General features: G+C 43.8%; 1 protein-coding gene across 1 annotated transcript; it reads left to right on the top strand.

The window, feature by feature from the left end:
* The first annotated feature begins 38,412 nt into the window (after positions 1–38,412).
* Positions 38,413–67,126, top strand: LSM14A (LSM14A mRNA processing body assembly factor). Its single transcript, XM_082269594.1, has 10 exons — positions 38,413–38,664; positions 46,632–46,795; positions 53,082–53,208; positions 54,360–54,479; positions 56,415–56,594; positions 56,691–56,768; positions 58,413–58,601; positions 60,028–60,181; positions 63,622–63,859; positions 65,865–67,126. Exons 1-10 carry the CDS (start codon positions 38,544–38,546, stop codon positions 65,886–65,888), a joined length of 1,395 nt encoding a protein of 464 aa, XP_082125720.1. The 5' UTR covers positions 38,413–38,543; the 3' UTR covers positions 65,889–67,126.
* The last annotated feature ends 4,963 nt before the right edge of the window (positions 67,127–72,089 follow it).

Raw genomic sequence — 72,089 nt, 5'->3', positions numbered from 1 at the left:
TTGCATGCTTTTTGACAGTCTCTGCAGTCAGAAAATACAGTCTATCTTTACTAAAAAAGAGTGTTTTGTTTGTCAGCAAAGCAAAGCAATGTAATCAGTATATCAGCTCTTAGGCTCAGTTCACACTGCCGCGACTTGGGATCTGACTTGTGGGGCCCCAAGTCGCATGACATGTGAAATCCCATGTTAGTCAATGAGAGCTGTCTTAATTAGCACTACTGAAGTCACTCTGACTTTAGAAAAGGTTCCTGTACTATTTCAGGACGACTTCTCTCCGACTTGTGCTTATAGACTTTAACGGAAGTCGCCTCCAAGTCGAAAACTCATCTGTATTGATGTGCTTTGGATTCAACATAACAATAAAATTGCCCAGGCATTCCCTGCATATAGCCCCTCCCTTGCTTTAAAGTCGCATCAAAGTAGTACTTAAGTCGACAGCAAATCGCCAGAAAGTTGCCTGGCAAAAGTCACGCGACTCTCAGGCCGCAGTAAAGTGAACCTAGCCTAAAGCTGCTTAACCACTTTACCACCGGAGGATTTTGCTGTCTTCCGTCCAGGCCACTTTTTGCGATTCAGCGCTGTGCGACTTTAACTGACAATTGCGCGGTCGCGCGACGCCGTACCCAAACGAAATTTACGTCCTTTTTTTCCCACAAACAGAGCTTTCTTTTGGTGGTATTTGATCACCTGTGCGATTTTTACTTTTTGCGCTATAAACAAAAAAAGAGCGTTTATTTTGAAAAAATAACAATATTTTTAACATTTTTTTATATGAAATTCCCCCCAAAAATATGTAAAAATCTATTTTTTTTTAAATTTTTGGCCAATTTGTTTTCTGCTACCTATGTTTGGTAAAAAAAATCGCAATAAGCGTATTTTGATTGGTTTGCGCAAAAGTTATTGCGTTTACAAACTAAGGGAAAGATTTCTGTCATTTTTGGTGTTTTTTTTTTTAACGCGTAATGGCGGTGATCTGCGATTTTTTTTGCGGGACTGCGACATTGCGGCGGACAGATCGGACCCTTGACTGACATTTTTAAAACTTTTGGGGGTACCAGTGACATTACTGCAGTAATCAGTGCTATATATATGCACTGTTACTGTAAAAATGACACTGGCAGTGAAGGGGTTAATTTTATTGGAGAGGGAGGGGTTAATGTATGCCTAATGCTTACTGACGTGTTGGGGGGGAGGTGACTGTGTGACAGAAGGACAGATCGGATGTCCAGCTATGCTGAACAGTCCGATCTGTCACTCCCTGTCACTATGGAGATCCGCCCGCTGTGTTTACACAAGCGGGCGGATCTCCAGACTCGATCCCCGACGATCGGGTAAGAGCAGCGGCAATCGCCGCTGCTCCTCCCCTGGCCCGACTCCCGCTGTGAATGAAAACAGCGGGAGCGCGCCTCCGGCGGCGCGCGAGCGCCGCCTACAGGGGGAGGAGTCCAGCGACGTAGGTCTACGTCGCTGGACGGGAACGAGCCACTGTGCCGCAGTAGCAGCACAGTGGCCGGTGGTCAAGTGGTTAAAGATTAAGGCCAACGGTCCGAAAGAAAGAGAAAAATATGCGGATTCCTCCAATCACACAGGTGAGGTTGATGGAGGAATCCTCCACTGTGCCATTGTATCCTGACAGTGGGGCTGCAGCCGCTGATCAACAAAAGTTTTCCAACATTTAGGTACAGCAAAATTCAATCATTAGATTAACTTCCACAGGTAAGGGTTAATGGCTTTCCTGGTTCTTTGGTTTTGGCAGGTTATCCTTGGGTCTGACCCACTAATCCCGGGGTTATAAAAAAGAGGGACAGTAGTCTGGAGCGAGAGGAGGGAGGGCCTAAGCCAGAGAAAGAGGGAGAGAGTAGAAGAGTGCTGCCTGCTGCTGCTACTGTCGTAATGTAGGAGGTCATTGGGACCTGGGGTTCATCCCCGAACATACCAGCTACTGGGAAATGCCACTTATAGACCCCTATTTGTACATGGACTTTACCTTTGCAGGTATGCCAGGGCAGCACATAGCCTGAGTTAGGATTAGGGATGTAGGAAGGATTATTGTTCTTGCATTTGGACTTTATAATATGTTGCACTTTTTCAAATAAAGCTTTTGAAACCTTGTCCCTGCCTGGTTTGAAGTTACTAAAGGGGTGTAATGCAAGTAGCCGCCACCTTTCTACAGTTAAAATGCAATGGGGTATGAAGACGTCAGTAATCAAGTTGATGTAGTGTACAAATACAAGTGGTTATCAAGAGTAACAGAGATTTATCAAGCAGCCTGTCATTAAGTATGTGCCTGAGATAGGTGGGACAGCCTTTACAGTCAGAGGGAGTTGTTGTCGGCATTCTCTCAGTGAGCAGTCCGTCTCCCATAGCATCTGGAGCAGAAGCGTGCCGCAAAGGTCCCCAGTCTGTGCCCAGGTACAGAAGAGTTAAGTGAAGTGAAGTTAGGTGCATGCATGGAGTCTGGGCTGAGTGCACAGTGGGACCCCATACTGTTACTGGGAGTGAGTTGGTGGTGATAGGTTGGACAGGTGGATGTGGACAAGGCTCAGCGTGTCCCTTCTAAATGCAAGGTGCAGAGAAGGTGTACATTGTCACATGGACACGAGAGCTCACTGGAGAACAGTTACAGCGCAAGTGTACACGGTATTCATTCATCTTTAAAAGTAGAGGCCTGCCTTAAGGTAGGGTATTCCCCAACGACAACCTCAGCTTTGTCCCAGGGCATTGATGGAAACGGCACAGAACAAAGGTACCCCCTGTGTAATGCATTGACCCTATCCCAGGTGCCTAGCGTAACCCAGAAGAAACCACCTCAGGGTAAGCCTTTTATGTGAACCTTACTTAGCACCATATGAGGAGGGAAACATGGAGGAGGTACCACCCACCTACCCTTATAGGTGGATGACAGGTCTGTGTCCACTCAGTTTATTCAGAGCGGACACGGACAGAACCCGCTCTACTATATAGGTGACCAGTAGTAAATGGACCCTGGTGTCTACATCTGAGTGCCCTCCAATCCACCTAGACGGAGGAGGACAGATCCTCTTCGTTATTTTGTTTTTTTTTTTTTTTTAGCGAACCGTATCAGATCATAGGTAGGCGGTGGTGAATGGGCCATTCGATCAGGTCCGCCTGAAAAACTGACAAGGGAACCTGATCGGACCATTTGTGTGAAAAGGAACTTAGAGTTAAGCTGGCTATACATTTGTAGATTTTTTGAACAAATGTTCCTACGAATATCTGTACGAACATTAGTATGACAATTCTTTGTACATTTGATGACTGGAATGAACGTCATTTTAAAGTACTTCAAATTTCTGTTTGTTTTTAACCACTTTTTAACCACTTTAATACAGGGCAGTTAGACCCCCTTCCTGCCCAGACCAATTTTTAGCTTTCAGCACTCTCTCTTGAATGATAATTACTCAGTCATGCAATGCTGCACCCAATCAAATTTGTTATAATTTTTTTCACACAAATAGAGCTTTCTTTTGGTAGTATTTAATCACCACTGGGTTTTTTATTTTTTTGCGATATAAGTGAAAAAAGAGCGAAAATTTCGAAAATAAAAACATTTTGTTTTAGTTTCTATTATAAAATTTTGCAAATAAGTAATTTTTTTTCATAAATTTGGCCTAAAATTTATACTGCTACATATCTTTGGTAAAATTAACCAAAGTTAGGGGATATTATTTAGTCTGTGTGAAAGTTATAGAGTCTACAAGCTATGGTGCCAATCATTGAAAATTGATCACACCTAATCACACCTGATGTACCAACAGCCTATCTCATTTCTTGAGGTCCTGAAATGTCAGGACGGTACAAATATCCCCCAAATTACCCCTTTTTGGAAAGTAGACATTCCAGGGTATTTAGTAAAAGGCATGGTGAGTTTTTTGAAGTTGTAATTTTTTCCCACAATTCTTGGGAAAATGAAGAAATAATAATTTTTTTTTTTTTTTTTACACAAAATTGTCAGACACCCAAAAATACATTCTGCCACACCTCCTGGACAATACCATACGTATGAGACTTTTAGGCCTCTTTCACACTGCTGCTCCGTATGTCCGCAAATCATCCTATTTTTTTGCGGATGATTTACGGACATAATGTAAGTCAATGGCATTGCGGATGTCCACGGAATACCATCCGCTGACATCCGATTTTCTTCCTTTCAGTTCTGTTCCGTTTTTTGGAACGGAACAGAACCCTATTTTTCCTCCGTTCAAAAAACGGAAAGGAAGGAAAATCGGATGTCAGCGGTGTCATCCGCTGACATCCGCAATGCCCATAGACGTACATTATGTCCGTATATCATCCGCACCGTGAAAAAAAAAAAAAGTCCCGCAGCGGAGCTAAAAACTGTGTGAAAGAGGCCTTACACAGCCTGGCCACATACAGAGGCCCAACATGCAAGGAGCACCATCAGGTGTTCTAGAAGCATAAATTACACATATAATTTCATTATAATAAATCACACTTTTGAAGTCCCTGGAGCACCAGGACAATCCAATTACCAACAAAATGACCCCATTTTGGAAAGCAAATACCCCAACACATAATCTAGGAGGCATGGACTGCCCATAGGCACTCAGGTACTCTGATGAGCTGCAGATAGGTACTCGGGTACTTTGATGGGCTGCAGACAGGTACTCAGGTACACTGATTGGCTTCAGAAAGGTACTCGGGTACTCTGATGGGCTTCAGAGAGGTACTTGGGTACTATGATGGGCTAGAGACAGGTATTCGGGTAATCTGATGGGCTGCAGATAGGTACTCAGGCACTCTGGGCTGGAGACAGGTACTCGGGCACTCATGGCTAGAGACAGGTACTCGGGTACTCTGGGCTGGACTGGGGTACTCTGATGGTCTGCAGATAGGTACTTGGGTACTCTGGGCTGCAGATAGGTACTCTGGTACGCTGATGGGCTACAGAGAGGTACTCGGGTACTATGATGGGCTGCAGAGAGGTATTTGGGTACTCTGATGGGCTGGAGACAGATACTCGGGTACTTTGATGGGCAGGAGACAGGTACTCAGGTACTCTATTGGGCTGCAGATAGATACTCAGGTACCCTGATGGGCTGGAGACAGGTACTCAGGTACTCTGAAGGGCTGGAGACAGGTACTCGGGTACTCTGATGACAGGTACTCGGGTACTCTGATGGGCTGGTGACAGGTACTCGGGTACTCTGACAGGTACTGGGGTATTCTGATGGGCTGGTGACAGGTACTCGTGTACTCTGATAACAGGTACTTGGGTACTCTGATGAGCTGGTGACAGGTACTTGGGTACGCTGATGACATGTACTCGGGTACTCTGATGGGCTGCAGAGAGGTACTTGGGTACTCTGATGGGCTGGAGACAGGAACTCGGGCACTCTGGGCTGGAGACAGGTACTTGGGCACTCTGGGCTGGAGACAGGTACTCGGGTACTCTGGCCTGGAGACAGGTACTGGGGTACTCTGGCCTGGAGACAGGTACTGGGGTACTCTGGCCTGGAGACAGGTACTCGGGTACGCTGATGGGATACAGAGAGGTACTCGGGAACTCTGATGGGCTGGTGACAGGTACTGCGGTACTCCGATGACAGGTACTCGGGTACTCCGATGACAGGTACTGGGGTACTCCGATGACAGGTACTCGGGTACTCTGATGACAGGTACTCAGAGTACCTGATTACCTGTCATCAGAGTACCCGAGTACCTGTCATCAGACTACCCAAGTACCTGTCATCAGAGCACCCATATACCTGTCACCAGCCCATCAGAGTACCTGAGTACCTGTCATCAGAGTACCTGATGGGCTGGTGACAGGTACTCGAGTACTCTGATGGGCTGGTGACAGGTACTGGGATGGGCTAGTGACAGGTACTTTGATGGGCTAGTGACAGGTACTTTGATGAGCTAGTGACAGGTCTTCTTTATTGGAGAGGGCAATCAGTGTGTTTTAGTGTGGACTGTAATCAGTAACTAGCTGTTACCGCAATCTCCTCCTCACCCAGGATTGGTGTGTGAGGAGGAGAACACTTTACCAGCTAGTTACCATGCTTTTTGTTGACATTCTGTGACCGGCTGTGATTATACACAGCCAGTCACGTGGTAAAGAGCCAATTTCATTGGCTCTTTACCCTGATCGAGGATGGACTGTGTCAGAGTGACACTCTCCAACCCCAAACGCCGCTCTGCAGCGTGCACGAGGACAGTGATTGGACACAGCCGGTCACATAATGAAGAGCCATTTTTTAATGGCTCTTTACACCGATCGGGGATGGGCTGTGTCCCGAGGGACATGCCGCATCCCCAATCGTCGTGCTGCGTACCCCCCGGTGGTGCGTGAGAGCAGCGAGAATGGGCGGACGTCGTAAGACGTCCGCCCGGAGGGAGACAGTGTTCCTGCCAGCATCATTTCCCTATATGCCAGTAGGGAAGTGGTTAACATTTGATTTTGGAATAAATGTCGTTTCACAAGCAAAAACCACATTCACTGTTAGAAATGTATTCATGTCTATTTGACCGCACAAAATCAAAAAAATGGATTTTTGTAAGAACTTACCGTAAAATCCTTTTCTCTTAAGCTCATTGACAGACGTAGTCTTCTTGATTCTCAAGAGCTGGGTTATGTTGTCTCCGCAGGAGTAGGACTAGGCAGAATGACAAAACGTTCTGGCTCCACCCTAGGGGCAGTCCCTGAGGGTATATCCTCCCTCTCTCTGCTACAGGGAATCAGTTCTGTTTAAAGCAGTACAGAGAATTTAACCCAACCCAACTCAATGATAGAGGGGCGGGTACTACGTCTGTCAATGAGCTTAAGAGAAAAGGATTTTACGGTAAGTTCTTACAAAAATCCATTTTTCTCTATCGCTCATTGACAGACGTAGTCTTCTTGATTCTCAAGAGCTGGGACATCCAGAAGCAGTGCCACAAATGAGGGGTGGGATTGACAAAATCAAATCCAATCTAGAAGGCCCAACCGGTGCCAAACTAGAAGTTTTAAAGGCTCATTATAAACAAAGAATGAGACTAAAGAAAAATTTTCCAACGGAAAAAACCCTCGAGGTAGACCACTGGTCTCCTCAAATTGCGGCCTGCAAAACCTTGCGGCCAAATGAGGCATCAGACGATGCCATTACATCAACTTTATAATGTTTAGAGAAGGTATGCACCGACGACCAGGTAGCCGCCTTGCACACCTGGACCACTGACGCCTGATGGCGAAAGGCCCATGACGCACTAAGTGCCCGAGTGGAGTGCGCCTTAACAGGGAACGGGGGCTCCCGACCCTTAATAGAATAAGCCTGCACTACCGTCTGTCTGATCCATCTGGAAATGGTCGCGGCAGATGCAGGCAACCCCTTTTTGGGTCCATCTGGGATCACAAAAAGTGAATCCGTCTTGCGAAACGAGTCTGTCGTTTTCAAGTATACCCTGATCGCCCGGACCACATCCAAGGAGTGCAAAGCAAATTCCCGAGGATGACTGGGCTTAGGACACAGGGAAGGTAATACAATTTCTTCATTCAGATGAAATTCTGAAACCACTTTTGGTAGGAAGGATGGATTCGGACGAAGAACCACCTTATCTCTATGAACCACCAGATATGGTGAACGACAAGATAATGCGGCCAGTTCTGACACCCTGCGTGCAGAAGTAATAGCCACCAAGAAGGCCACCTTCTGGGACAACGTGGGTAGAGGAATCTCCCTAATATCTTCAAAGGGAGGTTTCTGAAGAACCGACAACACTAAATTAAGATCCCAGGGGGGTAACGGCGCGTGCACTGGCGGAGCCAGATGTCGCACCCCCTGGATGAAATTCCGCACCAAGGAATGAGTAGCCAAAGGCTTCTGAAAGAAGATGGCTAATGCTGAGACCTGACCCCTGATAGTACTCAAGGCCAGTTTCTGCTCAACCCCTTGTTGCAGAAAAGCCAATATTCGACTAATCGAATAAGACCGAGGACGGAACCCCAAAGGTTCACACCATGCAATGTAGGACTTCCATGTGCGATGATAAATCTTTCTGGAAGTCGCTTTCCTTGCTTCAACTAGAGTAGGAATAACTGAAGCTGACAAACCTTTGTCCTTCAGCACCTGGGTCTCAATAGCCAGGCCGTTAAAGCCAGCGATCGTAAAGCAGGATGGAAGATCGGTCCCTGAGACAGTAGATCCTCCCTGAGAGGAAGTCTCCATGGGACGTCCGCCACCAGTCTGACCATGTCGGCGTACCAAGCTTGACGAGGCCAGTCCGGAGCTACCAGGATTACTGGGATTCCTTCCTCCTCTACCCTGCGAAGAAGTCTTGGCAGTAACGCGAGAGGAGGGAAGGCATATATTAGCTGGTATTGCCCCCACGGGGCGATCAGTGCGTCTGCGGTTTCTGCTAGAGGATCGCGGGAGCGAGCCACGAATCTCTGAACTTTCCTGTTGAATCGTGATGCCAACAGATCCACATCCGGGGTGCCCCACCGTAGGCACAACTGGTGGAAAACGTCTGGATGGAGGGACCATTCCCCCTGATCCAGGGTCTGACGGCTGAGATAATCTGCCTGCCAATTCTCCACCCCCGGAATGAACACCGCAGAGATTGCTGGAACAAATCGTTCCGCCCAGCGAAGAATGCAAGCCACTTCTTTGGCCGCTCGGGCACTCTTGGTGCCCCCCTGGTGATTGACATAAGCCACGGCCGTGGCATTGTCCGACTGGATCCGAACCGAGCTGCCCTGGAGCTGCTCGGTCCAGTGAATCAGACAAAGTCTGATCGCTCTCAGTTCCAATACATTTATCGGTAACCTGGATTCTTCCGGGGACCAAAGTCCCTGGACAGATAACTGACCGAGAATTCCTCCCCATCCGGATAGACTGGCATCCGTGGTCACTGTCGTCCAATATATTGGCAGAAATGACTTTCCCTGGCTGAGCATCGGAGACCGAAGCCACCATACCAGAGACTCTCTGGTCTGTTTGCTCAATCGGATCTGATTGTCCAGGGATTCCGGATTCCGATTCCATCTGAGAAGAATCTCTTGCTGAAGAATTCGGGTATGGGACTGGGCAAATGGGACTGCTTCGAACGAAGCCACCATCAAACCCAGAACCCTCATGCAAGTCCGAAGGGAAGACCAGCTGTTGGACAGTAACAACTGGACTGCAGATTGAATCTTTCGGAGTTTCCCTACCGGAAGAAAAACTCTTGTCCTGACTGTGTCTAGAATTAGACCCAGATATTCGAGCCTCTGGGTGGGAACCAGAAATGACTTTTGCTGGTTCACCAGCCACCCGAATTCCTGTAAAGAAATCATAGTAATTTCTATGTTTTGTAGCAAGGTCTGAGGAGACTCTGCATGAAGCAGAAGATCGTCTAGGTAACCTAGAATCGATATACCTCTTTGGCGCAGAAGTGCCAACATTGGGGCCAACACCTTTGTGAAGACCCGCGGAGCCGTGGCGAGACCGAAAGGTAACGCCACAAACTGATAGTGGTTCTCCTCTACGGAAAAGCGTAGAAAACGCTGATGTCCTGCGAAAATGGGAATGTGAAGATAGGCGTCCTTGATGTCTATGGACGCTAGGACATCCCCTGGATGCAGGAAGGCTGCTACCGTGCGAATGGACTCCATTCTGAATCTTCTTATGTTGACGAAAGAATTGAGTGCTCTTAAGTCCAGAATTGGACGCACTTTGCCCTCTTTCCTGGGTATTGTAAACAGGTTTGAATAAAACCCTTGAAACCGTTCTGTCCAAGGAACGTGGACTACCACTCCTTGTTGTAGTAAATCTGTGACTGCTCTCCGCAGATCTTCTAAACGATCTGCGGATAGACGGATATTGGAAGGGAAGAATCGCGCCGGTGGGAGAGATCGAAACTCGATCTTGTACCCTGACCTTATGACTTCGCAAACCCATTTGTCCGGGATTCTGGAAAGCCATGGATCCGGGAACCGGCGAAGACGTCCCCCCACCCCAGTTATGGGTGGGGGCGCACCTTCAGGCTTTGGATGGTTTATCTTCAGGTCTGGAGGGGGCGGGCTTTTGCTTGCCCGACCAACGACCCCTGACGCCTCCTTTAGGAGTTTTGGAGGACTTAGTTTTTTCACCCGCTGGACGAAAAAACCTCTGAGCAGAAAAAGAAGGCCCTCGTCTTTGACGAGTTCCTCTACCTTTAAAATTTTGCGGTAAAAAGGTGCTTTTTCCACCGGTGAGATCCTTAATGATCTCATCTAAGTTGGCTCCAAATAGACGCTCTCCTGAAAAGGGGATATTAGCCAATGCTTTTTTGGAACCTTGGTCGGCTAACCAACCTTTTAGCCACAGTGTACGCCTGAGAACCACTGCTGAGACTGATGCTCGCGCCATTAATGGAGTGGCGTCTAACGCCGCATCACATACAAACTGTAACCCCTGTATCATTTTTTCCAACAAATCTGATACCGCCTGAGGGACTTCTTCTAAGTCCCGGCGTAACCACTTGGTCCATTCAGTTACAGCCTGCGAAACCAGACCAATAGCAATTATTGGTCTGAAAGCTGATCCAATCAAGGAAAACATGGTGCGAGACATAGCTTCTATCTTGCGATCCACTGGATCTTTAAAAGACGGAGCGTCTTCTAAAGGAATAACCGTGGCTTTATTCAATCTAGCAATAGGTGAATCCACCACAGGTGGTTCTGTCCATTTCTTAATAAGGGTTTCCTCAAACGGATAACGCCTGTCAATGCGTTTAGAAATATTAAAAGTGCGTTTTGGCAGACGCCATTCTTCTTCGATTGGATTGCCAAAACATTTGGGCAATGGAAAAACCTTCGCCACTTTGATGCGCTTTTTAGTCCCAAAAGGGATCTCAGTTTCAGCTATTTCTGATGGAATACCCTGTAACCTTAAAGTCTCTTGAACAGATACAATGAGTGCGTTTACCAACGCTTCCTCTCGGGCTATGGCGGATGCCGAAACATCCTCCTCACTGTCTGAAGAGACAGGACCCGAGACACCAATACCAGATGAAGTACCTGCAACTGCAGAAATAGGCTCAGAGTCTGAATCCGAAGTTTCAGATAATAAGGGGTTAGGCGGGGGTCGCTTTCTTGCGCCCTGTCCCTGACAAGCCACTTCCACCCGGGACACAAAAGTTTCCATAATAGCTGACAAAGATTCAATTGTCAATGGGGTGCTGGAGGATCCCGCAGACCCCTCGAGGGGATCCGGAGGAGATACATGAGTGGCAGGGTCCATGTTAATACAGGACACCTTTGCCAGCAAAAACAAAAAAACTTTTTCTTTTTTTTTTTTTTTTTTTTTGTGTGTCTCCCCCTAGCGCAATAGCGCCCCTCAGAGTACCTGCTTCTCGATCCCAGAGAGAGAGAGAGAGGGACCCCCAAGGCTCACCAACCGATGCAGTGCAGTTTCCAACAAACTGCAGTCAGCGTCTGTCTTACACAGACTGGAAGGAGCTGTTTGCTTTTTCCCGGGCAGAAGGCGTGGCTCCGCCCCCTGTGTACGCCTTCCGGCGTTCCCAGCCCTCCACGAGGTAGCTGGGCTCACAAAACATGGCCGCCCCCATAGAAGAGACATAAGACTCCAAAAACATGGCGGTCGGCGTGACCTGAGGACATACATGCATTCGGTCTACGGCAAAATGGCGGCGGACCGCCGATATCGTCTTCCCAGCACATCCATCTGCACTCTGCTAAGAGGTGACATATGGATCTACAGAGATACACTGCACATAAGGTAGGATTATACCTCCTATGTCTGCTGTAATGTTACAGTCTGCTGGGTAGAGTGTTAGCTCTTGAACCAAGTCCACTTCCCACAAACACATGCTGTATTACAAGGGGGACTTGTAAGTATCAGATATATACTGACCATATATGGAGGGGCCCATAATATATACTGCCTCATAATGAGGAAAAAAGGGAACGTTTACTCACCGTACCGAACCGACAGGCACCCTCTCTTCACAATACCCTCTCCACCGGGGTGGGGGTTTGTGGACGCCTCGACTCTCTGGTACCTGGCGTCCAAGCGAGCTTTTAACTCGCAAAGTCAGTCCCTTTACTGGGACTCCGTCACGGCCGACTCAGCGCACTGGTCTGCACGCGCTCTTAGGCAGAAACCGGGGTGACCACTGGATCTCAACATCCAGCCCGTCGCCCGGCCCCGCATACTTACTTGAATATGTCGCGGCCGACCAAGCGCAATGCCATGGTCTGCGCGCGCTCGTAGGCCGGCTGGGGTGACCACAAGTGTCGCCCAGTCCGGCATTTTTGCTTGAAGATCTCACAGGAAAAAAACACTGGAGAAAACTACCTAAAAAATGTCTTTTTCTTAAAGAAAAAAAGTCTTGCCAGGACCAAAAGATCCCAGCAAGGAACTTAGGTCCTTACTCCTGACTAGACAGAAAAAAACTGATTCCCTGTAGCAGAGAGAGGGAGGATATACCCTCAGGGACTGCCCCTAGGGTGGAGCCAGAACGTTTTGTCATTCTGCCTAGTCCTACTCCTGCGGAGACAACATAACCCAGCTCTTGAGAATCAAGAAGACTACGTCTGTCAATGAGCGATAGAGAAAAACATTTTGTTAAATGAAAAAAATTAAGTCTAAATTAAATCTACTAGCGTATAGCTAGCTTTCGGGCTAGCATTAGGGTTAGGATTTCTCTTTTACCTAATACCGAATGTCATAATCACGTGGCTTTGTTGATGTCAGTGACATGGCTTTGTTTATTACCAAAGCCACTGATTACCATGTCAACACTTTCAGTGAAAAAAAGCCGACAGAACACCGTAATGTCCATTTCTTGTAAAACTTTATTATTCCAGCACAAGTTTCAAAGGAGCTAGGTCTGGGTCCATCTTCTCTGACATGTTTTACTATCAAAGACCAGGTCTCAAGTGGGGTTCCTTTAGGGCCCAAACTGCGAGTTTCTGCATGTGTGTTAATGCACAATCAACACGTTTTTGTGTGCATTTACATGCATTTGCAGTGTGTTTTTCCTAAGTGTTTTTAGGGGATTTTCTGCCTACATTTCCTTTAACCACTTCCATACCGAGTCATAGTAATATGACGTCGGCATGGTGGTTGTACGGATCCGGGCGGGCGTCATATGACATCCGCCCGCTCTAGCTGCTTCTGCGCGCCCCCGGGGGCGCGCAGCGCAGCGATCGGGGGTGAGGCTCGTCCCTCGGACATAGCCCATCCCTGATCAAGGTAAACAGCCAATAGAAATTGGCTGTTTACCACGTGATCGGCTGTGTCAATCACAGCCGATCACATGAGCAGCTCCAGCACGAGCCGCTCTTCTCTCTGCAATGCGCGCCCCCGGGGGCGCGCAGAGCAGCGATCGGGGACGAGGCTCGTCCCTCTGACAGAGTCGATCCCCGATCTAGGTAAAGAGATAAAGGAAATTGGCTCTTTACCACGTGACCGGCTGTGTCCAATCACAGCCGGTCACAAATGTCAACAGAGAACACGGTAACTAGCTGTCACCGTGTTCTCCTCCTCACACACTGATCCTGTGTGAGGAAGAGAGTGTGGTAACAGCTAGTTACCAAGTACAGTGCACCCTAAACACACTGATTGCCCCCCCCCCCCAATAAAGAGCACCTGTCACTAGCCCATCAAAGTACCCGAGTACCTGTCACCAGCCCATCAGGTACTCTGATGACAGGTACTCGGGTACTCTGATGGGCTGGTGACAGGTATTCAGGTACTCTGATGACAGGTACTCGGGTACTCTGATGACAGGTACTCGGGTACTCTGATGACAGGTACCCGGGTACTCTGATGACGGGTACTCGGGTACTCTGATGACGGGTACTCGGGTACTCTGATGACGGGTACTCGGGTACTCTGATGACAGGTACTCGGGTACTCTGATGACGGGTACTCGGATACTCTGATGACGGGTACTCGGGTACTCTGATGACAGGTACTCGGGTACTCTGATGACGGGTACTCGGATACTCTGATGACGGTTACTCGGGTACTCTGATGACAGGTACCCGGGTACTCTGATGACAGGTACTTGGGTACTCTGATGACAGGTACTCGGGTACTCTGATGACAGGTACGCAGGTACTCTGATGACAGGTACTCGGGTACTCTGATGACAGGTACTCGGGTACTCTGATGACGGGTACTCTGATACTCTGATGACGGGTACTCGGGTACTCTGATGACAGGTACTCGGGTACTCTGATGACGGGTACTCGGATACTCTGATGACGGTTACTCGGGTACTCTGATGACAGGTACCCGGGTACTCTGATGACAGGTACTTGGGTACTCTGATGACAGGTACTCGGGTACTCTGATGACAGGTACGCAGGTACTCTGATGACAGGTACTCGGGTACTCTGATGACAGGTACTCGGGTACTCTGATGACGGGTACTCGGATACTCTGATGACGGGTACTCGGGTACTCTGATGACAGGTACTCGGGTACTCTGATGACGGGTACTCGGGTACTCTGATGACGGGTACTCGGGTACTCTGATGACAGGTACTCGGGTACTCTGATGACGGGTACTCGGATACTCTGATGACGGTTACTCGGGTACTCTGATGACAGGTACCCGGGTACTCTGATGACAGGTACTCGGGTACTCTGATGACAGGTACTCGGGTACTCTGATGACAGGTACGCAGGTACTCTGATGACAGGTACTCGGGTACTCTGATGACGGGTACTCGGATACTCTGATGACGGGTACTCGGGTACTCTGATGACAGGTACTCGAGTACTCTGATGACGGATACTCGGGTACTCTGATGACGGATACTCGGGTACTTTGAGTACCTGTCAACGGAGTACCCGTCATCAGAGTACCTGAGTACCTGTCACCTACCCATCAGAGTACCCGAGTACCTTCCACCTGCTCATCAGAGTACCTGACGCCTGAAGTACCCGAGTACTTGCCGCCTGCTCATCAGTACCCATCACTACTCATCAGTACTCATCAGTACCTATCACGTATCAGTATCACCTATCAGTATCAGTACTACTCATCAGTACCTATCACCTGCCTGTCACCTGCCCATCAGAGTACCCGAGTACCTGTCACCTGCCTATCGGAGTACCCGAGTACCTGCCACCTGCTCATCAGTACCAGAGTACCTGTCACCTGCCCAACAAAGTACCCGAGTACCTGTCGCCCTTCATACAGCCACCATGTCTAAGTCCAAAAAGGTTTATATACGTCCTCCGTTTAAACCTAAATACTGGTGTTATGGCAGCAGATAGCTGCCATAACCCTGGTATTTTTTTAAACGGTGGACGGTTGGCTTTCCGATAAGGGTGGTCCCAGCGGCGGATTCGCTGTGGGATCACCCTTCCGGGATGGCGGAAGAGGTGCCCCCCCCCCCTCCCGCCGCGTCCGGTCCTTTTCCCCGCTTACCGGACCCGCCGACAGCGGGGAAAACGATCCGGTCCCGGATCCTCACAGACAGGATGTCGAGTGAGGGCAAGCTTGCCCTCACTTGACTCTATGGTCTTGGAGGACCGGAGCTACGGAAAATGTTGTTGCCTAGCAACCGGTTTAAAGGTCCTTTTTTTTTTTTCATTTTATATAATTTTTTTTTTTTTTTTCTATCTTTTAGTGTACTTGTGAGATCTGAGGACTTTTTGACCCCAGATCTCACAAAAAAGAGGTCCTGTCGTGCCTTTTTCTATTACAAGTAATGTTTACATTTCTTGTAATAGAAATAAAAATGATCCTTTTTTTTTTTTTGTTAAACGGTGTAAAAATAAAAAATAATAAATAAAATAAATAGTAAAAAAAAAAAAAAAAAAATTAAAGCACCCTGTCCCCGTTAGCTCGCGCGCAGAAGCGACGCATACGGAAACCCCGCCCACATATGTAAACGGTGTTCAAACCACACACGTGAGGCATCGCCGCGATCGTTAGAGCAAGGGGAATAATTTGAGCCCTAGACCTCCTCTGTAACTCAAAGATGGCAACCTGTAGAAATTTTTAAATTGTCGCCTATGGGGATTTTTAAGTACCAAAGTTTGTCGCCATTCCGTGAGCGTGCGCAATTTTGAAACATGACATGTTGGGTATCTATTTACTCTGCGTAACATTATCTTTCACATTATGGAAAAAAATTGGGCTAACTTTACTGGTTTCTTATTTTTTAATTAAAAAAAGTGAATTTTTTCCAAAAAAAATGCGTTTGGAAGACCGCTGCGCAAATACGGTGTGATGAAAAATATTGCAATAATCTCCATTTTAATCACTAGGGTCTCTGCTAAAAAAAAATATATAATGTTTGGGGGTTCTAAGCAGTTTTCTAGCAAAACAACTGATTTTAGCTTGTAAACACCAAATGTCAAAAATAGGCCTAGGCAAGTGGCTAGGATGCATGATGATGCTCCTTGGATGTTGGGCCCCTCTATATGGCTAGGCTGTGAAAAAGTCTCACACATGTGGTATTGCCATACTCAGGAGGAGTGGCAGAATGTATTTTGGGGTGTCATTTTTGCTGTGTACATGCTATGTGTTAGGAATATCCTATAAATTGACAACTTTGTGTAAAAAAAAAAAGTTTTCATTTTTTTCCCACATTTTCCAAAAACCTGTGGAAAAAAATGATATGTTCAAACGACCCATAATGCCTCATAGAATATACGTTGGAGTGTTTGCTTTCCAAAATGGGGTCATTTTGTGGACTTTTCCATTGTATTGGTGCTCTAGGACCTTGAAAAGTGTGATAGGTAGTAAGAAAGTTTTATGTGTATTTATGCTCCTAGAACGCCTGAAGGTGCTTCTTGGACGTGGAGTATCTTTTTTTGGCCAGGCTGTGTAAAAGCCTCACACAAGTGGTATCGCCATACTCGGAAGGAGTAGCAGAATGTATTTTTGGGTGTAATTTTTGCTGTGTACATGCTATGTGTTAGAAATAGCTTATAAATTGACAACTTTGTGGGAAAAAAAAGAAAAAAACATTTTTTTCTTCATTTTCCCAAGAATTGTGGGAAAAAATTACAACTTCAAAAAACCCACCATGCCTCTTACTAAATACCTTGGACTGTCTACTTTACAAAAAGGGGTCATTTGGGCGGTATTTGTACTGTCCTGACATTTCAGGGCCTCAAGAAAGGAGATAGGTAGTCAGTACATCTGGTGTGATCAATTTTCAGTAATTGGTACCATAGCTTCTAGACTCAATAACTTTCACACAGACTAAATAATATACACTAATTTGGGTTAATTTTACCAGAAACATGTAGCAGTATACATTTTGGCCCAAATGTATGAAGAAAAATTAATTTTTTGCAAAATTTTATAATTGAAACTAAAAAAAAGTGGTTTTTTTTCAAAATTTTTGCTCTTTTTTTGCATATATCACGAAAAAAAAAAACCCCAGTTGTGATCAAATACCACCAAAAGAAAGCTCTATTTGTGTGAAAAAAATGATAAAAATTTTGTTTGGTTAGAGTGTAGCATGACTGAGCAATTGTCATTCAAAGTGTGAGAGTGCTGAAAGCTGAAAATTGGTCTGGGCAGGAAGGGTGTCTAACTGCTCTGTATGGAAGTGGTTAAGGTCACTTCCTTCTTCTTTTGGCTTTTTTGTGTGCTGTGCTGCGTTTATATACGTTTTTGTGCATTTAAACGCGTTTTGTTTAAATAAAATGCAGTTTGCTGTACTTTGTTTACTGCATTGCAACGATGTGGACTATGCCTATTGAATAATATGAATTTTAGACTGTATATGCACTGGGAATACATTTCAAAATATATCCCACTGAACCTGGTGTTAATGGGCCCTTAAAGCGGAGTTCCGGGCACAGAAATTATTTTTTGCTGAACATACCCCCGGGACAGTCAGGGCTAGCACATTCCACAATGGCTAGCCTCTGATCTGTCCCGGTTCGCACTTACCTTTTAGAAGAAATACTTACTTAGAAAATTTCTTCCACAGCGTTTCCATCTCTGTTGTGGGCAGCTGAAGCCGGCGCGGTCCTCTTCTCTGTCTTCGTCCGCGTCTTCGTGTCCCAGAATGCACTGCACCGGCCCCTCTCGTCACTTCCGGTGCAGCGCCGCATTCCTAAACAGCTTCTGGGCATGCCCAGAAGCTGTTTAGCAGGGGAATGCGCCGTCGCCCGGAAATGACGAGCGGGGCCGGTGCCGTCGCATTGATTCCTGGGAGCTATGACGTTTAGCTCCCAGGAATCATCGCGAGGCAGGAAGTGACGGGGTGAGCCGCGGCTCCGAGGGAGGAAGCAGTCAGAGGTGAGTATTTACGATCTTCAATAAAAAGGTGAGTAAACAAAAAAAAATAAAAATAACTATCCAATTCCTTTTCAGGTGAGCTCTACCTAGCGGAGGGGCACAAAAAAAAAAAATTGTTTTTGTGCCCGGAACTCCGCTTTAAGGCTCGGTTCACACTTGTGCGATACGGGAACACTGCGAATATGCAGCGTGTTCCCGCATCACATCCGCACATCTGGCAGTTCACACTGCCATATGCGATATGCAGGGGGTGTCAATTAAAAGTTAATGACACCCCCAGTTGCGATCGCATATCGCAAGTTCGCACAGAATCGGATTGCACAAGTGTGAACCACTGTGCGATCCGGTTCTGATGCGGCTCAAAAAAAGCCTCATGTGCAAGTTTGCTGCGGATGCGCTGCGAATTCAGCCATACAAAGTGTATGGCTGAACTCGCATCCGCACATGAGATCGCATGTAATGAAGGAGCAGTGCGCTCCGAATTACATGCGATCTCGCAAACCGCACAAGTGTGAACCGGCACTAAAGTTAGCTCTGGAACAATAAAGTTTTGCAAGCATTGGAGATTACCGTGTGCTGACTGCTGGGTTACTCTGGATGTGTTAATAGTTTGGGGTGAGGATGAACACCTACCTGTGCACCCATTCAGCCAAGGGAGTGATCCACTGTATAGGACTTACATACCTTCCAACTTTTTGAAAGTTTTAGGAATGAGGGACACCTTTTAGCAAATGTATGTAATTATTTAAAAAATATTAGTTACACCCCCAAAGTGCTTTTTTTGCCACTATTATTCCTTTATATTGGCTTTTGACATTTTCAATTCCATTTAGAAATTGGATAAAAGGTTTAGCACTGGGAAACACTTTTTGAAAGATAAATAGTGCATTTTATATACAACTATATAGATCAGACCAAAATGAGGGAGAAATGAGGAGGAAAGAGAGACAGAAGGACTCCAAATCAGGGGCAGTCCCTTAAAATCAGGTACAGTTGGGAGCTATGGACTTAGAAGCAACAAGAAAACCTAAAAAACAAAGCCATGTGATTATAAAACAAAACCATGTGATTTTATTTTTCAAAGTAAATGTTCCCTGGGAAATCAGTATGACAAAATTTGGATAGAGAGAAAGAAAATAAGGGTGCTTTCACACTGATGTGGTGCAGTTTTCCCACAGTGCAATGTACCTGCTGTTATTGTGCGGGTTACCTGCGCTTTGACATAGACTTCTATTAGATCAGGTGGTTTTGGAGCGTTTTCTAAAAGCCTTACATGCAGGAATTTTGTTGCACTTTCAGAAAATCCACCAAAACCACCTGATCTAATAGAAGTATATGGCAAAGCGCAGGTAAAATGCACAAAAACTGCATGTACAATGCCCTGCTGGAAAACCGCACCGCATAAGTGTGAAAGTGCCCCTTAGAAAGATAAATTAGACAAAAACATAATCTACTGTTCAAAATGACTAGTCCATGTCCATGGCTGCTCAGGTGCTGCATTCTTCCTGCTGGAAATTCCGGGAATTATGGCAGTTGGTCATTTAGCTCACCTGCATCTATATACTATATTCTATATGGATTATTCTGATGACCCGATTTAGATCAGATTTGCTATAAAGGTAGAATTGGGCTTCAAGCAGCACAACAGCTTGATATCAGTTTATGAACACCAGTTACCTAGAACATAGCTCGGCTCCACAGATCAGAACTGTTTTGTTCAGCTGTCAGTCCCATATCTAGGGAAGCTCGTGGCTGACAGACCATGAAAGAAAAGTCTTTCCTCTAGCCCTCAGCGCAGTTTAATGACCCCCGCCTGGAGCAATACATGAAGTTTTCACAACGTGTTAATAAAAAATAACTCCACTCAAACTTCCTTGATATGAAACATATTTTTGAGATGTTGCCTAATATATATTTAATAGGAGAAAAACCTCTAAAAGCCAAACCGATTGCAACACAAAAATGTTTATATGTACAGAATAGATCCTGGGGTTCCAATCTGAGCAACTGTGGAATGATATTTTGAAACCTTTGATTACCTGAATGGATTTAATATTTTTTATGGTATCCAAAAGAGAAGTGTGGGAACTTTTCTTATTTTTAAATCATACTTACCTAGGTGGATGCAGCATTAGTCCGATGCTGCAGCTGTCCCCCCTGGTTCTAAGGCTGAGAACCTGAGCGTTCAAACACCGCTAATCGCTCAGTTCTCAGAGCTCTGTGAGCAGAGAGCTGGTGGCTGTCATTTACCGGCTCCCTGCTCTGTCCCTACGCGCTCACCGGAGCGCTGGGTTGTGAAGGGGTGGGAGCTAAAAGGCTGAGTTGGGTTCCGGTCCAGGTATGTGGGCGGATCCATATTGTCACGATCTTGCCCCAGCCAGGACCGGCTCTGTGACATCAGCTGACAGCAGATTTCAACCCGCTGTCTGCTGAAAATGGGTCACAGGAGTGCAGAACGATCTGCACTCCTGTGATCCACAGGAGAAGAAAAGCCAAACAAGCTTTGGCTGTACTTCTCATTTAAAACCAGCATATGGTTTTTAAAATGACAATAATATTCTGAAACAATGGATGTCTTCGTCTCACCCCACTATCACCTGTGTCAAAAGGGATCTTACTACCCTCATGCACCAGGAGAAAACCTTGACAGACTTCACCGAAAACCAATTCCTCCAACCGTTTTCTCCGGAAGTGGTAGACTTTTGTGACAACTACTTGTCCTCAGTCTCTGACCATCTCCTCTATCATGTCCTCAGTCTTTGACCAAAAGTGGTAGACTTTTGGTCAAAGACTGAGGACATGATAGAGGAGATGGTCTTTGACCAAAAGTGGTAGACTTTTGTGACAACTACTTGTTGCCCTAAAAACAGGGACTCCCTAACCAGCACCTTCAACTACTTCAAAAAACCTCTCCAACCTCGGGAAGAATCAGTCACCGCTTAGAAACTCTTCACCCTCTCTGGTCAACCCGAAATACATACTGTGGACTTGATAACGCAACCACCTCTGACAATCGCTTTTTCAGCTTATTCATTATATAGGTATCAAAAATAACTACCATCCAGTTCTCCACTGTCTCCATCTTCCCCTTCCTACCCTTTCATACCCTTCCCCTCATGGTATACTTATATTTCTATCTTCAGCTTATACCACTCCCTGCCGATTGGCCTTAAATAGAATGTCATGTGTCTTTTTTTGACTGATCTGTCAAATGTTAAATCTATACAATTGGTTTGTAATATCTTTCTTCTCAATAAATTCTGTTTAAAAAAAAAATGGCAATAATTACAGTTAAATACTTAAAAGTGCATAATTTATTTTGTCGCTCAAAATAAGTTCCGTGATTTGCGGCATTCCAGATCGCAGGCAGAATCATGGCGATTCCGCCCACGATCTGGAACGCCTATATGTGAATGAAGCCTTAACGGACCCCTGCTCTCCCATTGCTGCATGCCTGAACTTCCCTTCTTCAGGGGAAAGAGTTAACAGTGGAAGGTGCAGTCTCCAGCCAGCCTGTTAGCTTGGAGAAGGTAGGGAGGAGGGGAGTGCCTCGACATCCTAGGCTATGGGGCTGTGTAATACTTTTGAAGCATAAAGTGTAGGTACTCGGAAGACATACCTCAGTCCCAGCATGCAGTGGTGGCTCCAGAGGAAGCTATAAGTAAAAGTAGCCACCCTGCAAAATGAAACATGGGGCAACAGGCATGGCACCAGCTCACTTGCAGACGGTAATGATGCAGTTACAGACTGGTGGTTAAAGTAGAACTATAGGCAAAACTTTTTTTGTCAATTTGGATAGAACAAAGGAAGGTTATAACCCCTTGAAAAAAATATATATTTTTTTTCACCATCTATTGCAGATATTTCTCTTTACTTCTTGTCCCACAGCTAAACAGGAAGTAAAAGGAAATCCCTACAAATTAAAGAAATTCCTTGGGGACCCCAGGTCACCAGAACTAGTGTCCCCATTGGAAGATTTCCCCTATATCACTTTTCTGGGGACAACCCAAAATTTGGGATTTTCTTTCACCTTTAACCACTTGCCTACTGGGCACTTTCACCCCCTTCCTGCCCAGGCCAATTTTCAGCGTTCAGTACTGTCGCGCTTTGAATAACAACTACGTGGTCATGCAACAGTGTACCCACATTTATATCATTTTTTGGAGACAGATAGAGCTTTCTTTTGGTGGTATTTAATCCCCATACAAAACAAAAAAAAAACTTTGAAAAAAAAAAGTTTTTCTTAGTTTCCATTATAAAAATTTTGTCAATAAGTAATTTTTCTCCTTCACTGATGTGCGCTGACGAGGCTGCACTGATGGGCACTGATAGGTGGCACTGATGGGCACTGATAGGTGGTACTGAAAGGCAGCACTAATGGTTACTGATAGACAGCACTGATAGGCACTGACAGGCATCACTGATGGCCAATGATTGGCAGCACTGGAGGGCACTGTTGGGGCTACACTGATAATCAGTGCCCTGATTGTTAGTGCAGATGTCCCCAGTGTGGATTTGCCCATTATCGTCTCTCCTCTACTCACACACTGTCAGAATGAAGAGAAGATTGCCGATAACTGGCAAATCCTGATTACATTGTGATCAGCTGTAATTGGATACAGCTGATCACATGATACAGAGCCGCCAAGATTGGCTCTTTACCATGATCTGTGATCAGCTGCATCCAAAGGACACATTGATCACAAATCACTGCCGATGCGTGCCGCAGGGGGTACGCAGGCAGCTCAATCACGGGATGACGTCATATGACAGCCTCCCGACAAAGTGCGGCCATGCTGTAGCTGTCATTTAGCTATAGTGTGATCCCGAAGGGGTTAGTGATAACGGTAAACAGGACAAAAAGAAACAGTGATTCTCCCTAAAGAGTTCACACACAGCAATAAAAACAGACAATTCTAATCCCTCTCCACTTCATCCAAATCTAAAATAAAAAGTTTTGCCTTTAGTTTAACTTTAAGCCTGGGTGTCCCCACTACAGCGAGCAGTGACATAATCACATCAACACTTGCTGTAACAAGAACTACACAAGGGAAGTTACAAGACCGGTGACAGGGGGAATAGAGGGCAAGATGGCCACCGGATCCTAAAGTGGAACTTTCGAAAAAAAAAATGAAGGGCGAACAGGCAGCATTTTTAATGCAGAAGAGACATGTTTTGTGTCTTCTGCATTAAAGTTACTTACCTGCCTGTTCACCCCTGTACACATGCACAGCTCACTGTAGAAATTTAGCAATTCCCAAGCTGACCACACATGAGGCTAATAAAAAGCTGCCTAGCGGTCGAGACCAGGAAACCGTCTGTCCAAAGATGTCAGCAGTTGGAAACCTCTGGGAAGCTGCATGACTGGATGCAGGGTGAGCATAGTTCTGCTTTGAGGGTAGAATGGGCTTTTATTAAGGAGCAGATGTTTTGGTTTCTCTGTGCCTGTAAACATGTAGACAGAAAGCTCAACTCTGGGCAAACACAAAATTATCCCTTGCAGTAGGGCTGCGCCTGCAGTGCCATTGTTAGCAGCTCATTTTGTCTAGGGGAGAGGAGAAAACTTACCTGATCTCCACTCCCCCGGCTCCCCAACAATTGGACAGTTGGCTGTGCCTCAGCATTCTCATGTCCAGTGCAGGGTATGGACCCTGCTCTGGTCTTGACATCAAGACTTTAGACCAGTGGAGTATGGGGGTGCAGAGGCTGTGGGGAGGAGCGGAGGATTGGATAAGCAAATCTCCTTTTCTTGTTCCCCTAGAGATAAAAGAGGGATCAATTTTAGTTTGCCCAGAGTTGGGCTTTGACCCCTTCCTGCCCAGCCGTATGTCCCTTTAACATGGTCTTTACACCTGGGGGGTCTGTGAAGGACTGCTGGATCACATGACCACTCTGAATGGCTGTCACAGTAATAACATGATTGGGAACCAGTCCCGCTGGCTCCCAATCCTTACTAGAGACCAGTAGCTGTCTAGAACAGTTTGGTCATTGTGTAGGGAGTGCTCAGTGAGAATAGAAACCTCAGCTACCGATGGATGTATATCAGCTGATGCTTCTTGTGAACAGAAATCTTAAAATGTTTGAGTGTATTTTATCAAAGTAGCTCTAAACCACACCTCCAAATGAATTTCATTGATTGGACTCCAGGTGTGCAAACAACATGTACATTACATGGGAGGCCAGAGGTTAAAGCAGCCTTTATCAAGAATTTTAACATGGAGGAACCCTTGAAATAACTTTCCAGGTTCAGGGAACCCCTACTAATAATTATTTATCTACAGCTCACAGTGCATTACTGTGAAGAACACTGAGAAGAATATTCCTTATATTTGTGGTCATTGGGAAGAATTTCCCCCTTACAGATAACTAAAAAGATCTTTGATGTCAGTGGTTACTCATCTAAGAAGGAGATGTTGCACTTACTCAAAAAAACCCTAGAAATCTCTGGAGGAACCCAAGGGTTGAGAAAGGTTGTGTTAACAACTTGCATACCTGATTGACTTCAGGTGGTTATACTGGGATAATGCCTGCAGCTACAGGCATCATCCCAGTATTGTTTTTTGCAGGAGGTGATCGGCTTTCATGTAAAAGTCATCCTAGCGGATCATTAGCCACTGGATGGCTTTTACAGACTGCGGGAGGACTGCCCCCCAGTGCTGGCCACCGGTGCCTCTCTGGGCTCTACTGTCCCACTGGCAAGCCTGGAATAAAGCCATCGATTCCACCGGCTTACTATAAAGCTCATTGAGGACCGGAAGGTCTCAGGTGAGCTCTGTGATATAGGAAACCGGAAACAACTAGCTTTTTCGTCACTTCTGGTTTCCACGGATGTAAATCACACCATTTTTAAATAGTTAAAGCTTATGATCACACCAATCTTGGTGTGATCAGATGCTTTTTAGGGCAGAGGAGACCGATTTCCACATAAAGAGTACCTATTACTGCATATTGCTGTTACAAGGCATGTTTTCTTTCCTTCTGATAACAATAAAAGTGATCGAAAAAAAAAAAAAAAAAGTAAAAAACAGTGTAATAAAAAATAAATAAATAAATAAATAAAATACATGATAAAATAGAAAAACCAAATATTAAAGCACCCCCCGTCCCCCTGTGCTGGTGGGAATGCGTGCGTTGGTCACGTACGCATAAGTAAATGGCAATCGCACCACACATGTGAGGTATTGGCCGAATGTTGGAGCGAGAACAATAATTCTTGCACCAAACCTCCCTGTAACTCTAAACTGGTAAAATGTAAGGGCTTTTAAAGAGTCGCCTGTAATTTAAATACTGTAGTTTGTCGCCCTTCCACGAGCGTGCTCAATTTTAAAGTGTGACATGTTAGGTATCTATTTACCCAGCATAACACCATATTTTATATTGTACCAAAAACGTGGGTATTATATTGTGTTTGTGTGCATTAAAATTCACTAAAATATATATTTTCCAAATAATTTGCGTTTGAAAAACCACTACACAAATATTGTGTGACATTAAAAATTGCAAAACACATAATTTTATTCTCTCAGGCCTCTGCTTAAAAAAAAAACAAAATTATAAAAACAACACAACACTTTTGTTTTTGCCCCCATTTTTCATGAGCTGAACTCAAAGGTCTAAGATTTTCTCTATGTACACAAAAGGCCTAAGTTGCTGTCTAATCAGTATCTTGATATGCCACACCTGTGAGGTGGATGGATTATATTGGCAAAGGAGAAGTGCTCACTAACACAGATTTAGACAGATTTGTGAACAATATATGAGAGAAATAGGCCTATTGACTACATAGAAAAAGTCTTAGATCTTTGAGTTCAGCTCATGAAAAATGGGGGCAAAAAAAAAGTTGTTGCTTTATAATTTTGTTCAGTGTATATACAGTGCCTTGCGAAAGTATTCAGCCCCCTTGGGCTTTACGGCCTTTTGCCATATTTCAGGCTTCAAACATAAAGATATAAAACTGTAATTTTTTTGTGAAGAATCAACAACAAGTGGGACACAATCATGAAGTGGAACGAAATTTATTGGATATTTCAAACTTTGTTAACAAATAAAAAACTGAAAAATTGGGCGTGCAAAATTATTCAGCCCCTTTACTGTCAGTGCAGCAAACTCTCTCCAGAAGTTCAGTGAGGATCTCTGAATGATCCAATGTTGACTTAAATGACTAATGATGATAAATAGAATCCACCTGTGTGTAATCAAGTCTCCGTATAAATGCACCTGCACTGTGATAGTCTCAGAGGTCCGTTTTAAAGTGCAGAGAGCATCATGAAGAACAAGGAACACACCAGGCAGGTCCGAGATACTGTTGTGGAGAAGTTTAAAGCCGGATTTGGATACAAAATATTTCCCAAGCTTTAAACATTCCAAGGAGCACTGTGCAAGCGATAATATTGAAATGGAAGGAGTATCAGACCACTGCAAATCTACGAAGACCGGGCCGTCCCTCTAAACTTTCAGCTCATACAAGGAGAAGACTGATCAGAGATGCAGCCAAGAGGCCCATGATCACTCTGGATGAACTGCAGAGATCTACAGCTGAGGTGGGAGACTCTGTCCATAGGACAACAATCAGTCGTATACTGCACAAATCTGGCCTTTAGGGAAGAGTGGCAAGAAGAAAGCCATTTCTTAAAGATATCCATAAAAAGTGTTGTTTAAAGTTTGCCACAAGCCACCTGGGAGACACACCAAACATGTGGAAGAAGGTGCTCTGGTCAGATGAAACCAAAATCGAACATTTTGGCAACAATGCAAAACGTTATGTTTGGCGTAAAAGAAACACAGCTCATCACCCTGAACACACCATCCCCACTGTCAAACATGGTGGTGGCAGCATCATGGTTTGGGCCTGCTTTTCTTCAGCAGGGACAGGGAAGATGGTTAAAATTGATGGGAAGATGGATGGAGCCAAATACAGGAACATTCTGGAAGAAAACCTGATCGAGTCTGCAAAAGACCTGAGACTGGGACGGAGATTTGTCTTCCAACAAGACAACGATCCAAAACATAAAGCAAAATCTACAATGGAATGGTTCACAAATAAACATATCCAGGTGTTAGAATGGCCAAGTCAAAGTCCAGACCTGAATCCAATCGAGAATCTGTGGAAAGAACTGAAAACTGCTGTTCACAAACGCTCTCCATCCAACCTCACTGAGCTCGAGCTGTTTTGCAAGGAGGAATGGGCAAAAATTTCAGTCTCTCGATGTGCAAAACTGATAGAGACATACCCCAAGCGACTTACAGCTGTAATCGCAGCAAAACGTGGCGCTGCTACAAAGTATTAACTTAAGGGGGCTGAATAATTTTGCACGCCCAATTTTTCAGTTTTTTATTTGTTAAAAAAGTTTGAAAATATCCAAAAATTTCATTCCACTTCATGATTGTGTCCCACTTATTGTTGATTCTTCACCAAAAATTACAGTTTTATATCTTTATGTTTGAAGCCTGAAATGTGGCAAAAGGTTGAAAAGTTCAAGGGGGTCGAATACTTTCGCAAAGCACTGTATATATGTGCACACACATACATAATGCTTGGGGGTTCTAAGTACCTTTCTAGTTACAAAATACAGATTTTTACTTGTAAACCAGAAGGGGTTGATTTACTAAAACTGGAGAATGCAAAATATGGTGCAGATGTGCATGGTAGCCAATCAATTTCTAACTTCAGCTTTTTCAATTAAGCTTTGACAAAATAAAAAACTGAAAGCTGATTGGTTTCTATGCACAGCTGCACCAGATTTTGCACTCTCCAGTTTTAGTAAATCAACCCCAAAGTGTCAGAAAAGGCCTTCAAGTGGTTACATTTTTTTTAAAAAAGCACCTTTATACAGATGTAATAAAATGTCTGCCCCTAGTTCAGCTTTAAATGAGAGTCTTTGTGCTTGAAATTCAGAATTTAAATAAATAGCTCAAAAATATCCTTACAGGGTACAAGTTATGGGGGGAAAAAATTCCAAATAATTAACTATAAACTCAATTAGAAATAAATCTTTTAGACGAACAGATTGAAGGGAGAACTTAATAAACAGCTACACAGTTGACTGTGTCTTGTTATGCGCGGGTTTTGCCTGTCACACTACAAGAACTGTTTATTTATATTGCAACCGTCCTAGGCCAATATCAATTTGTCTAAATCTGGATGACTGAGAGGAATTAAATTATTGAAGATGTGGCCTTTCCAGCTTAATCATGCCCAAAAGGAGCACATTTTCTGCCCCGCGGTCCCCCGAAAGATACAACAAGGCAGTTAAAGTGACAAGCCCTCCGCTCCTGACAGGATGCAGATACATGGCGGTTTTGAAAAACGAGAACTTCTGTCAATTATACGCTTGCTTCAAGACAATTCACTTCCCGTAGACGGTTTCATGCTCAGCATGCTAAACAAGACGTTTGTTTTAGTTTAAAGCATCGTCTTCCTTTGATCAGCCATCACGATGAATATTAAGAAACATATAAAGCGCTGCTAAAAACAATTGTTCACCGCAGCAAAACACAATATTTGTCATTATGGATTGGCTCTATAAACGTTGCAATTTTACAAGCTGCGGGACAAAAGTTTTCCTTTTTTTTTTTTTACTCTCTTTATATTTTCTGTGGAAGCTGTTTTGTTTCCGTAATAAAATATAATTTTGATCTAATGGAGCATATGGATGCGGCTAGAGCACGCTTATCAGAGCCTAAATAAAGTGGTTTAAGAATGCCATAAGGGGGCTGGGGGTTCGGTAGTTACTTCCTAGCAATTTAACAATAGGCGAATTACCCGACCAAAAGCGAGTAATAATGAGAAGCCGACGCTGAACGTTTTAGAAGGGGACAATAGAGATGTGCAGAAAGTGTTTATGTTGCTGGCGGCAACCAGATTCCAGCTGTTATTATTTGAGGGCCAAATAGATGCTGAGAGCAAGCGTCTAATTGTTATGAGCAACAATTCTTTTATTCCAGTAATTATGTTTTGTCTGCTTTTTATTTTGGTTATTAGAAGATGAGTCCCCCTTAACCACTTTACCACTTTGCTGTCTTATGTCCAGGCCACTTTTTGCGATTCGGCGCTGTGCGACTTTAACTGACAATTGCGCGGTCATGCAACGCCGTATCTAAACAAAATTTACGTCCTTTTTTTCCCACAAACAGAGCTTTCTTTTGGTGGTATTTGATCACCTGTGCGATTTTTACTTTTTGCGCTAGCAAAAAAAGAGCGACCATTTTGAAAAAAATAACAATATTTTTCACATTTTTTATATGAAATTCCCCCCAAAAAAATGTAAAAATCAAATTTTTTTTATCATTTTAGGCCAATTTGTTTTCTGCCACATATTTTTGGTAAAAAAAATCGCAATAAGCGTATTTTGATTGGTTTGCGCAAAAGTTATTGCGTTTACTAACTAAGGGAAAGATTTATGTCATTTTTGGTGGGTTTTTTTTAACGAGTAATGGCGGCGATCTGCAAATTTTTTTGCGGGACTGCGACATTGCGACGGACAGATCGGACCCTTGACTGACATTTTTGACACTTTTGGGGGTACCAGTGACATTACTGCAGTAATCAGTGCTATACATATGCACTGTTACTGTAAAAATGACACTGGCAGGGAAGGGGTTAATTTTTATTGGTGATCAAGGGGTTAATGTATGCCTGGTGCTTACTGACATGTGTGGGGGGAGGTGACTGAGTGACACAGGGACAGATCGCATGTTAAGCTATGCTGAACCCTGCAATCTGACCCTGTCTGTCACTTAGGAGATCCGCCCGCTTTGTTTACACAAGCGGGCGGATCTCCAGACTCGATTCCCCGACGATCGGGGAAGAGCAGCGGCAATCGCCTCCGCTCCTCCCCTGGCCCGACTCCCGCTGTGACTGAATACAGCGGGAGTGAGCCTCCGGCGGCACGCGCGCCGCCCACAAGGGGAGGAGTCCACGACGTAGGTCAGTCAACATGACTGGTCGGCAAGTGGTTAAAGTGGACCTGTCAGTAACTTTACAAGTCTGCATGAAAACCAGATACCACAATGTACAGCAACAGTTTAATTTTTCAGTGACGTTCTGTTGTGTTGCAGGACATAATATAGTGCAGCAGTGACCATTTTCTGGTTTAATTGGGTGATCCTGGTGGCCCTCTGATCTTCCAGGGTAATTAGGCTGCCCTGCCGACCACCCTATGACAGTTTTACTGCTATTGGGCGGCCGTGCTGCAAAAAGGATCACATATATATAATTGATCCTGCATTTCCAGAGGATGGACAGCAATCCACGAAACGCGTAGAGCCATAAGATGCCAAGATATTATAACTTGTGCCAATCATGTATTCTGTATTTTATATTTCTATGTCTATACCATCATGTATCTGAACTATATGAATTTATTCCTTTATGAATTTTCATGTCAGCTCTTTTATTTTAATATATGTCTTTATCACAATTGGAAAGTGTTATCACATACCTCCATAATTATGGAATGTTTATAATATGATTTTTAAATAAATCTAAAACTTTATTTACTTTATGCATTTTTACAGTGGCCTCCCTCATTTAAAGCGTAACTCCACTTTTGTTGAGAAAAAAAAAACATTCCCCTCTGGGTGATCTCTGTACATTGCAAGGAGTTTAACAAACTTTGTTGCAGATTCCTACCTTTTGTTATCCTGAAGAAATCATTGTTTGTTCCTCTGTGCTAAGTTTGTCAAATGGGAGTAGTTTCATAATTATCAATCAGCTGTGGCAGCTGCAGAGCACTAATGAGGAAATCTGCTGGGCCTGCATCCCTTTAGACGTGTTCCAATTGGGAGTATCTCACCAAAAATGACATTTTTGTTGCAGGGGATGCCAGAAATCTGACTTATATCTTAGGCAGACTTCTGGGAAAATTGGTGAGCCAATCACACAAGCAGGAAATTATGTTTCTGGGGGTGTGGTCAGTATACATTCTGTGTACAGAACACCTCCAAGCGGCCATATTGCATTTTCAGAAAATTACAACAGCTGCAGATTAAAAAGGAAAGGTCATTTTTAATAACATTCAATTACAATATGATTTGTGTCACAATTGTATACGCTATATTGTTTTTTCTTTATTTGCTGATTTTTTTTCCCCATGAAAGTGGAGTTACCTTTTAAAGTCCCACAATTAGTGCTATTTTGTTTGATTAATGTTACAAATCTTACCTCATCAGTTTGGGGAAAGTTCTAGGGCTCCTCTGTAGGGAAGCTTACGCGGAGCTGGCACCAGCCGATGAAGTTCGACAACAGAAAAAATCCACGGCTACTCTTACATTGACGAGTTGTCTCTCTGAGCATTCTGGAAGCCTGTTGCAATTTGTATAACCTGTGCTGCTAATACGAATAGGGCAGTGCCAGTCAGTCCAGGCAGGGAGGATAATCTTAAAGAGGCTACATCTAATTACTGTTCCACCTTTTATCACCAAATAGCCATCCTTGAGTCTTAGTCAATGACTACGTCTAGGCTGAGATGATGCCATCAGCCATCAGTCTCCTCTCCCCCAGTGATCAGACTGCATATTGTAGCTTTGTAGTAAGGTGAGTGGGTGCAGCAGGGGCTGACTGTGTCAGACAATTGTAAAACAGAACCAGGATTTACATGACTAGATCATTTCTGAGCCGCCATCTCAGCCCAGGAAGTAGATGGTGATCTTGGCTGATGCCTCAACAAAGATGGCGTCGTCCTTCTGGAGAGAAAAGCAGATAAAGGTATTGTCAGGGGGGAGTACTGTGATCTCTGTGAGAGGTAATATGGAAGTAGTGCACTGACACATTACTTGACATGCTGCATTTGACATGAAACTGAAAATACGGTGACAGGTCCACTTTAAAGAGAAGTCAGTGCCAGGGTCTAAATTTATGAAAAGATCAAAAAAAATCAGCATCAGATTTTTATAACTCCCATACAATGTAAACATAACTCCCATCCCCCAACTGAGCAACACACCTGTAGTGACCTGGAAGCCAAAATAACGTGTGGCCAAACTTTCACCCCAGTTTAATGTAATTCACCCCCAATGATGGATAGCTTTCCCCAATTTAGGGCAATTTTCTCCAGTGCTGGGCCATTTTACATCAGATATGGGGAATTTACTCCAGTTAATAATTTTTCTCCCCAATTCTAATGGACAATTTTACCCTATTTTTAGATAAATTACCTTAATTTCCCTCTGTTCTTGGCAATTTACACTATTACTTGACAATTTTTAGTTCGACCATGGACCATTTCCCCGAGTGATGGGTAATTTTAACACATTTCTGGGCAATTGAACCCATTTTTTTAAAAACTTTACTTCAGCTGTGGGTTATTTACCCAAGTGCTAGACACTTTCACCTCAGTTTTACCCCAATGCTGGATAATTTTACTTCAACTCTGGGTATTTACCCATTTGTTGGACAAATTTACCTCCGTTTCTTTTGTATACCTCATTGATCGAGAAATTTACCTAATTTCTGGTTATTTACACAATTATTGGACAATTTTTTATCAGTTCTTGTCATTTATCCAGATTTCTGGATAATTTAATTCAGTGCTGGGTACTTACCCAATTAATTGGCAATTTTACTTCAGTATAGATTGCTAATGAATGCATAGCTGGTCATTTTTTCCACCATTTTGGGTATTTCCCCCATTGCTGGAAAATGTTCTCCAGTTCATGTTATTTACCCAAGTGTTGGACAAATTTACCCAAATTCTGACTTTTTATCCCATTGATTTATTTATTCCACTGCTAAACAATGTTACCTCAATTCTGGCTATTTAACCTATTGCTGGTCACTTTTTTTCTCCATTATGGGTATTTACCCTATTGCTGGGCAATTTTGCCTTGGTTAATGTTATATACTCCAGTGCTGGGCAATTTTACTTCAACTCTGGCTATTTGCCTCATTTATCGACACTTTTACCCCAGTCCTCACTATTTTACCACCTCTGGTCACTTCTTCATCCATTCTGGTTATTTACCCCATTGCTGGTCAATTTTACTTCAGTTCTGTTTTTCACCCAATTTTTAGAAAATATTAAATCAATTTTGTTTTTTTACAGTACTGCTGGACAATTGTACCTCATTTATAATAATGTATGCAACTGACTGACAATTCTGACAATCAAATCCACCTGAAGTCACTTCTTCTTCTATTTTTATTATTTACCCAACTGATTGACAATTTTACCTCAGTTCTGGTAATTTACCCCATTTATAGACAATTCTGACTCAATTCTGGGTATTTACCCCACTACTGGAAAATGTTACTTCAGTTCTGATAATTTATCCGATTGGTTGCCAGTTTTACCTCAATTCAGGTATTTACCCCAGTGTTGGACACATTTACATCAGTTCTGGTTATTTGCCCCATTGCTGGTCGCTTTTTCAGCAAAACTGGTTATTTACCCAATTACTAGCCACTTTTTCTTCAATTTTGATTATTTACGTGACTGATTGATTGACAATCTTACCTCAGTTCTGGCTATTTAACCCATTGATGGTCACTTTTCCCTCCATTTGGTCATCTACAGGACAATTTTACCTCGGTTCATGATATTTACCCCAGTTTTGGACACATTTACCTCAGTTCTGGGCATTTACCCCATTACTGGTCAATTTCCTCAAAGTTCTGGTTATTTACCCCAATAATAGACTATTTTAACTCAGTTCTGGTTATTTACTCCAAAGTTGGACAATTGTACTTTGATTCTGGCTATTTACCTTATTCCTAGACAATTTTACTCCAGTTCTGATCTTTAGCCTTCTTACCTTCTTAACTTAAACATTGCTAGTCATGTCTTCTTCTGTTCTTGTTATTTACCCCATTTATAGACAATTTTACCTCAGTTCTGATTATTTACTCAATATTTTGACAAATTTACCTCAGTTGTGGTTATTTATCCAATTGAATGATAATTTTCCCTTGGTTCTGGCTGTTTAATGAATTAATGGTTATTTTTTTTTCCATTCTAATCATTTACCCTGCTGCTGGACAATTTCACTTCAATTCATAATATTTACCCCAGTGCTTTGCAATTTTACCTCAGTTCTGGTTATTTACTGGTCAATTTGACTGAATACTGGTAATTTAGCCCAGTGCTAAAGAAATTGACCTACATTCTTTCTATTTACCCCACTGCTGGTCAATTTTACCTCAATTCAGGAAATTTACTCCACTGCTGGACATTATTACACCACTTCTGATTATCCGATTGGTTGACAATTTTACCTCAGTTCTGGTTATTTAAACTGTTGCTGGACAATTTTACCTCAATACTGGTTATTTAGTCCACTGTTGGACAATTCTACCTCAATTCTAGTTATCTAACCTATTGCTGGTCATTTGCTTTCCTTCATTCTGGTTATTTTCCCAATTGATTGACAATTTTACCTCAGTTCATGTTATTTACCCCATTACTAGACAATTTTACCTCAGTTCATGTTATTTACCCCATTACTAGACAATTTTACCTGAGTTCATGTTATTTACCCCATTACTAGACAATTTTACCTCAGTTCATGTTATTTACCCCATTACTAGACAATTTTACCTCAGTTCATGTTATTTACCACATTACTAGACAATTTTACCTCAGTTCATGTTATTTACCCCATTACTAGACAATTTTACCTCAGTTCATGTTATTTACCCCATTACTAGACAATTTTACCTCAGTTCATGTTATTTACCACATTACTAGACAATTTTACCTCTGTTCTGACTATTTAACTTATTGTTGGTCACCTTTTCCTTCATTCATGTTATTTGCTGCATTGGTGGACAATTTTACCTCAATTCTGTTTATTTATCTGATGGATTGACAGTTTCTCCTCAGTTCTGGCTATTTAACGTATTGGTGGTCACTTTTCCCCCAAGTCTGGTCATTTACCTCATTGTTGCACAATTTTACCTAATTTCTGGTTATTTACTGGCCACTTTTTCCTCAGTACTGGTAATTTACTCCAGTGCTGCAAAAATGTACCTACGTTCTGACTATTTACCCCATTACTGGTCAATTTCACCTCAATTCAGGAAATTTGCTCCACTTCTTGACAAGTTTAAACCTCTTCTCATTATGCTAATGGTTGACAAGTTTACCTCAATACTGGTTATTTAGTCTACTACTGAACAATCCTACCTCAATTCTGGGTATCTAACCCCTTGCTGGTCATTTTTTCCTTCATTTTGGTTATTTACCTAATGGAGTGACAATTTTACCTCAGTTCGTGTTATTTACTCCATCACTGGAACATTTTACCTCTCTTCTGGCTATTTAACCGATTTCTGGTTACATTTATATCCATTCATGTTATTTACTCCATTGGTGACCAAGTTTATCTCACTTCTAGTTATTTACTTATAGACAATTTGACCTCAGTTCTGATTATTTACCTGATTTATTGACAATTCTCCCTTAGTATGGTTAACAATCCGAATTGATTGACAATTTTTCCTCTGTTTTGGCTATTTAATGCATTGCAGTGCACTTTTTTATTTCTCCATTCATTATTTATTTACCCTGTTTCTAGACAATTTCCCTTCAGTTCATGTTATTTAACCCAGTGTTGGGCAATTTTACCTCAGTTCTAGTTATTTACCACATTGTTGGCCACATTCACCTTAATACTGGTAATGTACCCCGTGCTGAAGAAATGTACTTAAATTCTAACTAAATTCTGACTATTTATCCCACTGCTGGTCAATTTTACCTCAATTCTGGAAAATTTTGACCACTTCTCTTATTATCCGATTGTCAATTTTACCTCAGTTTTAGTAATTTACCACATTGTTGACCACTTTCTCCTCAAAACTGGTAATGTACCCAAGAGCTGAAGAAATGTACCTAAATTCTAACTATTTATCCCACTGCTGGTCAATTTTACTTCAATTCTGGAAAATTTTGACCACTTCTCTTATTATCCGATTGTCGATTTTACCTCAGTTCTGGTTATTTAACCTGTTGCTGGACAACTGATATTTGCTCCACTCCTGGACAATCTTACCTCAATTCTGTTTTTTCAACCCACTGTTGGTCATTTTTTTCCCTCATTCTGGTTATTTACCCAATCGATTGACAATGTTCTGGCTATTTAACTAGTTACTGGTTACTTTTTCCTCCATTTTTGTTATTTGCTCTCTTGGTGTACAAATGTATACTCAATACTATATATTTACCCAATTTAAAGACAATTTTTCTTCAATTCTGATTATTTACCCAATTTCTTCACAATTTTACTTTAATTCTGATTATTTACCCGATTTATTCACTATTTTACCTCAATTCTGATTATTTACCCAATTTATTCACAATTTTACTTTAATTCTGATTATTTACCCAATTTCTTCACAATTTTACTTTAATCCTGAATATTTGCCCGATTTATTCACTATTTTACCTCAATTCTGATTATTTACCCAATTTAAGGACAATTTTACTTTAATTCTGATTATTTACCCGATTTATTCACAATTTTACTTTAATTCTGATTATTTACCCAATTAAGGACAATTTTACCTCAATTCTGATTATTTACCTGATTTATTCACATTTTTACTTTAATTCCTATTATTTACCCAATTTAAGGACAATTTTACCTCAATTCTGATTATTTACCCAATTTAAGGACAATTTTACCTCAATTCTGATTATTTACCCGATTTATTCACAATTTTACCTCAATTCTGATTATTTACCTAATTTATTCACTATTTTACTTTAATTCTGATTATTTACCCAATTTATTCACAATTTTACTTTAATTCTGATTATTTACCCAATTTAAGGACAATTTTACCTCAATTCTGATTATTTGCCCAATTTCTTCACAATTTTACTTTAATTCTGATTATTTTCCCCGATTTATTCACAATTTTACCTCAATTCTGATTATTTACCCAATTTAAGGACAATTTTACCTCAATTCTGATTATTTACCTAATTTATTCACTATTTTACTTTAATTCTGATTATTTACCCGATTTATTCACAATTTTACTGTAATTCTGATTATTTACCCAATTTATGGACAATTTTACCTCAATTCTGATTTTTTACCCAATTTCTTCACAATTTTACTTTAATTCTGATTATTTTCCCCGATTTATTCACTATTTTACCTCAATTCTGATTATTTACCCAATTTAAAGACATTTTTACCTCAATTCTGATTATGTACCTGTTTGAACCACAACTTTATCTCAGTTCTGATAATGTATCTGATGGATTGACAATGCATTGCCGGTCACTTTTCCCTCCAGCCTGGTCATTTACCTCATGGCTGGACGCAGGGGCGTAACTACAGGGGTTGCAATCGCTACCGGGCATCATGCTCCAGGGGGCCCGGTAGCAAACCAGTGGGTGAACTTCTAGGATCTCAAAGGTCACACTTGCGACTGGGCCCTGGCATTTCACCAGTGTGGGGAGGCCCCAAGATTGCAGGAAGGGGGCCCACTGCAGAACTTGTGAAAGGATCCTGATGCGGGACCATAATAAAAGGCCATGCAATGAGAGTAAAGAGCCCCAGGATTAGTGGGAAGAGCCCCGGGCTTGAAGGGAAGGGCCCCGGCCAGGGGTCTGAGGGGCCCTTCATGGTTTCTTGCATCGGGGCCCTGAAGGTTCTAGTTACGCCTCTGGCTGGACGTTTGTACCTCAGTTCTGGTTATTTACCCCAGTGCTGGACAAATGTACCTCAATTCTGACTATTTACCAATTATTGGACAATTTTATCGCAGTATTTATCATTTTTGCCAGTATTAGACAATTTTACTTCACTTCTGGTCATTTACTTCATTGCTGGACAAGTTTAGGTAATGTCCCCTGAATGTAGTCCAATGCTGAACCATTATACCGCAGTTTGGGCCAGTTTTGGTAATTTATTGACATTGTAATGACTGATATCGCCCACTGTCTACATCTCCCATCCACTGACAAGTTCTCTTTAATCACATTCTCAGATAGCTTTATATATAAAGGGACAGTCCCCTCACTCCTTATACACCGCCATGACCCCCTCCCCCTGGGTGTACACACCGTCCTCCGACCATTCCCCCTCAGCGCTGACGGGCCTGTTGTCATGGCGACACTTCTCCGCCCCCCGACGCGCCGTGTGGTTGGCAGCAAGTTGACGACGCTTTGCCATCCATTGCAGGCCCAGCTCTCGCGAGAAGACAGCGCAGCAGCCGCGGTTTCCCGTCGTGCCCCGCGCAGGAAGATGAAGGCTTTGGCGGCCATGTTAGATTAGGCCCGCGTCCAGCAAAGCTGAGAAGAAGGAAGAGAACTTCTCATCCAGGGCTGATCTTCAATCCGCGTCCATCCGGCCAGGGAGACACCATGAGCGGGGGGACGCCGTACATCGGCAGTAAGATCAGCCTCATCTCCAAGGCTGAGATCCGATATGAGGGGATCCTATACACCATCGACACTGAGAACTCTACTGTGGCCCTGGCCAAAGGTACGGAGGGGGCCTGGACCCTCAGAGGGGGAGAGAGCTGCCTGCCTGGGTCGCTCGGTCGGCTGGAGCCTTTCACAGCCTTAAATGGGAGTCCTGCAGGCCTGTGTGATGTCCCAGACGAGGGGTGTGCTGGGGTTTGTAGTTCTCCTCAGCTGGAGTCCTCCTGGGCAATAGAGGTGCCTGTGAAGGAGGACACTGTCCACACAGGGCCTTTCATTGTGCATACAGGGGGGGACCTGGGACAGAGGCCATGGCTGACACTGACTAGGGGGCATGTGTGGGGTAGGTGCATGGGTAGAAGAGGGTGAAGTGTTGGCGCGCGCCTGACCCTCCCCCCGGAGGGGTGAAGCATTGGCGCGTGCCTGCCCCCTTCCCCCTGGAGGGGTGAAGCCAACCCTTCTCCCCCCCCCCCCCTGGAGGGGGTGAAGCGTTGGCGCGCGCCTGCCCCTTTCCCCTCTGGAGGGGGTGAAGCGTTGGCACGCGCCTGCCCCTTTCCCCTCTGGAGGGGGTGAAGCGTTGGCATGCGCCTGCCCTGTCCCCCCGGAGGGGTGAAGCCTTGGCGCACGCCTGCCTTCCCCCCCCCCCCCCCCGGAGGGGTGAAGCGCTGGCGCGACCCTTCCCCCCTCCAGAGGGGGTGAAGTGTTGGCGCGCGCCTGCCCCTTCCCCCTCTGGAGGGGTGAAGCGTTGGCGCGCTCCTGCCCCTTCCCCCCCGGAGGGGTGAAGCGCTGGCGAGGGGTTTCTATCGACATTAAGGATGCCTAACAGCACATTCTAATATGTGCCGGTCACCAGCACTTCCGTTTTGCCGCGGGCGAGGAGAAGTATCGGTTTGTGGCGTTGACCTTTTGGTCTTGCCTCTGCTCCTCAGACCTTCAAAAAAAGGGTTAGCCTCGGTGCTGGCATTGTTTGAGTCAGCGGGGTACTGGGGTACCTGGGCGATCTTCTGCGACTGCTCTGATGGACATCTGGAGATCACTCTGCGGGAATTCGGTTGGATCCTGAACCTTCAGAAGTCTGCTTTTGGCTCTGTCCTCAAAAAAACTGGACTGTCTGAGTCTGACTCTGGACTCGGCCTCAGCCGCAGTGTTTCTTCCTCTGGAAGAACTCCAGACATTGCAGGAGACAATCTAGCTTCTGTTGTTAAGCAGACGGTCATCCCTCCGGGCTTGCATGCGGGTGCTGGGCCTGATGGTGTCCACCTTCGAGGTGGTCTGTTTGCACAGCTCTACACAAGATCTCTGCAAAAAGAGATTCTGGTGAAATGGAAGAAGGATCCACGGTCTCTAGTGGTGGCTTCGTTTTCCGGTGCTTCGTCAGGGAAAATCCTTCTCCCCCTGTACTGGACGGTTGTCGCTACGGATGCCAGCCTGTCCGGGTGGGGAGATGTCCTCAGCACAGATGTTCTCTGGACTCTGGCAGAGTCCAGACTGCCGATTAATCTACTGGAGCTCTGAGCAATCAGACTTGTCTGGCTTATTGGACAATTTGTCTTCAGGGGTGACTGTTACGAATTCTTTCGGACAAGGCCGTGGTCTATGTCAATCGCCAAGGGGGCACAAGAAGTGTCCTGGTAGCTCGGTAAGTACCCGGCATTCTAAGGTGGGCTGCCGACTTGTTCCAGTCCTCTCGAACTCCTGCCACGACTCCTGTGCAGGATCGAGGCAAAAAGGATTCCAGTCATTCTGGTGGCTCCAGACTGGCCTTGGTACGCTGATCTGGTATGGCTGGTCGCCGATGCTTCTTGGGGATTTCCTGTCAGGAAAGATCTGCTGTACCAAGGAAGCAATATTCCATCCTGCTTTACAGTCGCTGGCTTTGACGGCTTGACTGTTGAATGCCAGGTGCTGAAGGATAGAGATTTGTCTGAGTCGTTGATTCCTACGATGTTGAAAGCTAGGAAATCTAGTTCTAGGAAGATGTACAATGCATGGTGTGTGTCTCTTGGGGTTCATCCTCGCTCCTTCTCGTTGGAGGGGATCTTAACCTTCAATGGGGGGTTAAACAGTAATTGGCCTTGGATACCATCGGGTGCCAGGTATCAGCTTTGGCTTTTTTTTTTCTCCAAGGACCTTTGGCCACACACTCCCTGGTGTGTACCTTTCTTCAGGGTGTCTGACGTTTCATTCCTTCAGTGCAGGGTCCGTTGCCGCCCTGGGATCTTAATTTGCTGCTTTCAGCTCTACAGAAGTCTCCCTTTTCCTGCTTTCGCTGTCTCAGACGGTGGCCTTTTTTGGGTGGCTTTCACATCTGTGCGCAGGGTGTCGGAACTGGCGGCGTTATCCTGTCGTTCACCTTATGGTGATTCACAAGGATAAGGTGGTGCTTCGCCCCTGTCCATCATTTCTTACTAAGGTGGTCTCTGACTTTCATTTAACTGAAGACATTGTGTTACCTTCCCTGTGTCCAAGGCCGAAAATTGCCTTGCATGCCTTGGATGTAGTCCGGGCAATTAGGGTGTACCTGGCAGCTACAAAGACTTTAGGAAGTCAGACTCTCTATTGTGCTCACGGTTGGACCCCACAAAGGGTTGTCCGCTTCCTCTGCGACCATTTCCAGATGAGTCAAGACGGTGGTTCAGGCCTATTCCATCAAGGGTGAGATTCCTCCTTTCCCTGTCAAGGTGCACTCTATTATGGTGCCTAGTGCCTCCTGGGCTTTCCATCGTCAGTGACGCAGAGTTGCAAGGCGGCCACCTGGTTCTTGGTGCACACTTATACAAAGTTTTTATAAAGTGGATGGGTTGGCATCTGAGGATGCTTCTTTTGGCTGCAAGGTTTTGCTGGCTGCTGTTTAGAGGACCTGATCCTCTTTGAGGGTGTGTTGTTTTTCAGGTAAGCTCTGGTTGTTTAAAGTAGAGCTCTGTTACTGTTACCGGATTGGCTATGGTTAGCCTTCAGGATTTTTTTTCTCCCATACCCCCCCCCCATGTTTAACACTGCTTTGGAACGTACCAATGGTTAAGAATCAGGAACTGTCTTTCAATGAACGAAAGAGATTTTATGGCAAGTCAAAAATTCCATTTTCTATTTCTCTGATATTCCTTGACGGGTTTTTTAAGTCCGCAGTGGTGCAAAAACCTACAACGAAAAACCCGCAAGTGAACAAAAAACGAGCATGTGAGCACACACTAAAAAGCACACTTAAGGGTGTGCTTTAGTCCACCCCCCGAAGGGGTAGGACTTCGACCCTGATCCCCCGGGGCGCGTTCGTTGACGGATACTGTACCCACACCTCTGTGGAGTTGTAATTCTGACACTGCTTGTAACAAAACTGAGTGCCTATAGCTGAGTGGGTCCCATAGGCGTAGTCAAGCTTTTTCCTGCCTACTTTCCTACTCCTTCTGTGGGGGGCAGTACTACCCAATGGTTGAGACGAATCAGGAGCTGTGTCCGTCAATGAACATTGGAGAAATGGATTTTACTGTAAGTCAAAAATCCAATTTTTATGGGGCACAAAAAAACCGCAATTTTTTTGATAAAATATAAAAGACAAGGTTTGTACCGAGTAAATAGATGCCCAACTTGTCAAACCTTAAATTTGTTTGCGCCCGTCAAACGGCAACAAACTTAAGTACCCTATATTTTCAATAGGTGATGCTTTAAAAGCCCCTATTAGGTCATCAGTTTAGGGTTACGAAGGGTGTCTGGTGCTAGAATTATTGCTCTTATTCTGGCATGCGCGGTGATGTAACGTGTATCGCAATCAATGTTTTCAGGCGTAGGCGTCCTGATGCATGTGTTTACGTTTCTACGTGTGTATGGGGGGGGGGGGAGATTTATATGCTCGGGTGTAAATTTATTTTTCACAATTTTAAAATCAAATTTTTTACTTTTTTTTTTTTATTTTTTTTTTTTCTACATTTGCACTACATTATATTCTTGCTGGGGAAACTGTCAACAGGGACCCGGAAGTCCCGTCCCTTTCGGATCAATGACTAGAAGGGTAGGAGAGCAGATTTGTGTGCGCTCTCCTCCCTCCCTCTAGTCAGTGGCAAGCACTATGCCGGTCAGGGCCCACAGATGGACAAGGAGAGCCCAGAATACATAGCGGGGGAATAGAACGCGCACAAGGTGTAGAGGGAGCATTTGGGCGACACCGCAGGTGCCAGGACGAAACTTCTTGTCGCCATAGCGACCTGGCGCCTGGGGTTTGTCGAGCCCTGGTCTTTAAAAAAAATAAATCGGGGCATTTAGGAGAAGAGCTTTTAGGCAGAAAAAGAAAAAAAAAAACCTTGATACGCCTAAGCAATTAATATTCTGGGCAATGGAATCCTTAAAAGCTAAAGCACTTGATGCGCCTAAACGCATGTGCAATACGCGGCTATAGCACCTTTTTTATGCTTTTTCCTGCCAGGAGTAAAAGGCGTTTAGAGGAAAAATTCAAATGCCCTAATATCGTTTTAAAAGGTTAATCCATCTTTAGAAAAAAAAAAAAGGGACAATGAACTAATGCAGGACACCACCCCTCACTATTCTCCCTCTTCTCTGTGCAGTGCTTCTGGGATGGAGCAGATCAATTCTGATTGGGAGGCACCTGGAGCAGACGAGGCGGCCCCGGTTCCCCGACACTCCCGTGCCCGCCACTGGGAAACGTCCCCTGGGCCGACCTCGTGCAGTGAATCAGTCCTCTCCGTCCCGGAAATTTCTGCACTTATAGCCTGTTGAGTTTTCCTCCAGCTTTCTAACTGAAAGTCCATGTAGAGGTACGGTCAGAAAGCTGGAGGGACCGTCTGAAGTAGTCTGACATTGCACCTGCTATTCATTGATTATATAAAATTTAAAAAGATAGTAAATTGAATAAATAAAAAAAGTGCAATTTTCATTCATATTAGCGCGTCTCCAAAGTTGCACAATTTTCCAGTGTGGCTTTGATCTGAGGTTACGTTCTCTGGACCAAAGTCACATCAAAGTAGTGCAAGCACCTTTTTCAAATTCGCTGAAACATTAAAGAGGAGCTCCAGGCTCTCCAAAAAAAAATGTCAGCAGCTAGAAATACTGTATCTGCTGACTTTTAATATATTAGGGCATCCAGTGGCGAGGATTCTTTGACCGGCTTTTTGGTGCTGGCGCCACCATCTTGACTAAACTGACAGTGAAGCTTTCCTATTGCGCATGGGCTTTGTGAATGGGCTACAGTCTTGGACCTGTGAAGTGTCCCAGTAGGCTGCAGGGGAGGGAGGAGGGGGGGGCGGTCAGCTTTCTGGTTCAGTTTCCGCAGCAAACTGAAGCAGGTACCCGCTTCCCTCAAAAGGTGCAAAATGTGGGAGCGGGGCAACCTCTGGTTCAGTTTGTCTCAGCGAACTGAGCCAGACATCGAAGCGGGTACCTGTTAAAACCAGGTACCCACTCCCCCCAAAAGGTGTCAGATGTGGCGGGGGGGGGGGGTTGCAAGGCAGACAAGTGGTGCTCTGCTTGAAGTCGCACTGATCTAAGTGGGTGCTTCACTGGCTACTAGAGAAGCATCAGGAGACCAGGCTGCTAACACAAATTGGCTCCAGCAGTCTCTTGGGATATCTTTGCCAGATATGACGAGACAATGGCTTCCATACACTGACTGGAGGGGGGGAAGGATCTGGTGGTGTCATCGGGGGGGGGGGGGCCAGCTGCAAGAACCCAGAAGAGGCACGGTCACCTCTGTGGTCATATGAACCCTGAGTCTGCTGTCACTTATGCTGGCCATACAAAAAAACGTTTCTTCCTTCAAATAGGTTTTAATTTTTAAGAGCGTTTGTTCAATTTTCGAATCGTTAGTGGGGTCAAATTGACATTTGTTTTTGACCACTGATGGGAAAAATAGAAAACTTCTTGGTCAAAGGAATTTTTAGACAGTGTATGTGGTTGTCGTTCAGAAATTACATTCATTTTAAAACTGAATGTTTAAAACCAAGTGAAATTTTCAAACGACTGTACATTTGCTGAATGAAAGAATAAGATTTTTCGCATGAATATTCTCGTCCGAAAATCGATACGTGCATGGTGCGCATAAGGCTAGGTTCACACGCACTTTGCTTTTGATCCGTTTCTGCAGTGCTTTTTGCTGTGCACTTTGCGTTTTTGCACACGCGATTTGTGTTTTGCATTTTTTTTTTTCCGCCTATTTTTGTTGGGCAGATTAAAAAAATGCAAATTGCGGCAAAAATACACTACATGCTTTTCTGCAGCTTCTCCATTTAAGTCTATTGAACCAAAAAAAGACGTTTTCCTTTTGAAAAAAGTCCCTGACCCTTTCCAAATACAGTGGCTGAAAAAAAAGCATAAATGTGGCTGTGTCTCAAAGGAAACCATCTTAATCGCTAAGGCTCCATTCACACTACCGCGACTTGTCAGGCGACTTGTCAGCCTGACAAGTCGCAGTCCATTGACTGCTACAGGACCCGTTCTAATAGGAGCGACACAAGTCGCTCCGACTTAGAAAAAGGGTCCTGTACTACTTCGGGGCGACCTCAGAGTGACTTGCATAGACATTCATTATATGAAGTCCGTGCAAGTCGCGCCGAAGTCGCGGTGCACGGGACTTCACAAGTCGCCCCCGAAGTTGTACAGAGTCGTGCCGCTTCAGTGCGAATGGGCTCTTAAGGACCAGGCCTATTTCTGACACTTGTTTACAAGTTAAAATCAATAATATATTTTGGTAGAAAATTACTTGGAACCCCCAAACATAATAAATATATTTTTATTTTTGGCAGAGACCCTAGAAAATAAAATGGAGATCATTCCAATACTTTGTCACACCGTATTTGCGTAGCAGTCTTACAAACGCAATTCTCTCTTCTCTAAGAGTCTGGGTTAATGATGAGCTCTTGGTGTCTGCAATGCAGGACTGCTGGTCTTGCAATGTACATGACACCAGAGTGCTTGCAACTGTGGGAGCAGCAAAGAGAGGCAACCTGGGGGGACTAGTCTTCACTTAGGGAGAAAGCCTGGAGGAGCGAGGAGGTTGTATCATCTGTTCTGCCTGGACAAAAACCATCAGTTTACCCAGAGTTCAGCTTTAGTGACAGTTCACACTGATGCAGTTCAGGATTCGCAGTGATTCCTGTTTGTTTCACATCCCAATTGCACTTCATTCATTCGCACCGCTGCCTGTGTCAACAACACCCCAAAAAAAGTCCTCAAAATGCAGTGGTGCGATTGGCGAAATTGGATCGCATGGGTGTGGACACCCTCCCGATCTGATTCCATTTCAAAAAAGTGCCTGCCCCTTTGGTGCAGAGCGATTTGCACCATGCAAAATGAATGGCTTAAATTGCACTACAAAGAATCGCATGTGATTTGAACATGAATGCTGTGCGACTTGTGTGTGGTTTTCCCATACCGCAATAGTGTGAACTGGGACTAAAATCTGAATTCCAGGCAGATATAAAAGGTGAATATTGATGTATGTATTAATATATTTTTTTAAATCAAGGCAGTGTAATTACCTGAATATGATCTGTAATCGGCCTCTTGCAGGCCTTGAACAACAGAGCTCAGATTGGGAGAGCGATAAGCAGCAAAAACAGCCAAACGGTTGTGCTGCAGCACATGTATTATGCTGATAGGAGTGAGCAGAGTGATAGTGATAAGCTCATCAGTCTGCTACTTCTCCTTTCACTGTCCAGTCAGTCTGGGGGAGAGAATTACCGTTTACTGAAATGCAGCATAAAAAAAATCAGCCCTCCTGTCCTGTCAGACCGGGCTGTGTAAATATTAGGCCTTGAAGGACAAATGCGAATCCTTTGGGTAAAACAGTTACTATATAGTAAATATATAATCATTTGTGTGTTCAGCTGTTTGGAGTTTAAATAGAATGTAGATTGAACCTAGATGGCTTAATTGATGTCTTCCAGCCTCTATTGATCGTGAGTCAGTCAGCATGGTTCCTGATCAGCTATGGGGTGGTGATCACATGGCTTTGTTAGTAAACAGCTGCTCATGTGTTTCTTTTTCTTCTCACAAATGGTTTTCTTTCCCTTTTTTTTGTTCCAGTTCGTTCCTTTGGAACTGAGGATCGGCCAACGGAGCGGCCTGTAGCTCCTCGAGATGAAGTGTTTGAATACATCATATTCCGGGGGAGCGATATCAAAGACCTGACGGTTTGCGAACCTCCAAAGCCTCAGTGCTCCTTGCCTCAGGACCCGGCCATAGTCCAGGTATCTACATCTTATCTGTCCTTTGCTGGCTGCTTGTCATGTTGCCAAATAGCGGTTTGGTTTTGTGCCTGGTGTAGAAGGAAACTGCAGCATGTTTTCAGTGAGGGCGCTGTGTGAGTTATTACAGGAAGGCATGTTTAGAGAGTAAACATTGGCCTTGAGTCATCAATCATCAACCCAGATACCACCAAATTTTATATATATATATATATATATATATATATAATAAACTCGTATGTAAACTTAAATAACTTGGCTGTTAAATAGACAATTGAAAGCTTTATCTATTGGGGTCCATGCACACCGGGCATTAAAAATGCTGCTTATACAGGCGTGCTTTTTTTCTTTTTTTCTTAAGCCTGTAGAAGCAGCTGTACAATAGCCTATGTTTCCATGCACATAGGGGGTTTACAGGCCTATTTTCAGAGGAGCGTTTAGAGGTAGAAAAAACAAATCAGAATCATGATTTTGGGAGGAGCTCACACTTAATGTTCATAAATGTGCAAAAATGCTGCGTTTTTTCAAGTGTACATCAAAAAAGTAGTAGAGGGGAAAGTTTTCTTAACCACTTGCCGACTGCGCACAGTATATTTACTGCGGCAGTCAGCCCCTCACAGCCTGCGGCAGTCAGCCTGTGAGGGTCTAGGGAGGGAGCGCGCGCCCCCGGGTGGTCACGGACCGCCCCCCCCCCCCCCCCCCCCACGTGTGACCGGCGGACCCGATGTCCGCCGGTCACTCAGCGATCGTCGGGGGGAGAGGGAGAAAGGCAGGCGGCTAATGTAAACAAGCCGCCTGTCATTCTTCCCGGTGTAGAAACAATGATCATACGGTTCTACTATGTAGGACCGTTGATCATTGTTCCTACACCTCAAGCCACAGCCAATCACAGTTAGAATCACGCCCCTAGGGACACACACAGCCCCTCCCTCTCAAATAAAGTTAACCCCTTCACTGCCAGTGTAATTTTACAGTAACAGTGCATATATATAGCACTGATTACTGTAGAAATGTCACTGGTAACCCCAAAAGTGTCAAAAATGTCAGTGAAGGGTCCGATCTGTCCGCCGCAATGTCGCAGTACCGAAAAAAAATCGCAGATCGCCGCCATTACGCGTTAAAAACAAAAATGACAAATCTTTCCCGTAGTTAGTAGACGCCATAACTTTTGCGCAAACCAATCAAAATACGCTTTTTGCGAATTTTTTATTTTTTTTTTAAAAAGTTATTTTTGCAAAATTGACGCTCTTTTTGTTCATAGCGCATGATCAAAAAATCGCACAGGTGATACCACCAAAAGAAAGCTCTGTTTGTGGGAAAAAAAAGGACGTCAAATTTGTTTAGATACAGCGTCGCACGACCGCGCATTTGTCCGTTAAAGTCACAGTGCCGAATCGCAAAATACCCCCTGGTCAGGAAGGGGATAAAATCTTCCGGGGCTCAAGTGGTTAAACAAAAAAAAAAAACTTTTTTAAAAGCAAGTGCCAGTAAAACAAACTTTTAAATTCTTGTGCAATATGAGCATTTTTATGCTGCGTTTTTCTGCCCCTAGTGTGCATAAGGCTTGGTACAAAAAAATAACTGTTAGCTTGGGTTTACACTTGTGCGATGCAGGACACCGCATGTGATTCGAAAAGGAATCGCACTGCGTTCCTGTGCAATTTACATGCGATGTCTGCGTTGAGATTTTGAGGCATTCATTTTGTATGGCTCAAATTGCACCACAATAGTGCAGGGCTTTTTTGTCACCCCTGAGTTATACTGCATGGGTGTTCACACCCGTGCAATCCGATTTTAGCAATCGCACGGAGTTTTGCAAACTGTTTCGGGGTGTCCTTAATTTAATATTTACACCTGCAATGGATCGCGTGAACGCTGTTTCAATGCAGTGCACCGTATCAGTGTGAACTTGGGCTGAATCTTGTCAGGAATTCACAGCTATAAGTTTCCTGTGTTCTCTCACTCTCATCTTGGGGATACAGAATAAATACCCATTATTTTGTTGGTATGGACAAGTAGGAGGGTCTGAATAGTTTAGCAAGAGAGAATTGGGCAGGGCTGACACCACTCAGTCCATAAAAACACTGTATTGTCTGCACACGACAGGAGGTGAAGGCAAAACTGTTTCATTTTCAATAGAGCAAGGGGGAGTTTTTACCCCTTACAGATTTTTATTTTTTTGCATTGTGTCCTTTTAGGGAGATTTCTCCACTTCTAGCCCTATAGCCAAAAAAGGAAGTGGTAGGAAATTCCTTCAAAGTGCAGATTTCCCCTATACTGTATTACTGTTCTGGGGCAGCCAAAATTTGGGATTTGTTTTACTTTCACTTTCGATGATAATAGTAAACTGAACAAATAGGATGAATCTCCCTAATGGGGGCACAGACAGCAATAAAAAATGGCAGGGGTTCTAATCCCTCTCCACTCAAAACAAAAATGTCTTTCATTCTTTGATGGACACTGCTTTGGTATCTTCTTGAACATTGGGTTATGCTGCCCTATACAGGAGTAGGACACTAGGCAGGAAAAAGCTTTACCATGCCTATGGGGCAGTCCCAGGGGGTATACTCCCACTTACTGCTATAGGCATTCAGTTTTTTTTTTTTCTGCCTAGTCGGGAGTAAGGACCTAGTTCCTTGCTGGGATCTCTGGTCCTAGCATTTTTTTCCTTTTTATTAAATTGAATTATTTTCTGTTCCTGTGAGAACTACAATCAACTGCTGGACTGGTCCTTAAGGTCTCCCCAGTCCAACCAGCGCGCGCAGGCATCAGTTCTGCGCTAGGGCGGCCGCGACTTAGCCCCACTGGACTGGAGCTGGCCTGCATGTAAAACGTCTCGCTAGGGCGCATACGACCTGTTAGCGGTACTCCAGGCCAACAGCACCTCCATTCCGGTGGAGCGGTGCCCACCCGGTTCCACGGTATGGTAAGTAGTTGTCCCACCTTGAGGGTTTTGGGGTAGACATGGGCCCCTCCTTGGGACGGCGGGACCCCCAGATTCCCCTCCTTCTCCCCAGCCCTTCTAGGGTCACCGTAGGTCTTCCGTACCCCTCCCCCTGGAGATTGTGAGCTGGCTTTTGCCATATGCTCTAAGGGGGGCTTCCTTTGGGGCTGCTGCTGGCTAGTTTTCTCCAGGCGCACACCGGGGGGGGGGGGGTTACAGCAGGGTCCTTGGTCCTTCGTCACCCTGGGGGTTAGGAACCAGGGCAGGGGGTTCCTAAGAGCTCCCGGCTGTTATGTTGGGCTGGGGTAGCGGATTGGTCCACATCCGCGCCCCCCCCCCTTTTTGTTTTTTTTTCGTTGGGGTCCAGTAGGTGGTCCATTTGAATACCCTAGGTCGGCGCCCCCTTGCGGCATCGCAGTCGGCGACCCTCACCTGCCTGTTTTGTGTCTCTGTAACAATCCTGATATGTTTCAGTGTGAACTTGGTATCTAGCAACACTACTGGGTCTGCGTCCACGCACTTCGAGTGCTCTAATAGTGAGGATGATTCCTCTTCTGCAGCCGCGCATGAAACGGCGCTGGTGGATGCACTGATTGTATCGGTGCGGGCACCTTTAAAAATTGGAGGATGCTGCTGCGTCGAAGGTGCCGGTCCCCTTTGGTACCACAACTCCCCAAAAGCAGCAAAAGGTGTCCCCTTTTTCCGCCTGCTTGACTAAATTGTTGCGAGTCAGTGACCTAAACGCATTATGTCGCTGCCTAAGTGCTTTCGCTAGAAGGTATCCCTTTAAAGAGTCCCTGTTAAAAAAAAAAAAAAAAATGGACAGTCTCACCTGTGGAGGATTTTCAGGCTGAATAACTCCACTCTAATTCTGGTGAGGAGTCTCTGGCTTGTAAAGACCCCTTTGATGGGAGATCCAAGACTTTGGTCTGCCACATGTTCACTGTGGCCAGTTCGGTCCTTAGGTTGGTGTTCATGATGGCATTGGTGTCCCAGACTTAAAACGGAGTGGGCAAAGCATTTGCACCAGGATCTGCAGGGGGAACAGCACCCCCACCTTTGCAAGCAGGCGGACCAGTTGATCCAGGGGCAGCAGTTTCTGTGGTGCCTCTCTGGATGCAGCTCCCTTAGTGTCTAGGCTGTCCGTGACAGCAGTGGTCCATTGGCGCATGATATGGCTGGAATGCTGGTCTGCGGACCAGTCTTTCAAGGCGGCCTTTTCTGTTCTCCCCTTTTTTGGGGAACGCCTGTTTGGATCTTCCTGGAGGATATCATTAAGGGTCTTACAGGGGGGGAAGAGTACTCTTCTTCCACAGGCTGCCAGGGTGGAGGAGTCTCGTCACAGAGAGCGGGCTCTTCCAGACCTGCAGACAAGGACTCTTCTGCCTGAAGGGGCGCCCTCACCCGTGTCTGAGGTGGGGGGGGGGGGCTTCTTCGCTTCTTTTTGGACCCATGGACCTCTCTGATTCAAGACAGGTGTGTCCACAAGCTGGTCTGGTCCAGCTACAGGATCAAGTTTCGGTCTTATCCTCCAGTGAGATTTTTTTTCCTTCCAATCTACCTTTGTCCCCAGACCGCCCGCATTTGTAAAAGACGAGCAGGTATTTTTCTGTACTTGTAGGAACTTGCTGACACAGATCTATGCCTTCCCTTAGTAAAAGCACCACTCGCAGTATACAAAATCACTAGGTAGGCACCAGAGTTGTATAAAGTACTCGAAACCCATACTTGAGTAGAAGTGGAAGTGCTCGATCAAAAAGTGACTGCAAGTAGTTTTTTAAAAAATTTTGCTACTCAAGTACTGAAAGTAAAAGTACAAGTACTGTTATGTAGTTATTAAAGAAAGAAGTCAAAAGTTTGAACATCATATTGTTTTTTTTTTTTTTTTTTTTTATTTCAAATGCAGCTTTTATTTATACATACAGTAGCTTTTATTTTCGTATGTGCTGATAATACACATGTTTTGAGCTTCATGAAACCTGCCATCTACTGTTCTGGCAGTGGTAATTTTTATAATTGTAACGAGTAACTATGCAGCACAAAAAAAAATATCGGAGTAGAAGTATTGAAATCATCGAAAAAATGTAGTGAAGTAAAAGTGGAAGTAGGAGAAAAAAATTCTACTCTAGGAAAGTACAGATACCGCCTTTCGGTACTTAAGTACAGTAGTGAAGTAGTTCTACTTAGTTACTATACATCTCTGGTAGGCACACAGTTAACCCTTTGATCCCACCTGATGTTAACCCCTTCCAGCCAGTGTCATTAGTACACTGACCTTGCATATTTTAGCACTGATCACTGTAAAAGTGTCAGTGTCCCAATTGTCCGCTGCAATATCGTAGTCCTGCTAAAAGTCGCTGATCACCGCCATTACTAGTAAAATAAATAAAAATATTCCATTGTTTGTAGACGCTATAACTTTTGCGCACACCAATCAATATGTTTATTAGGATTTTTTTTTTTTTTTATACCAAAAATACGTAGCAGAATACATATTGGCCCAAATTTATGAAGAAATTCGCTTTTTTATTTTTTTTTTTTTGCGCAAAAAAAATATGAACCAATGCCACCAAGAGAGCTCTATTTGGGGGGGAGAGGACATAATTTTATTTGTGTGCAGTGTAGCACGACGACCATGCAGTTGCCAGTTAAAGTAATGCAGGGCTGTATTGCAAACATATGGCCTGGTCAGGAAGGGGGGGGGGGGTAAATCTTTTTGTCGGTGGTTAAAGGGATAAAAGCTAAAGAAACACGCATGTAACGTAGAGATGTACTGCCTGCATGTTGTGTGGTGTTTTATACCCCCTGACATACACTTTGAAGCGTACTTTAAAAAGCATGCTAAAATGACCTCTTAACTTGTATGTCATTTCATTATGTCTTAAATGGAAGCTGTGGTCAGGCTGTAGATGTTCGAGTATTTACAGTGTTAGCAAGCTCTAAGCTTTAAGAGCCCTTTCACACTGCTGCGCCTAAAAACATGGTATACAATTCTTAATGTGTTTTTTGGTGTGTTTTCTGGATTCTTGACTACAATGGAAGGTGCGCTTTTGAAAAGCTCACCATAAATACAGCATACAGGATTGTTTTTAAAAACGTATTGCACTAATGTGAACAGTATTGTAGGATAAAGGGGAATTTTCTTGTGATTTAGGTGGCACACCATGTTATGTTGTGGTGCACTGCTGCGTGTTGCCTGCTACTACTGTGTAGCACCGCATTGCAGTGCCGTTCAAACTGAATCGCATCATACAGTTTGTGTGGAAGCCTTGAAATGTGTATGTTTTGCTGAGATTTTTACCCAGACACACTTTAGTGATTCTGTTTTTTTTTTTTTTTCTCCAGTCTTCACTAGGATCCTCTGCGACCTCCTCCTTTCCGACTGCAAGCTCCTACGCCCCGTTCAGTAGGATGCCAGCGTACAGCCAGTTCCCCTCAGGCCCTCTGATGCCTCAGCAGTTTGGAGCTGTTGGTATGCATGTTTTTATGTATTTGCCTTTAGTTTGTAGCAAAGAAAGGCCCAACGGGTCAGGGATGGTTATATATAATGTGTATAATATAATAATTTTTTTTTTTTTTTTATTTGTGCCTGGCTTTTATTCATCAGATGGGTTGAAATGCATTAATTGGTTACAAGAGCGATGTAACTTTTTCAAATTGGACCATTTTTTTCCAGCAGTATTGCAATGTAAGATCGGCAAGCTGCATTTTTTTTCTGCATTTATCCACCTTGTGCCTTTCAAAGCAACTGCATTCAACCCTTAACTCAGTGCATCTAGTTGAACTCCTTCCCGCCTAAGGGTAAAACAAATGTTAATGCCTTAGCACAATTTTGCAACTTTGACTGGTGTTCATAAAACCGTATATATCATCCCAACTACTTTGTTCATCTAGGTAGTTTATAAATTGGGCTTTTGTTTGGTGGTAAATGATAATGAATCTCTCCCAGATTTTTTTTTTCTACCTAAAACACATTGATATTAAAAAAAAAAAAAAAAATCCTGACCCTTGACCCAAACACTGCCCCTGGCACTGACCTAAATCAAACCTTTCTTTGCAGAGAGATAGAGATGCAATGCATCTCTCCCCTCCATTTAGAGAAAGAGAAAACACTGGTGCACTTTGCAATGACTGATCACAGCTATCAGGTGACCTGGTGAGACCCCAGTCTCTGTGCTAGGAGCGTGCCATGCTGCGGACCCTCAGCACAAAGACAGATACACATGCATGAGACCCCACGTTAAAAAAATAAATAAAAGTCCAGTGAGGCCTCATATATATGCGTACGGTCAGGGGGGAGGGGTTGAGGCCGATAGATCTTAATTGCCTACAAAATTTCATCTCCACGATATAACCATTTAAAGGTGCAGGAAGGTATTCAATGTGTACATTACGTTTTAGCTTTAAATATGAAACCTTTTGCTGAAATCTGAGAAATCATTCCAGTACTAGCGAAGGTAATACATTTATTCAAACGTCAGATTTTATCTCTATCAGATACATTATTTATTTAAAGATTTTTTTTTTTGCTCGTAGGTATCTAATATTTTATTGTATTTTGACAGTATGTTGTAGAATTTTGCCTTGAACTGGTTTAATTGTATTTTTTTTTTTTCTTACTAGCTGGAAGCACACTGAGCTCATTTGGTGCAGACTCTGCATCTAGTGCTTCTCTCGGCTCATCCAGCACTGTGACCTCCTTTAATCAAGACACAAGAACCCAAAAAACACAATTGTCACAGGGTAAATGACATTTTCAAAGTTTATATTAACAATTGTTTTCTTTTGTTTGACTTTTAATAGTCGATTTTTCACTATACTTTTAGTTGGTATTCATAGGCCAGCTTTTTCCAAATCTGATTTTAGCGTTCTTTGCTTTCCACTTATTGCATGCTTGATATTCGCGCACTATCCATATAGGTCAGGTATATTTTCAAAACTGCTTTATTGCATGATGGTGGAAAACAAACTCCCCTCCATGTTTCTTTGAGTGGGAAGGGGTGAATACATTTTATACTCCAGCTGCTGAATTCTTGGTTGCAAACTTTACACTTGGGGTGTATACTTTTATAAATCAGCAACATTCACTGCAGGTAAAACTTCTGCTGCATGTGTTTTTTAAATGGAGTGATTAAAGCGGAGTTCCACCCTGGGAATACTTTTTTTAATAAAAATACCCCCGGGACAGTCAGGGCTAGTACATTCCACAATGGCTAGCCTCTGATCTGTCCCGGGTTGCACTTACCTTTTAGGAGAAATACTTACTTTGAAAAGTATTGTCCAGCGCTGCCATCTCAGGTGTGGGCAGCTTGAAGCCAGCGCGATCCTCTTCTGTGTCCTCTTCCGTCTTCTTCGGTCCCACGATGCACTGCACCGGCCCCGCCGCCACTTCCGGTGCGAGCGCGTCATCCCTCCACAGCTTCTGGGCATGCCCAGAAGCTGTTTAGAAGGGAATGACACGCGCGCACCGGAACTGACGTCTGGGCCGGTGCAGGCGCATTGATTCCTGGGAGCAATGACGTTCAGCTCCCAGGAATCATTGCAAAGCCAGGAAGTGACGAATCGCCGAGGGGAGGAAGAAGGAAGTAAGGTAAGTATATTCTATACGAGGTAAGTAAAAAAAAAAAAAAAAAAAATTGTGATTATCCGGAGCGAGAAGATGGAGGTAAGTATAAATTTAGGGTGGAACTCTGCTTTAATTTGCCACCAGTGAATGTTTGGTGAAAGTCTCATTACAGTATGGAAAAATGTAACGAACACTGTACACCCTCCCCCAGTCCTTGCTCTGCTTAGGCATGCCATACATTATCTCTTGGCTGAAGCAAAGAAAATTGCATAAAGGACAGAAAGTGTAACTGTTTGCCCTCCCAACACAGTCAATGTTGATGGAGGAATCCCTCCCACTACTCTATTGTATTCTATCTGGTGGCGGCTATTGCCTCCAGGGATAGAACAAAAAAAAACAAACCAGCTGGGCGTACTGAAGTGGATTGATGGACTGCAGTACAACCAGCCTGCCCATAGATGAATTGAAATTTGACCAGTTCCTGCTGAAGCGGCCATATTTTGATCCATCTGTGTCCAGCTTTATCTGTGGTTGATTAGCTTTCACTGCCTATGCAGCCAGTGCAGTGGTCGGGGGATTTGAAACCCGTGGCGATCTTCCCCCTTCTTTCCTTAGCGATGCTGGGTTTGACTAAAGCCATTCTGATTGGTCAAAGCAGTCGCATGTCGGCACGTTACAGATTCGCGCGGTCCCAGAAGAGGACCACAGTTTTCAGTCCCTGGACCCCTGCATTGGCTGCATGAGCTGTGATAGGTAATTGTTCACAGAAGTAAAGGCAGCAGTGACCGGAGTGAACTTGCTCTTTAAAGTGGAACTACACTCTGAGCACCACAAACCAAAAATGCTATTTTATTTTTTTTTAGTTTAGAATAAACGTATGTTTTTGGATTGGAAAAAAAGGGGGGGGGGGAGTTGAGGGGGGAACCAGAAAATTGAGATGAGATATAGATAGGTCTACAGGTAGTGTAAAAATGCTATTAAACTCATTTTGAATAGTCAACCGTTTGCTGGAAGTTTGTCATTGTGCATGGATCACATTCCTGTCAAGTCTCCATTGAGCCTATACACACTTTGTGGTGTCGTTTTGGTAATTTTGTTACTTTTGTCTGTAGGCCGCACGAGTCCCCTGCTAGATACGTTAAGGAAGAGTCCAACCCTCGAACAAGGGGTCCAGACGGCATCGACTGCTCAGCCAGCTGTAACGGCAGCCGTGGGCAGGAGGAGTCCAGTTCCTTCCAGGTCTCTGCAATCCACAATACAAAAGACCATGGAAAGTCCAGAGCAAAGGAAAAGTGAGCACCGCCTCCCTCCTTCTTCTTCTTTTTTTTTTTTTTTTTTTTTCTTCTTCTTGTACAATGTACAAATGCCTTTGTGTTTTTTGTGTCTAGTTGAGGCACAAAAGGTAGCAAGAGCCGAAGCAGACATTCTCAGGAACGACAAGCAAGACCCCAGCAGGAGGCAGGCAGGTAAGAATAGACTTTCGTTGAGAAAACTAGCTTTTTTTTTTTTTTTTTTCTTTCTTGAGAGTGAACCTGTGGTTTAAACTAAAATCTGGGCTAAGAAAATGGTGTAAATACAAGAGGCTTGTGTGCTTGAATCTTGGTTTGCTTTGTGTATTTCTTCCAGATATGTGCAGTAATCCAGTGGGAATCTTTGCCTCAGTGCAGGAGCTCCCTGTAATAAAGACCGTTCACTGCTGCTCTCTCCTTGTGCAGGGTGTCTGGTCTGGTCTTAGCCCACTCCTGTAGTGAGTGGGGCCTGATGGGTCCCTCCTACAGCTCGGCTTTTTGCACAGGCTATGCACGGCAGTTATGTTGCTATTAACCACTTGCCGACTGCCGCACGACTATTTACGTCGGCAGTCAGCCCCTCACAGGCAGAGCGATGTAGTACTACGTCGCTAGCCTGTGAGGGTCTAGGGAGCGCGCGCGTGCGTGGTCCCCCCCCCCCCCCCCACGCGTGTGGTCACTCGCCGATCGTCGGTGCAGAGGGAGAAAGGCAGGCGGCTGATGTAAACAAGCTGCCTGTCATTCTCCCCTGTATAGGAATAGTGATCATACGGTTCTACTATGTAGGACCGTTGATCACTGTTCCTACACCTCAAGCCACAGCCAATCACAGTTAGAATCACGCCCCTAGGGACACACATAGCCCCTCCCTCTAAAAAAGTTAACCCCTTCACTGCCAGTGTAATTTTACAGTAACAGTGCATATGTATAGCACTGATTACTGTAGTAATGTCACTGGTAACCCCAAAAATGTCAGTCAAGGGTCCGATCTGTCCGCCACAATGTCGCAGTACCGCAAAAAAAATTGCAGATCGCCATTACGCGTTAAAGAAAAAAAAAATGACAAATCTTTCCCTTAGTAAATGCGATAACTTTTGCGCAAACCAATCAAAATATGCTTTTTTGCGATTTTTATTCCCCCCCCCCCCCCCAAACATATGTAGCATAAAACAAATTGGCCGAAAATGTTAAAAAAAATGTTGATTTTTACACTTTTTTTTTTTTTTTTTGGGGGGGGGGAATTTCATATTAAAAAATGTGAAAAATATTGTTATTTTTGCAAAATTGTTGCTCTTTTTTTGTTTAGAGCGCATGATCAAAAAATCGCACAGGTGATCAAATACCACCAAAAGAAAGCTCTGTTTGTGAGAAAAAAAGGACGTCAATTTAGTTTGGGTACAGCGTCGCAAGACCGCGCAATTGTCCGTTAAAGTCACGCAGTGCCGAATCGCAAAATAGGCCCTGGTCAGGAAGGGGGTAAAATCTTCCGGGGCTTAAGTGGTTAAAGTCCCAGAGCAAAATATGTGTCCAAAGACCTTTTGGTGCAAATGATATTTATATCAATTGTCTTGAAAAATACATTTTTAAATGAGTACCTGCAAGTACTTCGATAACACTTTGTGCTTCTGGAGAGGCCCCTGAACCAGGGCATCTCCTCATATTCCACTATATCCGCTGTTTCCCTCATCTGCATAGCACCTAACTCAGAGAAATAGAATCTACCATTAGAGATTGGGCACAAACTAGAGGATTTGGAGCATAAATGTACATGCTGGCATTTATTTTTTTCATTTTTTGACTATGCTGTTTGTTCCACCAAAGCCTCATCAGCAGCAGGCACATCCCAGCCCAGGAGAGGTCGTGGTGGTCACAGAGGGGGCCGAGGGAGATTTAACGTCAGACGAGATGGTCCCATGAAATTTGAGAAGGACTTTGACTTTGAAAGCGCCAACGCACAATTCAACAAAGAAGAAATTGACAGGGAGTTTCACAACAAGTTAAAAATAAAAGGTGGGTAAATGTTTAGCTGTCCAGTAAGCTTGAGATGTGGGGGAGGCTAACCTGCACAGATTTTTGCATATCCTTGTGTGTAGACATAGGCTTTTTTTTTTTTTTTTACACCACTAGCCTACCCCAATACGTATATACATGGTGGCAGTTTGAAGTGGTGTACTGGGATGCCTGCAGCTACAGGCACCATCCTGTATTTTTCTTGGGAGGGGATCTACTTTTTATGTAAAAGCAATCCTGGCGCGAGGGGTCATCCTGCTGCCCTCCAGTGTTTCTCCAGGGTCTCCCGTTTGTCGGTTTACCATAGTGCTGATTGGGATCAGAATGTCCCCGATCATCTCTTGTATACGAAACTGGAAGCAACAATGTTTTGCCACTTCCTGTTTTAGAGCCCTTTCACACAGGGGTGACACGACTTGCTGGGGCGACCTGTGAAGTCGCGTTGCACGCGGCGCGACATGCACGGACTTCATATAATTGAAGTCAATGCAAGTCGCCTCCAGGTTGCCCTTAAAGTAGTACAGGACCCTTTTTCTAAGTCGGAGCGACTTGTGTTGCTCCTATTAGAACGGGTCCTGTGCTAATCAATGGCAGGCGACCCACTGCAAGTCGCCTGACAAGTCGCACTAGTGTGAATGGGGTCTTAGTCTTTTGTTTACCGGCTTGGGAAAGCTTCTGATCAGATCTTGTCTCAAGCTTTCAGGGCAGATTGGGGTCTAATAGACCTGTTGCTGCTTATTATCACAAGGGATTTTTACATTTCTTGTAATTGCAATAACTTTTTTTTCGAAGAAACCATGTAAAAATAAAAAATGTAACCTAAATGTTTGTTTTTTAAACCTTCCTTTTTTGCATAGGCCAACGCATACGTAGGCCATGCATGCACTATATCTGTGAGGTATCGTCACAAACGTTATAGTGATGGCAATAATTCCAGCACCAGACCTGTGTAACTCTCTAAACTGGTAACCTGTAAAGGCTTTTAAAGCGTCACCTATGGAGATTTTTATTAACCCTGTGTCGCCATTCGAAAGGCATGGGCAATATTAAAATGTGACATGTTGGGTATCTATTTACGTGTTATCTTTTTTTATATTTTACCAAGCAATTGGGTATTGTGTTTTTTTTTTTTTTTTTGCACTACCCTGTCACATTGCAAAACACACCATTTTATTCTCTAGGGCCTCTGTTTAATATATAATTTAATAATTACAGTAAAATGTATAATATTTGGGGGTTCGTAGTAATTTTTTAGCAAAAATTATTTTTAAATGTAAAAGTGTCCGATTGACTTGGTCTTCAAGTGGTTAAATGGACCCCCTGCAAAGTTTGTGCCATACCATCTAGAAATTGATGTTTGCATGACTGTTTACCTCATGCAAACGTGTCCTGTGCATGTTGGTTAGTGCTTGTGTGATTTTTCCAGATGACAAAGTGGAGAAGCCAGTTAATGGGGAAGACAAAGGAGACTCTGGAGTGGACATGCAGACCAGTGAAGGAACCACAGAAGAGGAAGAGGTGCCTTGTTACTACGATAAAACCAAATCTTTCTTCGACAACATATCTTGTGATGATAACAGGTAATGATTATGTTGTTGGTAACACATAGGGGTACAGCGCTAAAGTGAATAAGTGCAAAGATATGGTAATGTGCTAATAAGGTGCCTGCTGTATAAATAACAATATCCAAAAGATATTGACATAAAGTGCTTAACAGTGTTAAAACAATATCAATAATAATATGTCAAATAATCAATCCATACACAACTAAAATCTTTATATTCATAATAGTGCACAATCTATCAGTGCAAGTGCAGGCAGTGCAAACCAGGAGTGAAAATAAATTAATATAAATATGACCAGTCCATTCAGTAGAAATGTGCAAAATCAGCAAGATGAGGTGCTTGTCAAATACTTCCACACTCAGTGCTCGTGTGTCCACCACCACAACTAATGGATAGCCTCTCGCCTTCCCACACAGGTTCAAAATGCAGTCACAATACCGGTAGTAGTGATCCTTGGTAGGGATATCATTAAACTACTCCATCCAGCGGATTGTGTAAGCAATCAATGATCCCAATGGGGGTAATCCTTGTGGGGACATCAATGAGATACTGCTCCTTGCAAGGATATGTGGAATACCCGCATATATCCACAGTAACTCCCAGTAAGCATGAAAAATAAAGCAACAGGGGATCTAATGCTCTCTGATATGGTAACTTTAATATAATAAACACAAGAAATACACTTACAAGGCGAGCACAATCCACAGCTTGTGCTAGCTGATCGAACAAATACACAGTGCCTCTGGAGGAGCCGTAATGCCGTGTTGCAGCTCGTAGTCTCCGCCCCCTAAGCGTGTTGCGTCATGCGCTCCCGCGTCACGACTTCCTCAGTAAGGGATCTATTTTTCAGCAAATATCGATTGCGCTGATTTTTTCACCTTGCACAATGATTATTTTGTATCTGCTTAGCACGAGTGGAATTTTCATCGGTCAGTTGCTGCCTTAACCACCACTTAAGCTGTGGAAAGGTTTACCTCCTTTATGACCAGGCCACTTTTTGCTATTCAGCACTGCACAAATTTAAATGGCAACTGCTTGGTCATGCAAACCCTGTACCCAAATGAAATTTTTTATTTTTTTTTTTTCATACAAATAGAGCTGTTTTTTTGTTTTTTGGGTGGTATTTGATCACCACTGGGTATTCTAATTTTAGTAATCTAAATGAAAAAAGACCGACATTTTTTTGAAAGAAACGTAAAACCCAATATTTTCTACTTTGTTATAAAATGGACAGAGAGCGATAACCCTCTGCTACAATGTAAAGTAGTGAGTGTACAGCTTGTATAACAGTGTAAATTTGCTGTCCCCTCAAAATAACTCGACAACAGCCATTAATGTCTAAATCGCTTGCAACAAAAGTGAGTACACCCCTAAGTGAAAATGTCCAAATTGGGCCCAATTACCCATTTTCCCTCCCCATGTCATGTGACTCATTCGTGTTACAAGGTCTCGGATGTGTTACATTTGGTGTTATCACGCTCACTCTCTCATACTGGTCACTGGAATTTCAACATGGCACCTCATGGCAAAGGATCTGAAAAAAAAAAAAAGAATTGTTGCTCTACATAAAGATGGTCTAGGCTATTAAGATTGCCAAGACCCTAAAACTGAGCTGCAGCACGGTGGCCAAGACCATACAGGTTTGACAGGACCAGTTCCATTCAGAACAGGCCTTGCCATGGTCAAGTTGCGTGCATGTGCTCAGCGTAATATCCAGAGGTTGTTTTTGGGAAATGGATGTATGAGTGCTGCCAGCTTTGCTGCAGAGGTTGAAGGGTTGGGGGGTTGGCCTGTCAGTGCTCAGACCATATGCCACACACTGCATCAAATAAGTCTTGCATGGTTGTTGTCCCAGAAGGAAGCCTCTTCTAAAGATGATGCACAAAGCCCACAGTTTGCTGAAGACAAGCAGACTTAAGACATGGATTACTGGAACCATGTCCTGTGGTCTGATGAGACCAAGATAAACTTATTTGGTTCAGATGGTGTCAAGCGTGTGTGGCAGCAACCAGGTGAGGAGTACAAAGATAAGTGTGTCTTGCCTACAGTCAAGCATGGTGATGGGATTGTCATGGTCTGGGGCTGCATGAGTGCTGCCGGCACTGGAGAGCTACAGTTCATTTGAGGAAACCATGAATGCTAACATGTACTGTGACCTACTGAAGCAGAGCATGATCCCCTTCTCTTTGGAGACTGGGTTGAAGGGTAGTATTCCAACTTGAGAACGACCACTGCCTTGCTAACGAAGCTGAGGGTAAAGGTGATGGACTGGCCAAGCATGTCTCCAGACCTAAACCCTTTTGAGCATCTGTGGGGCATCCTCAAACGAAAGGTGGAGGTGCGCAAGGTCTCTAACATCCACCAGCTCTGTGATGTCATCATGGAGGAGTGGAAGAGGGCCCCAGTGGCAACCTGTGAAGCTCTGAACTCCATGCCCAAAAGGGTTAAGGCAGTGCTGGAAATAGTGGCCAGACAAAAAGTATTGTCACTTTGGGCCCAGTTTGGACATTTTCACTTAGGGGTGTACTCACTTTTGTTGCCAGTTCATTCATAACCGCTATGTTGACATTGTGATCATGTGATTGCACTGCATGTGATTTTAAAGTGACACTGTTAGCAGAATTTACCCTAAGCTAGTAAATACCCCATGGCCAGGCTGCTTCATTCATTGATGAGGGATTCTTTAAGTTGCCATTCTTTCAATTTCCAGGTGTTGAATCGTGTTTTGTTTTTTTTTTCCCCCTATCCAGTAATTTCTTCAAATCCATTTATTTTTAGAAGCTTTGCAATCCTGCCAGTACCCTACTGATTGAAAGGATTCCTGTATGAAACTGTTCATTCTAAACACTGAAGCAGATTCAAGCTAGCTTGGTCAGAGTGTGTCTATTAGGCCCCTTTCATGCGAAGGGTCCTGTCAGGTCCACCGGTCAGTTTTTCGGGCATGCTTGATCAGACGATCCACTTACTCCTATGGACAGATTTGTCTATTTACACCCACCTACCTCTGATCTAGTCTGCTAAAAAAAAAAAAATTGAAAGGGGATCCACCCTTTGTTTAGGCCAGTGGTCTCTAAACTGTGGCCCATGGTCCGAATGCAGCCCTATGCTTGCTTGTATGTGGTTTGGCCAGGATTAGTGCCCATCATTGGTGTCTGTGACTAGTTCTTTATCCTCCCACAGACCCCAATGATGATGCACTAGTCCTCCCACAGACACCAATGATGGGGCACTAGTCCTCCCACAGACCCCGGGGGGGAGGGGGGGGCTGGAAACACAGAAAAAACGAATACCACAATTTCCTAAGTGTTGGCAAGCCGCGGTAGATATTTGTAATGAAGAATATATGTATGTATGTATATCCTTGTCAACTTTTTTTTTTCTCGTCTGGTTAACGAGGAAAAATGTCATACTTGTAAAATGCTAAATAGTTTCTATTTTGTCCCCCCACACTTCAGGGATCGAAGGTCAACGTGGGCTGAGGAGCGAAGAATTAACGTTGAGACATTTGGTGTTCCAATGCGCTCCAGAGGTCGTGGCGGTTACAGAGGTCGAGGAGGGAACATGGGCTTCCGTGGTGGAAGAGGGCGAGGCGAAAGGAGAGGCACAGGAGGCGGTGGTTTTGGGGCACCCAGAGGTTACCGCGGAGGCTACAGAGGAGGGCGTGGAAGGGAATTTACAGACTATGAATACAGGGTGAGTGAAGAGCATTTCAGGGGGGACCTTGTGTGACAGAAGACCTCATCTCTCGGTGCCAATTTTTCATATTCTGCATTGATTTTCATTATTTTAGCTCACTCCTGGGAAGGCTTTCCACAAAATGTTGGAGTGTGAATAGTTTCAATTGTTTTCTGCTTCCAGCCTCCACAAGAGGGAGCTAAAGGAAGGCGGTGGAGGAATGCTCAAATATCCCAATAGGAACTTTGCACCTCATCTTCTGTGTAATTTCCCTCTGGTGTCTGCTAGCAGCTGCTGCAGGAAGAACTGACGAGTACAAACTAATTTCAAGTGGGAGGTCCTTGTGTTTGAAAATCCTGTTTCAACAGCAGAACAGATACTCCTTAGTTTTTTTTTTTTTTCGTTTTAGAAAGCAGGTACAAGTCCGAATCAGTGCTGGAAATGCACTTAAGGAGAATTTTACTTTGCCTATTTAAGAGGGAGGTTCGCTTAAAAGAAGTTTCTCCATTTAAGGGACACAGGAATTCAGAAAGTCAGGTGTACTTTCACCTACAGGAGGTTGGAACACTGGCAGACTGAAAAGTAGTAAGCCAACCCCCATATAACACCTCCTTTACCCAGCATGCCTCCATTTTTTTTTTTTGCCTCATGTACACTACAGCGTCTAAACTTGAGTTTAGGAACTTTTGACAGGGTTTTTTTTTTTTTTTGCCTAAGCGCCTAAACTTGACTCCATAAAAGCCTATGTGTCAATGTACATATAGGCTTTCAGGAGCTGCTGCAGTTAGGGAAGGCTCAACCTCCCCCCTCCTGAACGCAGGAGAATCGCATTCAGGATAGAAATGTTTTGACTGCGTTTTGGAAACAAAATGGAACAATTTTTTGCTAGCCTTCTGCACTTCATTAAATTTTTTTTTCCTCTGGCTTCAATCAAGATTCCTCATTGCGCTTCTGCTTTAGCTGGTCCCTGTATAGCACCAATCCAAATAGCTGCTATCTCAACATTTGCTTTTGGAGGCCGTATAGGTGGCATGTGAGAACTTTACATCATAAGTTGTAGCCTCTCTGGAATTGCAGTCCCTTCATTAGGACCATTTTTCTTCCTTGGATGCTGTTAAACCCCTCATTGGTATCCCTCAGCGTTCTACCTCTGCAGGGGGACCCTTGCATTTACAGGGTTGGCCTGACTTCCTGCTTCTCTCCTTCCTAACCCAAAAGGGGAAGTTCCGCTTTAAGCACTCCTCTCCCCCAAATATGCCACATTTTGCATTTCATTTTGGGGGGAGGGAGAGGTACCTATGTTTTGTAGCTGCTGACTTTCAACACAAAAATTAGTGGAGCTCCACTTTAAAGAGGTAGTAAACCCACTTTTTATTAAATTTATGAAGGATAGTGTTTTTGATCGAGAACCGAAAGTCTCCTCTGCTATAAATGCTCCCTCCTGCCTGTCAGCTGTATTGTACACTGTCGCACATGTGCATATTAGTATACATGAGCTGTGCCGCAGCCATGTGACTCGCATGTGCAGGTGTGACGTCATCGCGGCCCGGGCCATTCAAGCTGCCAAAAGGATGGAACCTGTGAAGACCAGTCGAATGTGGAAGCACCCGGGAGCTGTGGGATCAGGGACGGCGCAGGGCTTGAGGGCACATTAGGACTGCGCTAATGGGCATGCGCTAGTGATGTCACCCGGTATAATATCTACCCCTTGTGAATAGAACGCCATTGGGTGCCAACAATGAGTGGTATGTATAAGCGGATTTCAGATGAGGGCAGGTTGTAATGTTGACTACACTTTCGCTTTAACACGTTGTCATATAGAACAAATCCTATTCATAGAATTTCCCTCTGTATTTATCAAAACCAGAATTCCTGTTTTATTAGTATATGTCTAACAATGCATTTTCGGCGGTTCACAAAGGGCTTTTTGCACAAAAGAAACTTTTTATGCATTTCTGATATATTTATGAATATATTTTGACAGTTTTTGTTCTCTCCCTCTTCTCTCCTCTCTCTCTTGCAGAAAGACAACAAGGTGGCTGCTTAGCAGATGAAGCGCTCTATTTTTACCATTACCAGTCCCAGGAAGATGTTTTCAGTCTTTGTGAAGAATGAGATTAAACTTTCTGTATTGTTGTCACCAGCACTTCGATCGTGACAGCCTGAACGAACTTCTTCAGTGCCGCGGGGTCCTTAACCAGAACTGTTTTTTTTTTTTTTTTTTTTTTCCTCGTGTCTTTTGTGGCCCCTGCAACACTAAAGGACTGATGAGCGATCGGCAGTTCTGAAAGAAAATAAGACAGGGCAACTTTGAAATATGTTGAGCATTAAGCATATTTGAAATGGGAGACTGAGTTTTTTTTTGGTATGTATAGTTTAACAGAACATGGAAAAACAGTGATGAAAATGGAAATTTTTTTTTTTTCCTTTTCAACACTTTGTATTGTGTAGTCGCTGCGAGCATCTACCCAGAATGCCATTGATACTGTGAGGTTTTATCCTTTTTGTATGCTGTGTATGATGGGCAAGAGCATTGTCAATACTGCTTGTTATCCTAGTCAGACCCTTGTGAGGTCACATACCAGATAGCAGCACATGTTGGATGTTGGTAAAGAGAGAAAAATAAATCCTTAGTACAGTTTCTAAGGCAAATGACCGTTTTCTATAGCTGCAAGTTTGCATTATTTTCCCACTGCCAAAGAAACAGAGCTTTGTATAGCTGTAAAAAAAACAAACAAAAGGAAAACCATACCTTTGTATTCAGCACATCTAATGGGGTGTACAATTGATATTGTTATGGGCCAATTCTAGTTTTGTCTTTTTGTAACTCTTCCATCAGATGTATACTTGTCTTTTTCTATAGGCAGAGATGCGATGCATATTTTGAAGTGTCATAATGTTTAAAATGTATTAGTCTTGGGATTTGTCTGTTCGTAAATTGTGCACAAATTCAGAAGTAGCCTGCCTCGGACCGGCCGCCCCTAGTTTTTCTGATCTTAAGTGGCTACTAAGATCTAGAGACGTCATGGAAGAACTTAGGCTCTCGGTGATGTCACAAGTTTCTATAGTTGAGTTGTATTATGTCGGTAAAAATGATGGCGTCCATGCCTTGCCGAGGATAATTGCACAGCTGCGGGAGCCGTTTGAGTTCTGAACGATGCGGTTTATGGCTGTTGGATTGTTGTGGAAAATGTTGTTTTTGTTTAATTGGCTACCTAATCATCCATGAAAGAACCGGCTGGATTTCTAGGGTTCTCTGCTGTGCATGTGGATGGCCAACTAAAAGTATTTGTAGATTCCGAGGAAAAACGTGTTTTTGTTTTTTTAAATTTAAAGTTCAATTCCAGGATTTAGAAAAACACGCAAAACTTTGGAGTGCCCCCTTCCCTGCGGGTTAAATGCTCTTTCAGTATAGGAGTAGAGGAATAAGATACTTGCATCATTCCTTTGGCGCTCACCTCTTGTCTGCCACTCTGGGCTTTGTGAGCGGACTCTCAACATTCTCTGGTACAATGCAGGACTATTGGCCCTGCATAGTATACGATAATGCTAGAGTGTGACCGTCGGTTTGAGTGCCTTAGAGAAGAGGCAGCGGGGGACCGGCTGCAGTGCGGAGGGAGCCTGCCAGAGCAAGAAATGAGTCATAAGGCCTCGTGTATGGGTCCCGGGGGCCGCACAACATAAAGCGTTTCCCTGACAAGGAACCACTGATGCTGCCTACAGCCACCTAAAAAACACAATGGCATTATACAGGTATATGCCAGCACTTCTACACACACGTGCATGTTTATATGCCTCTGGATGTAGACTATCTGCATGCAGGGGTTATACAGCTGAACACCACTGCATTTATACACCAATACCGGTGTATACCTCTAAACGGCCATTGATTTTCTCTGGATGGCTGTTTGTAAACCCTGTGGCTTTCAGGCGAGGTGGTTTACATCCCTCAGGCACCCATGTGCGTGAGCTCTGAAAGTTTTTGCTCTACCCCTAGACTTGACAAGCATTTATCCTTTGCAGTTCCAGGGGAGCAGCCCACTGCAAGGGTTTTCTTCTGGTCTGTTTTTTTTTTTTTTTTTTTTTTTTTTTTTTTTTTTGTGGTGCCCAGAGTGGGGTTTGACGTACAATTTAGTTTTCCGGCTTCTGAAAAGTCTTTTTTCTAGACCCGAGGTTGAAGTTTACCTCATTTGTGCAGCATACATTTTTATTATAGAGCACAATTCACCAGTGTAGACCAGGGGTCTTCAAACTATGGCCCTCCAGTTGTTCAGGAACTACAATTCCCATCATGCCTAGTCATGTCTGGGCATGTCAGAGTTTTACAATGCGTCATGGGATGTGTAGTTCCGCAACAGCTGGAGGGGCCATAGTTTGAGCATCCCTGGTGTAGACAGTACAAGACAAATGATTTGCCAACACCTTTACATTTATACTGTTTGGGTGCCTCTTGTACCATATTTTTTTTTTTTTTTTTTTTTGCTCCCTCACAAGATTTACTTATAAAAGAGGCATTTTGTGTATTAGTTCTAAAAAATAAAAAAATAAAGGGATCCAAAGATGTTAGTATGATTTTAAACTTTCATTTGTCGGGTTATTGTGTTTTTTTGTTTACATGCTAAAAGTAATTTTGCCGGAGCAAAATGAAGTACTTAAGGTAGCTTTGCCCACTGCTGTAAATTGAATACCACTGCTTTTGGTGGAACATAGGCTATTATCCTTTTGTAGGCCAGTGATCGGCACTAGTTCCGTTGTATAAAGCACTTGGGTTCCATCATATCAATGATGTAGAAAGCGACATCTTTCTCATCAGAGTTGTAATGTTTTTGAAGTCGTGCAGTGCAGTTTTTTTTTTTTTTTTTATATATATAATGTGGCAAGAGCTTACTTTTTTTCTTCACCTTGCCCTGTGATTAAAGGTAACTTGTTATGTTAAATATAGAAGCGTTTTTTAAAGGCGTTGGCGCTGATGGCTTTTTCTTTTGCTTCAGACAGCCTAGCAAGTCACTAAGTTTAACCAGTCTTTCTGACAGTTAAAGAATAAGGGCACTTTAAAACAAAGTGCACTTACCCTTTTTATTTTGCCCTGTTCCCATGACCTTAATTACCCACTGCCCCCCCTCCACTCTTCCACGGATGCATAATAACCTTAATCCAGCAGCTGTGGTTCTGATGTCAACATCCAGCACTGCAAATCTTCACTGTCCTGGCGGAACATTACAGCTTGCAGGCTGCTATGGCCTGGGACTTGGAGCCATAGAGTTCTTTGGGGCACTGATGTAAAGGTGGCGGCCAGGACAGCAAAAACTGCAGTGCTAGGTGCGCTGAAAGTCTTCCGATAGAGGCAGTTCTGCTGATTGTTTACATTCAAGTCTTCCCTGTCCTGGAGGCGCCTGTGCATTATTTCCTAGTTAACTTCTACTGAGCAGAGGGTCTCGTCGAAGTTTGAGCTTTAATATGCAGGTGTTACCAGGACAGTGAAGACTTGCGGCGTTGGCTATAATTGAAATGTAGCTGTCCTGTTGGGGTAAGTATGCATCTTTGGTGTGAGGGGGGGGGGGTTTAGGTTGGAGCTTTTGAGCAAAAAATGTGTTTTAAAGTGCACTTATGCTCAGATTGCTGTGGACTGTAAACTATTTACAAATTCGACAAGCAGTAAAAGTGATAGGATTTCAATGCCCGTGTTGTGATTTAATAATGAGCTTCTCCTCAATGCTTATAGATACAGAGATTGAGTTAATATTTTACTGCTTGTTCACAATCTGTAAATACTTTAGTGTGCATGAACTGGGAACAGGTTTAAATCCAAGTGCATGAACTGGGAACAGGTTTAAATCCAAGTCTATCTAAAGCCAACGCTTCTTAGTGTTGGATAGTGTTGAAATATTAGAATCCCTGTTGAGTTTGCACTGCAGGAGAGATTTAACCTTGGATGTCCCTGTGAAAACCTTTTCCAGACAAAAGGAAAATCTTCAACATGGACACATGGCAAAAAAAATAAAAAAAAAAGCCTGATGGGGGGGTTTAGTCTTCCCTTTTCTACTCAAACTCAATAGGAAGATTGTATTCTGTTGGTGTTACTGGTGCAGACTTTCTATTTGTCTAGTGTGGTTTTTCTTAACTCTGGTCCTCGGGGCACACTAACAGGCCAGGTTTGCAGGAAAACTGAAATAAATCACAGGTGATCTCATTTGCTGCTCAGTGATTGCAGTATTCTAGTCTGCATCTCCCCAAGGCAATAATTAAAATCTGGCCTGTTAGTGTGCCTTGAGGACCGGAGTTGAGAAACGCTGGTCTAGTGGGCCCAGTGTCACCAGCAAGTGAACATTTCTCAAACAGCCCTGGATAGTAATAAAAAGCTTCAAAGAGATTCTAATCCTTCCCCCAGTCTATATTTAAATAAAAAAAAAAAAAGTTTTGGCTAGACTTGCATGTTATGTCAACTTGTTCTTCCTGCATCCATGTTTTAGTTCAGCGACTTAAAGGATGATGGCTGAAGAGCTTGCACTTTTCAAAAAAAAGCTCCATTCTTTAAATTCCGACAGGTTCCCTTTTTATAAAGTGAGGGTCTTCAATAAGCTCTTCTTAGAACGCACACCCATGTTTTTTAGGTTTAAAGTCTCTTGTGGTAAAGCTTGCCTTCCATTGTGGGACTTCAGTAATGGACCACTCTGGTGACACAATCTGCCCTCCTAACCAAAGAGACAATAGACTAAAACACTCTTCCCGGATAACAATGTAGATATACTGTACACGATAAGGTTGAAAAGCAAGGGGAAATAATGGCACTTTAAATAAGGACGGCTGTACTTGAAACCTAACTTCAAATAACCTTGCTTGATCTGCACTAAAAAAAACAGTGTGTGACACGTGGAATCGGATCCTTGCCATTTCTGTCAGACATGCTCCTGCAAAAATCTGTTGGCAGCTATATTCAACCACAGGACCACTGTTTGCTACGATCATCCTCCTAACTCTGTTATTTTAATATTATACATTAAGGCAAAATAATCAAACAAAATCAATACATCTTAGCAATATGTGCATTTTTCTCCATGTTTTGTCATAATAAAAATGCAGGTAAAAAAAAAAAAAAAAACCTGTTCATCTGCCAGATATCTAAGCAATCTTAATTCCTGCTGTAGCAGACAATGTTGCCACTGCTGCACTGAAATTCCCAGCAGTGTTGCCAGCCTTGCCCGAGTTCTTACCCCCCCCCCCCCCCCCGGATTGTAAACCACCTCCTCAACCCCTTTAAGTATCCCTTTAAACAGTTCTAAATGCCTGATGGAAGGATAGCGGCAATCATGTGACCACAGTCAGTCACATGACCAGAAGCTGGTCCTGCGGGCTACTGATCATCTGGCCCGTTATTCGGCTTTGTGCTAGTCTCAGCCCATAAATGTCTGCCCAGCAATGCGTGTGGGCGTTAAAGGTGCCACACATGTTGGGTGGTTGTAAAGGTGTTACCCTAAGAGGGATATGTTCTTTATTCCAGAAGAGAACTGGGCAGGGTTTGAAAACATTGCTTAGAATAGAAGTGCAGTGTTGTCGGCTCACTACAGGAAGTTAGCATTTTTATTGAAATTCTGGCAGGCATTTTTCTGCTACTACAGTGTGTGTATATATATTTTTTGCCCAGATATACTTTTACAAAGACTAGTCAGGTCTTGGTATACAGGGTCACTTTTTGTGCATTGGATTACAGGCCTGCGGGAGCAGACAGTGGCTAAGTATTGCTTCCAACACCCAAGACAGCAAGAGCATGTTGAAAAACTGAAGGTTTATTTGGCATGGCTTCTATAGTTTTAGGTTACTATAAGGCAGATTCTAGTTTTCTGGCAAAACTGACATAAGTTGGGGTAGAAAAAAAATCCACTTGTTTGTTACCTGTTCTTAATTTATGAAATGTATTACTACTTGCTGTGGTGGGTGATCTGTATCCGCAGCTTCTAGCTGTTCCCAGCCACGGTCTATGAACGCTTGCATTGGCACAGAATTTCTTCTGTTTTTAAAGCCTAAACACATTTATCGTCCCTTTTTTTTTTTTTTTTTAAATGCTTTTGTTTGGGCCAAACAGACTTTATACTGCAGTATTCGGTGCACTTGCTGGGCATGCTGTATAAACTGTATGTAGCCTCAGCTACATACAGCTTACAGCTCTGTTTGACAGTGGGTTAGGGACTTCCCGTCGCATTCCTGGAACAAAATAGGCTGAGTGCTGTTCAGCCATTTATGGGAAGTGTTG

The sequence above is a fragment of the Pelophylax lessonae genome (assembly GCF_965119305.1).
Source record: "Pelophylax lessonae genome assembly, chromosome: 10".
Taxonomy (NCBI): Eukaryota; Metazoa; Chordata; class Amphibia; order Anura; family Ranidae; genus Pelophylax; species Pelophylax lessonae.
The sequence above is the reverse complement of the archived record's forward strand: the minus strand, read 5'-3'. Positions and strand labels throughout refer to the sequence as shown.

Excerpts from the sequence above, each read along its gene's own strand:
- LSM14A (XM_082269594.1), top strand. The coding sequence starts at position 38,544 with ATGAGCGGGGGGACGCCGTACATCGGCAGTAAGATCAGCCTCATCTCC. Across the intron at positions 54,480-56,414 it reads AAAAACACAATTGTCACAGG|GCCGCACGAGTCCCCTGCTA; the intron begins GTAAATGACATT and ends TTTTGTCTGTAG. Across the intron at positions 63,860-65,864 it reads TTACAGACTATGAATACAGG|AAAGACAACAAGGTGGCTGC; the intron begins GTGAGTGAAGAG and ends TCTCTCTTGCAG.